This window comes from Acomys russatus, chromosome 2 (genome assembly GCF_903995435.1).
Source record: "Acomys russatus chromosome 2, mAcoRus1.1, whole genome shotgun sequence".
Lineage (NCBI taxonomy): Eukaryota > Metazoa > Chordata > Mammalia > Rodentia > Muridae > Acomys > Acomys russatus.
Window position 1 is genome coordinate 9,927,716 of NC_067138.1, and position 71,591 is coordinate 9,999,306.

Consider the following 71,591-nt stretch of genomic DNA (forward strand, 5'->3'; position numbering starts at 1 on the left):
AAGGCCCTTCAACATGACTGACCAAAAGAGATGGTTTTGTTGACAGAGACGATGCACATGTGTTCTGGCCTCACTGGAGAACTATGGCCCTAGTGACCTTACCATTTTACTCAGCATGTTTGTTGAAAACTTAAATGGCACACACAGATCCCAAAAATGACATCAGAAATGCTTTAGCTTGCTTTGATAAAGTGACTGGTAGGAGCTGAAGAGATGGATTCACAGTTAAGAGTAATGGCTGCTATTCCAGAGGACCCAGGATCAGTTCCTGCACTCACAACTGTAACTGCAGTTCCAGGGGATTCAATGCCATGTCTGACCTCCTTGAGTATGAGGCATAGACACACATGCAGGCAAAACATGCTACACATAAAATAAAATGTACACAAGAGGATGAGGAAGAAAAGGAAGAAGCAGCAGCAACAGTCGGTCCCATTTTGGATTGCCTGAACTGAAGAAAAACGTGTGCAATCAGCTTTCAGATGGCACATTGGGTACATAGAAGCAGATAGTGTCAAATGGGGAACTGCAACCACACTGAGTTCACACGTATCCTTACATGTGATCCAAGAACAGAGGTGACTAAAAAGACCTTCCCACTCCAGCCAAGTATTCCTTGTTGCCACCCTGGGCATTCCTGAGATCCTTTTCCTTTTAGCAACCCTTTGCACGCCCTTAGATTTACAGCTTTTTACTTTGTATTTATTGTCTGCCAGTTGAGCGTGCATGTACAAGTTTACATGTACAAGTTTCACAATCAGACTGAAATGAGACTTGCTGTCATTTTCAGAATAGAAAATAGGGTGACTTCAGTCATCAGTGGTCTCATTACTCCCAAATAACCACAAGTCACACAAAACCAATATAGTTTTTCAGAGAAAATTATTCATCTTTTTTTCTGAACAATAATTAAACTTTATGGTTAAAAAAATAACAAACAAAAAGAAAGGAAAGGAAGGCTTAAGACAATTCTCAGTCTCTTAGGCAAACTAGACATTCACTATATATAAATCATAGGGTTTTCTACATTTAATTAATGAATTTGTGTTTCTCAGCAATCCAAAGTTTGAAGATAACCGGGCAGTGGTGGTGCATACCTTCAATCTCAGCATTCAGGAGGCAGAGGCAGGTAGATCTGAGTTCAAGGCCAGCCTGGTCTACAGAGCAAGATCCAGGACAGCCAGGGCTACACAGAGAGACCCTGTTTTCGGGGGTGGGGTGGAGTCTGGAGATGTTAAACTTGCAAATATTTATTCTTCTTTGAGCCTATATAGTCCTGGCTGCTCAAGAGGCTGAGGGAGGAGGACCTACTTTAGCTCCATAGTGTGAAGACACCACACACACACACACACACACACACACACACACACACACACTTTAACTTCAGCCAATCTCTATGGATTCTAGGTCACCTTGATTTGCACAGCAAGTTCTAAGCCACCCAGGAGACTACATAGTGAGTTCCTGTCTTTAAAAAAATCTAAAAGCTAAAAAGCTAGGAATGTTTCATATAATCCCAGCCCTTGAGCCAGGTGGTGGTGGCACACGCCTTTAATCCCAGCACTTGGGAGACAGAGGCAGGAGGATTGATGTGAGTTCGAGACCAGCCTGGTCTAGAAAGTGAGTCCAGGACAGTCAAGGCTACACAGAGAAACTTTGTCTTAAAAATATAATAATAATAATAATAATGATAATAACAATAACAATAATAATAATAATAATGATGATGATGATGATGATGATAATACCACCAGCATTCAAGAGACCGAGGCAGGAGAATTGCCATGAGTTTGAGGCCAACTTGGAATGTATAGTGGGTTCCAAAATAGCCACCACAACAAAGGGATACCCTGTCAATATAAATTGAATAAGGGGGAGAGGTGTTGAAGGGATGAACGGGAAGATGGCAAAATTCTCCTATAGTTGTCCCACACATACGTACTTTTGGTGAGAGTGTGAACTGGTGCCACAGAAACCATTGTGGAGATTTCTCAAAAAACAAGCAAAAACTCCTAAAGCTCAAAGTAGAACTACCATATAACTTATAACTCAGCAATACCACTCCTGGGCACATACACAAATGGCTCTATAGCCTACCTCAAAGATACTTGCACATTCATATTTTTGTTTTGTGGTTTTTGTTTTGTTTTCGGGTGTGTGTGTGCTTTGTTTTTTTTGTTGTTTTTGTTTTTTTTTTCTGCTCTATTCACAATAGCTAGGACAGGAAAGCAGCCTATATATTCACCGGCAGAAAAATGGATAACGAAAAAGTGATACATAGTGTACTGGCTAGTTTTGTTTGTCAACTTGACATAAGCTAGAGTCATCAGAGAGAAAAGAGCCTCACTTGAGAAAAACGCCTCCAAAAGATCCAGGTGTAAGACATTTTCTCAGTTAGTGATCAATGGGGTAATCACTAACTGATCACCATGGTGGGTGGTGCCATGCCTGGGCTGGTGGTCTGGGGTTCCGTAAGAAAGCAGGTTGAGCAAGCCATGAGAAGCATGTCAGTAAGCAGCACCCTCCATGGCTTCTACAGCAGCTCCTGGCCCCAGGTTCCTGCCCTGCTTGAGTTCCTGACCTGACTTCCTTCAGTGACGGACTATGATCTGCAAGTATAAGCCAAATAAACCCTTTCCTCCCCCAATTTGCTTTTTGGTCATAGCATTCCCTCACAGTAATAGAAACCCTGACTGAGACACATATACACAATAGAATTTTATTCATTCATAAAGAAGAATAACAGCTGTGCACTTGTATATACAAATATACATGCACAACAAATAGAATTTTTAAAATTCTAGAAAATGGATAGAAATGGAAAATATATGATGCAGGGTAACCTGAGCTGTGATGGCTAGCTTTATGTCAACCTGGCACAAGCTAGTCATCTGGGGAGGGGGAACCTCAGTTAAGAAAATGCCCCCAGGCCAGGTGTGGTGGCGCATGCCTTTAATCCCAGCACTTAGGAGGCAGAAGCAGGCAGATCTCTGTGAGTTCAAAGCCAGCCTGGTCAAGTGAGTCCAGGACAGCCAAGGCTACGTAGAGAAATCCTGTCTCAGGGAGAAAAAGAGAGAGAGGGAGGGAGAGAGGAAGGAGAGAGAGGAAGGAGAGAGAGAGAGAGAGAGAGAGAGAGAGAGAGAGAGAGAGAGAGAGAGAGAGAGAGAAGAGAAGAGAAGAGAAGAGAAGAGAAGAGAAGAGAAGAGAAGAGAAGAGAAGAGAAGAGAAGAGAAAATGCCCCCACCAGACTGGCCTGTGGACAAGACCATAGTGTATCTTCCTGATTAATGACTGATAGTAGAGGGCCCAGGCCATTGTGGGTGGTGCTGCCCTGGGATGGTACTCCTAAGCCCTGGAAGAAATCAGGTTTAGTAAGCCATAAGGAGCAAGCCAATAAAGCAGCACTTCTCCATGGCTTCTGCGTCAGTTCCTGGCTCCAGGTTCTGCCTTGAGTTTCTCCCCTGACTTCCCTCACTGGTGAGCTATGATGTGGAGTATAAGAAACCCTTTCCTCCTCCAGTTTCTTTCCACTACAGTATTTCATCACAGCAATACAAATCCTAAGACGTGGGCTCAGAATGACAAATGTCACTTTCTCTCTTGGATGCAGAGCCTACCTTCTAACTTTTCTGTATGTGTATGTGAGGGTGAGTGTAGGAGGAAATCAGGAAAGCAGAAAAGAGCCTGTGAGAGAGGAAAAAGGCAGAGCATGTGATGTGGAAGTGAGGGGCACATGGGGCAGAAGTGTAGGGTGGAAGGAGACAGCAACGATGAAGGGATTGGGATGAGAAACACCCAAAAGTAGTACTATGAAAGTACCATAAAAAACCAACAGTGCTAGGAATGAAAGTAAAACACATGAAACATAAACACACAACATTCTATACCAGATATTTGTCTTAGTACATATATTCATTTAGCCCTAAAAGCTGAGGTGATAGGCTGGATGTAGTAGGAACACCTTTAATCACAGCGCTTGGGAGGCAGAGGCAGCCAGATTTCTATGAGTTCAAGGTCAGCATGGTTTACAGAGTGCATTCCAGGACAGTCAGGACTACGAAGAAGAAAGGTTTGTCAGATCCAAAGATGGTGGCAGCTTGGAAGATGGTAAACACCACAAAGTGAAAACTAGAGTTCGGATAGCATAAATTCATGCCCTGATGGGCATGGTGGCACACCCCTTGAATCCCAGCACTTGGGCTGCTGTGAGTTCCGAGGCCAGCCTGGTCTACAAAGTGAGTCCAAGACAGTCAAGGCTACACAGAGAAACCCTGTCTAGAAAAACTGGGGGTGGGAAGCATGCCCTAAGGCATGCAAAGTTCTGATTTTGGCAATAAAGACAAAAGAGGAACACTGGGGCTGGATGTGGTGGCGCACACCTTTAACGCCAGCATTTGGGAGGCAGAGGCAGGCAGATCGCTGTGAGTTCGAGGTCAGCCTGGTCTACAAAGCGAGTCCAGGACAATCAAGGCTACACAGAGAGAACTTGTCTCGAAAAGAGGAGGGGGGGGGGAGCGGGGAGCACTGAGATTCCAGTTTATGAAAGGAGCTGATAGAGGCAGCATCTTGGTCCTAAGCTCTAGGAATGGCTATCAGATCTATGTGGGGTTGGGAGTTCTGTGTTCTATGATGTAGTGATGACCTCAAGAAACTGCCACTAGGCTGAAGACGGTGGAAGGCTGCTAGACCTGCTTAGTTAGGCTACGGGGTTATGGTGCTTCTCCACAGCCTGCTGACTCATGCTCTAGCCTGCAGACACTGTGGCAGCAGCATCTGCCTCCAAAGTCCAGGGAATCTGGTGATATTATTCCTGTTCACAGTTTGGCAGATCCGAAGATGGCGGCAGCTTGGGAGACGGCTCCAGCCCTGGTGTTCTGGAGACAAAATGATGCAAGGCAAGGTAGGTGACTACTGGCCTTGGACATGGAATGGGATAAGGAACTACTAAAGTGGTACATGAGGTCAAATGGAGGGTCACTGTCATGGGTGTGGGCCCATAGATTAGTGACTGGGTGAGTGATGAGCGGCCCTAGAGTGCATGAGGAAATGCTGACCTCTAGATGAGAACTGGGTTCTGATATTAACAGTGGATTTAGAGCTGGGTAAGTAGCCACTGACCAGAGCTGTGGGGCAGGTGAGGTGCATGTAGAACAGAGACTAATGAAAGTATGACATATCACATGTCTCTAAGAAGCTATCATACCTAACATTACCATGCTCTATAACCTAGGGCCTACAACTTCTGTACCACTTGGTGGCCTTCCTTGATTGCTTGTGGAAGCAAAAATCAGAGGAAGAAGAGGATGGGGAAGAGGAGGAAGAAGAATCTCTGGATTCACAAAGCCTGTATTCTCCTTGCAAAGACACTCTCATTGAAAATCGCTTCACTGCAGCCCCACCCCAGCCATCCTGTAGTTCTGAGGGGCTCCCCAAGGCCACAGAGACACGGGCACAAGCACGCACACAACCCTCAAGCCCTTCCAGAGCCTACCCTATCTCCCAGATCCTGACCAACCTACCTGTGAGGAACACGACAGCTTTATGGAGCTTCCTGCAGCAAAGAAAAAGCCAGCTCTTCTGGGGTCATCCCGCTCTACACAGTGAGTCCTTGGAGACTATTTTCTTGAGCTCAGATGGCCCCTCTCCACTAAAATTGTCTGTGTGTCCTTCTGTCTCATTCAACAAGGTTGACTTCCTGTCTGTGTACAACTTGTTACTTCCCTATTACCACTCCTTAGCTTACTGCCCTACCCCTGAAGCCCATACTATGGGAGATCTGGAAGGAATGACACTTGGTTCTCAACTAGCTCAACCTCCACCTTCCCTCCCTATCCCACCAGTATCCTCCCACCTTAAGCCTTTGCCTGTGGGGTCCAAGGAAATTGAATCTGACACTGAGGCACACACACAGCGGTTTACACAGAACAACGAGGTTCCTTGTGCCTCCGAGAATCAAGCTCTGTACTCACAGCCTGAACTCCAAAAATTCAGACCCTCCACATTCTTATACTCATCTGAGGCCTGGAGGGAGATGCCAGGGGACCCTAGCCTCCATCATCACAATCCAGAATCACCCTCTGCCTCCCTGTTATATCCTTTTTATCCTCAGGAAGCCCTAAGTAGGTTTGAGGTGCTGTGGGCAACCATGGAACAAAATGAACACCCAGAAGCCTGTGAACGTTCAGTGCCAACTGCAAGCCCACACCCAACCTCCCTGAAAAAATGCCAGAGAGTCAAGCCTATAGGAGACCTGTCTGGACTGAAGGCTCTCTGGGAAACCCCAGTACAAAAAGAGAACCCTCAGATCTATGAACTTCCAATCTTAGCCCCTTGTCAGTTCACAGCACCCATGACTGAACCTCCAGGTACTCCCTATGAAACTCAGTGGGGAATCACAGCACAGAAAGACAGTGTTCATGATTTTGACCCCCTAATGTCAGCTTCCTGTCAATCACCAGGTTCTCTGTCAGAAGTGAAAAATGTTAACCCCAAAGGAAGACTTCTTGCACTGAGGGACTTCTGGGGAAACACAGGATACCGAGAGAACTCATCTGTATCTATGTCTCCAGTGTCAGCCCCCAGCCTGCCTTTAGACACCCTGTCAGAACACCAGGAAGAGAGTCCCCTAGAGGACTTGTTTGGATATGAGCCTCGATGGCAATGCAGAGAAAATTCAGGCAATCTCTGGGCCTTTGGAACTCCAACCTTGGACTTCAACATGCGGTTCTATGAAACGAGCCCTCAGTGTGTCCCTCAACTGAAGGGTAGACCTAGTACAGAAAACCTCTGTGTCTGTACAGACCTAGTTTCATCTCCTAGCCTTCCCTTTGCCTCCCTACCAGACTCTGCAGTCTTGTTAGAGTCTAAAGCTTTACTGGAGACAAAGGAGCAGAGAAAACACCCCTGGGTGTCTGACTCCCCACATCCTGTCCATGTATCACCTCTAGTCCCCTTTACGGAACCACAAAGAATCAATACTGTGGATGATTTCCCTAGATCAGAAGCTATATGGAAGGATACTAGGAATACAAGAAAGTGTTTGTCTTCTGAGCATCCATTTATGACCCTCAACCCATGCCCAGATCACCTACAGCAATCCCTCAGAGGCAGCCCCTTAGAGAAGCCATTTCAATCGAAAGCTTGGTGTGGGGACATTCAAATAAAGAGTAACTTCCTGGTCTCTGCGCTCCCAGCTCAGAGCTGCTTCCAGCACCTGCTTGGAGCTGGCCCCTCAGCAGTCTCATCTGACTGTGAGATCGCTGGAGCACACATGCAGCACAACGGACACTGTTCTGTTTCTGTGTCCCCAGGTCAGGAATCCAATCCACCTCCAAACTTGGTTTTGAAGTCACACGTAAGTGAGCCTCCTGGAGACCAGTGCAACTGTAAGCCTATGGAGTCGGTAGTAGAGCAGAGGAAGGATTACTGGGCCACTGAACTACCAGGCCCCAGCTTTCTCTCTACTCCATCACAAGAGCGACACTCCAACACTGAGTTTTTATGTAGAAATGTACAAGAAAGAGAGGCCTCCCAGGGTCCCAATCCTTCAGCAGTAAATCCTCTGCAAGCAACATCCTGGCCTTCCACTCTAGCGAAAGCCCTGAAGCCTGAGCCTATGCTGCCTGGCCCACAGAAGGCAGAGATGCTCTCAGAGACAAGGGTAGAGGCCCCATGCCCGCAGCATGCGGCCGACTCAGAGGCATGTGACCACCCTGTGAGCCACGCCTGGCGATGGAGTAGAGAACTGAAGCTCAGGCTGAACAAACTACAGCAGAGCCCCCCATTTAAACCCCCAGGTTCACATCACTCATCTTGTAGCTCCCGAGTCCTTAAACCACCAACTCCAGAATCTTGTCTCCAACAGTCTCATCCTCTCAGTCTGCACCCTTGCCATCCCCCAAAAGTTCACAGGACAGAACCTTTGCCTGTCCAGGCCTCTCATTGCTCCCCCTCCTCTTCCCAACCTCAGCTACAAGTTTCTGGTGGACCAGAACAAGAGTCTCAGAAAAACAAGAGGATGAAATGGAAGGTAGTGGTCCAAACCCCATCCCCAGCGCATGTTCAGATGAAGGCTAATGAAAACTGTTCAGGAATGGAAGAGTCCTCAAATACAGGGGTTCTGGTCTTCAGCAAGAGACAAGACAAGACTTTAGTACCATTTTCAGCCCAAAAGAGAGTGAGTCCCAGAAAATCCAAAGCAGAGAAATGTGGGAGAGGAACAGCAAAATTAGCATCATCCACTGTCACAGGGAAAGACCACCCTGGCCCGGCCTGCAGATCAGAAGGCCCTATACACCCATTTCCTAAGAAGTCTCAGTATAAAGCTCAGAGTTCTACACACACTGCAGTTGCTCAGCAGCTTCTCCCAAATGTTGCTGGTCCCCAGGATCAGCAGCAAAAGACAAAGGCTAGTGTCACTCAGAATCCTCCCCAGTCTAAGCATTGTCTTTGGACCCCCAAGAAGCAGCTCCTATCCTCCACATCCAAGGCTCCCCCTACCAGAGGTATCCAAAGATGGTTTGCTAAATTTCTAGGTGTCGCAGACTTCTTTGGACGAAATCTAGTCAAAAAAGTATAGTAGTACTGGCACCCAGTATCCCATAACCTGAACCAAACCAGGTGTGGGCAGGGAAATAGAGACAAAGAGAAAATCCTAAGTAAAATAAAGTAGTTCAACTAGACAAACCCCATTTACGTCTTCTTAAAATCTAGGCTACTGACGATGCCAGGTCCCTGTTCTGCTAGAGCCACAGCCCTTATTACTTCCAGAGCAGCAGTTCTCAACCCCTTGGTTACAACCCCTTGGGTGTGTGTGTGTATGGGGAGGGGGGTTGAATGATCCTTTCACGGGGATTGTGTAAGACCGCCAGAAAACATATTTACATTAGGATTCATTAACAGTAGTGTAATTAGTTATGAAGTAGCAACAAAAATAAGTGGGGTCACCACATGAGGAACTACCAAAGGTTCTCAGCATTAAGGTTGAGAACCACTGTTCTAGAGGAAAGACGAAGCATTTGTCATTTTAGCTTTTTCAGACACACGTCACTACTCTCTAGGGTAAAGCTGCAGGGCCAAAGAATAGTCTGATCCTCCTTTTGAGAGTCAAACACTTCACACCAAGTGAAAGAAAAATGCATCCTTCACATACGTACCAATGATATAAGCACCTGTTTATATACGGCACCTAGCCCTTTTCTTCATCCACTTGACTCATAAACTGTTGAGACAGTTGCTATAACCCAGACTGGTTCCAACTCATTATTCTTCCCCAACTTCTCAGTTTGGGGACTCCAGGTGTGCTAAACATGTTAGCTTATTTCTCCTCAACCTTACATCTCAGCCCTGCTCTTCTCTCACTGCATCAGCTAATTTGCCCTCAATTTTGGCTGGGCATGAGGCGTGGTGTCGCGTTTTTAATCCCAGCACCCAGGAGACAGAGACAAGCAGATCTCTGTGAGTTCAAAGCCAGCCTAGTCTACAAAGTGAGTCCAGGACAGCCAAGGCTACACAGAGAAACCCTGTCTCAAAAAACCCAAATAATGATGATGATAATACAAAAATAAGAGAAAAAAGGCATTAACCTCTTATAACTGCAAACATTTCCTTCCAGTGTTACTTATATTGACATAAAAGTTTTACATCTTTATGCAGCTTTAAGTCTATCAACATTCTTTATAGATTTTCTACCCCCACTTTTTCTTTTTTCTTTTTGGCTGGCCACAAACTTGCTATGCTAGGATTACAAGCATCTACTACCACTCTGACACCTTTACTAAAGTAATTTCTAGAACATTTATAACTGTATATTTAGGTGGTAAGCGAACATTTTAGTATTGGCATCTAGGGAGAGTGAAACTCTCCCAAAATAATGTCCAATTTCACCAATACCACTCAAGAGAACATAATACAAAACAAGGCACTTCAAGCATATCTAAATCTAACCATAAGACTTCACTTTATCCTTATTTTATCAAAACTTTATTTCCCTGTAACCATTCCTACAACTTACACATTTCCCTGAGAAAGGAACCAACAGCACTCAAACACTAAGCCCATCTTTTTTGTTTTCTGAGATAGGGTTTTTCTGTGTAGTCCTATGTGGACCAGACTGCCCTTCAATTTAGAGATAACCCGATGCCTCTGCTTCCCCAGTGCTGGGAATAAAAGAGCACACCACCACTGCCAGGCAAAATGTGTAGCCCTGAAGCCCTTCAGCAAATCCTAAGGGCATGCCCATCACAGGCACCCTAGCCATCATTCGTTATTCCTATGTTCATCTGATGTAACGGTCACGAAGCCCTAACACACCCAATAAACCTGTCTCAGATCCATTTACACTGTCATTTCCTTAGTCTCAGTAATCTCTCATCAAGTCGGTTGCCCTAATCCTTCCACGATCTATTTCCCACTGCTACAGTTCTCTAAAAAATCAACAATTTCTTTGATTTTTTTGTGTCAATTTTTTTGAGTAAAAGAAATTAGGTGTGAAGCTACCACCTAGCATGCACAGGACCCTGAATTCAACCCCAGAACTGCAAAGGTAAAGAAACCAAATTTCCCTCCACAACAAAAATTTTCTTCCTTTCTTTTCCGAGACAGGGTTTCTCTATGCAGCCTTGACTGTCCTGGACTCACTTTGTAGATGAGGCTGGTCTCGAACTCACAGTGATCCGCCTGCCTCTGCCTCCCTAGTGCCCGGATTAAAGGTGTGTGCCACCACCAACTGGCCTGTATTTTCTTTTTAAGACAAGGGTTGGAGACACAGGTCTCACTGTATAGTCCAGGAGGCCTTGAAGTTACAATTCTTTTGCCTCAGTCTTCCAAGGGAGGGGAAAAAAAAAAAAAACTTTTGAATATGTATGCATGGTGGCTTACAACCAACTATAATCCTAGCCACTAAGGTACAGATATGAAGATCACCCCAAGTTTGAGGCCAGCCTGGGCAGTGAGTTCCAAGCCAACCTGGGTTATAGAATAACCTGACTCAAAAAAACAGTAACAAAACAAGTCCAGGTAATAGTGGCATACACCTTTAATCCCAGCCCTGACGAGTGAGAGTTCTCAGAGTTCAAGGCCAGCTTTGTCTACAAAGCAAGTCCAGGACAGCTAAGGCTACACAGAGAAACCCTGTCTCAAAAACAAAAAAACCGACCAACCAAACAAAAAAAGGCCACACACGATGGTACACACTTTTGACCCCAGCACTCCAGAGGCAGAGGCAAGCAGTTCTCTGTATTCAAAGCCAGCCTGGTCTACATAGTGAGTTCCAGGATGGCCATGATTGCATAAAGACTGTTCCCTAACCAAAAAAGAAAGAAAAGCCAAGAGTTGGAGATACAGGTCTCACTGTATAGTCCAGGAGGCCTTGAAGTCTCAAAAACAAAAACAAAATTTTTTTTAATGCCACATGTGGGCTAGGGAGAACAGTATATACCTGTAGTCCTCCAGGCAGAATCAAGGAGGACCATAAGAAGTTCAAGGTTAGCTTAAGCTTGGAAATAAACTAATTACCCAAAAGGAAACTAATTAAAATAAATGCATATGGTGCTGTTACAGCTTAGTGATAGCACATTCATTTAGCATGCTTAATTCTCAACATGGTGTAGAAAAATACACGGACACACATTTACACACCTACCTAGAAGACATAGAAAGATAAAATCTCTCCTGGCCACTGGAAATCATTTTTGCTAAGCATTGCAGAATGCACCTATAATTCTAGCACTTGTACAGCTGAGGCAAGAGAATCCTCACAAACTACAAGTCAGCTTGAGTTAGAGAACTTGTCTCAAAAATAACTGATTTTTCTAAATTTCTATAATATACACTGCCACTTCTCTAAAAGTTAAACAGTAAATTATGAAGTTGTGTATTACAGTACACATTTCTAAGGCCAGCACTTGAAAGGATGACAGAGAACCAAGGTTGAGGCCAATATGGCTTCAATAGACTGCCTCAACCCACCCTGGCCCTTAGGGTAATTTTAAATCATATGAGCACAATAATGTTTATATATATAAATGACAACACTGTACTATACTCGTAAGAGTTGAATGACTGGATTACTCTTTAAAAGTGCTGAATATGATGGTACACACTTTTAATCCAGCACTGAGTTGAACACGGTCTACCAAGAGCTCTAGGCCAGTGAGAACTACATTCCTGTCTCAGATAACAGGTAAGAGGAAAGAGTGAAGTGGCTCAGTGAAGTATGAAAGATGAAGGTCTGCTGCCAAGACTGACAATCAGCTTGATTCCCAGAATCCCATGTCTGCAAAGAGAAAATTGACTTCCACTTGCACTGCCTCACCCCCCCTCCCCCACACAATTTAGGGCCAGAGCAATGACTTGATGGTGACAGCACTGGCTGCTCGTCCAGGATGTGTGCTTCACGCCTAGCACCCAGGGGGCGGTTTACAACCATGCGTAGCTCCAGTTGCAATGGATGTGACACTCTCTTCTGGTCTCTGAGGATATCAGGCATACATGTGGTACATACGTGAAGACAAAACACCCAATCACTCAAGTAATTTTTAAAGAAATTTAAAATGCAAATAAAGGGAAAAGGAAAAAAGGTAATTTTTAAAATGTATTGTAGCAAGTATGTAGCAGATTGATACCCCCAGCTCCAAAGTGGTTCATATTAAATCAGGCAATATTACTTTCATAACACTTTAATTTCCCACTTTTTTAAAAACATAAAATGCACTTTTGGAATCAAGTATTTTAGGTGGAGAGGTCCTGACCTCTGTAAACTCACGTATTCCTTTGCATGCCTAACCTTCCATGTTCAAACATGGCCCGTACCTTTACTCAAATGTTCTCCTCACTCCACAGCTTTCTAAGATCTTACTTTGGTATGGTTTTCTCTTGGTTTCAGTCCCTGTGCCCTTGTTGATGACACAAGTCCAATTTTCATGGGGGGAAAAAAATAGCTTGGTGGTTTAAGGGCTCTTCCAGATCTTCCAGGCGACCCAAATTTGATTCCCAGAATTTCCAGTTCACAAATCACCAGTAACTCCAGCTCCAGGGAATCCAATGTTCTTGTGGACTTCTCAGGGAGCACACAACACATAAACTCAAACTCACGGAACTCAAAAAAATATAGGCTATAGGTAACAGCAGGTTGCTTACTAAGGAATCACAAGATTCTAGGTTCAATTCCTAGCCACCACCACCACAAAATTAAGTCTCCCTGGGAGAAGTGGTACAAGTCTCTGACACAAGACGTCAGGGCTACAGTGATTTCCTGTCTCAAAAGTTTTACTTAACATGAGAATTTTGCGGCATTGCATATCCCTTGGACTTCTCTCAAGGTAAATTCTGAGAGCGAGAACGAGGGGAGGAGGAAGGGGAAAGGAGAGGAGAGAGAAGAAAGGAAGGCCTGGAGAGACGGCTCAGAGGCTAAGAGCACTGGCTGGCTGTTCTTCCAAAGGTCTTGAGTTCAATTCCCAGCAACCATGGTGACTCAGAGCCATCTATGAGATGTGGTTCTCTCTTCTGGACTGCTGGCTCACATGCAGGTCCAACACATTATAAATAATAAATAAATCTTTAAAAAAAAAAAAAGCAAAACAGAAAAGAGAATCTCCCCGCCAAAACTCCCAAAGAAGGTGCAAGCAACAGCAAAGACATCTAGTCTCAAACAAGGTGGAAGGTGAGGACTGTCCTCTAACCTACTTGTATGCAACCACATTTACACAAAAGCAGATTTAAAAAAATAAAAGATGTGGGTCCGGGCGTGGTGGTGCCCGCCTTTAATTCCAGTACTCGGGAGGCAGAGACAAGGAGATCTGTCAGTTGAGACCAGCCTGATCTACAAAATGAACCCAGGGCAGCCAAGGCTACACAGAGAAACCCTGTCTTGAAAAACAAACACAATGGGTGTTAACTCTTGGCTTTTAAAAAATTTATTTATTTATTGTATATGAGTGTTTTATCTGCAGAAGAGGGCATCAGATCACATTATAGATGGTTGTGAGCCACCATGTGGTTCTGGGAATTCAACTCAGGACCTCTGGGAGAGCAGTCAGTGCTCTTAACCACTGAGCCATCTCTCCAGCCCCCATTGGTTTTGGTTTTGTTTTGGGGCTTTTGAGTTTGTTTGTTTGTTTTTGTGGGGAGGGGGTGGCTGAGTATGTCAGGATGCAAACTTCCAAGAAAAGAAGAGGCACAGTGGCCAGAACTCAGACTCCATTTTGACCCAACATTTATTGTCCTTTTACAACAAGTCATTTTTTTTCCTTTTTTTTTTTCTTCTTGGTTTAGAAACTGCTTATGATTAGTCTCCCAACAGTAACTCAAAAGCATGTAAAATAAAATCAACCTACTTTCTATATAAACACCCAACAAGCTGTGGCCCCTCACCCACCCACCCAGGTTGGCTAGGGTAAGGCAGGGGCTGGGCAGCCTTGAGTGAGATACAGACGCTGTACTGGGGTGATGGTGGGGCAGGGCCTTGTTCTCACCCACAGATGACCTGCACCACCCTAAACTACAGCAGAAATGGTGTAGGCCCAAGTCCTTGCTGGTAATCCAACTCTTCACCTCCCAAATGAAAATCACTTTTATTTTATCGTTTTTGTAAATTTTTTTTGCAACAGAAAACCCCTGTCCAGAGTCTGACTGGAGCTGAACTGTTCAGACTGAGGAATGGAACAGGCCATGGGCGCCCCCTTGGTCCCTCTTGGGCAAGCGCCCCCACCCCCAGGGAACAAGGTCCAGCCAGGCCAGCTTGCTGTATGCTGGCACATCACTTAGCCATACAGGTCATCGTCATTGTCTTCTGTGTACACACTGCCACCTGTGCCACCTCCACTGCCCTGGCTGGGGCCAGCTCCACCCTGGTTCCCTGAAGGGAATCTGTATATACGAGAAAGAAGCCAAAAAAGAGGGTATGGATATGATCTATGCAAAGTTTTCACAACTACTGCTGTAGCCTCTTTATGACTCCCATCACAGTTTCTACAAATTCCCTAAACAATTTAGGAACCACCCATTGTGCCAACGAGATTACCTGAAGCTGCCGAAGCCTCGACTTTGCTGAAGCGTCTGGGCAAACATTTCATACTTCCGAATGTCATTATCACTGACAGAACGGCGGGCGAAACGCATGGCTTCCTCAAAGTGATCTCTGCGGATCTCAGGCACTGGATCATCCTCTTCTACTTCCTATAAAGTTGATAAGCACAGACCACTATGCTGGTTAGGACCTAGCTTGCACCCCCCACCCCCGCCCGTCCCCTCGCATTATTGCAGTAGCTTATTGATGTGGGTGTGACTCTAATCCAAGCTAAATCAGGGGCCAGGCCAAACTTCCTAAAAGTAGACCACTGACTGCTCTGCTAAAAAATGTGCCAGTGCATTCTGTAAATGAAAAAACTATACCTAAGGAATTCTTGTTTTTGGTTTTTTGAGACAGGCCTTGTCTGTCTTGGACTCACTCTGTAGACCAGGCTGGCCTCGAACTCAGTGACCCACCTACCTCTGCCTCCTGAATGCTGGGATTAAAGGCGTACGCTGCCGCTGCCACCACCACCCAGCAAGACTACAGTATCTTAATAAATCTTAAATTTAGAATCAAAGTGTCTTTTTGTTTTTTGCTTTTGAGACAGGGTCTCTGTCTAACAGCCCTGGCTGTCCTGGAACTTGCTTTATAGACCAGGATTGCCTCTAAATCACAGAGATCCGCCTGCCTCTGAGTCCAAATCCTGAGATTACAGGTGTGCACTACCATGACCAGCCAGACTTCAAGTGTCAACAGCTCTTCAATGGTCATTATTACATACTATGCAATAACTGCGCTACCTGGATTCCAGTACCATGCACTTTGTATTTTCCAGCCTGGAAATCCTGTCTTCATGCTCTTGAGTATCTGGATTACAGGCACAGGCGACCAATCCGCCCAGCTCCTATATATGCTTTTAAAGCCATCCTGATTCTCCAAATTCTTACAACCCTACTAGGCCTCTTATTTCTTTATTCAACGCTCTCTTCAAAACCCAGCTTAAACCCTACTCTTCTATTGAGAATTAACTCCAATTGCTGTGATTTATGAGAGTAATTCTTACCATCAATTGTTTTAATGAGTTTCTTAAGAGGAAAGAGAACTGTCACAGAGATGTTCTCTCTAAAAGATAAAGAACGCCACCTGCTCATTTCTTATTCATTTACTTATCTTCAAACAGAGTGGAACCACAGTAGAAAACAAATTACATTATAAAATTTTTACATTCTCCATTTTGGGAGTCCATAAATTCCTTTCTTTCTGTCCTTCTGGGCAAAGTCCAGACTCTTTAAAAATCCTATTCCAGGGGGCTGGAGAGATGGCGCAGCAGTTAAGAGCACTAGGCTTCTCTTGCAGAGAACCCAGATTCAATTCTCAGCACCTATATGGTAGTTCACAACTGTCTTTAACTCTGGCTCCAGGGGATCGGGCACTCTCACAAAGACATACACATGGGCAAACACCAGTGCACATAAAATTAAAAAAATAAAAATAAGCCAGGTGGTGGAGCATGCCTTTAATGCCAGCACTTGGGAGGCAGAGACAGGCAGATCTGAGTTTGAGGCCAGCCTGGTCTACAAAGCCAAGTCCAGGACAGCCAAAGCCACACAGAGAAATGCTGTCTTGGGGGGAAAAAATTTAAAATACATAAATAAATATGACATCCTCCTCTATGTGTTACACAATTATACTTTCATTTCCCTTCCAGCATCAAGCTTAAACTGAGCATACAGCCAACCCATCTCTTTCTATGTGGGTTCACTTCCTGTTTTTGAGACAATCTCATGTAATCCAGGTTGGCCTTGCACTTCTGATCTATTTGCCTTTACCACTGAGAGCTGGAACAGGGATGCACCACACCCAGCTTAGTTATTCAGTCTTCATTTTCTTGGATACCCTGCTTAACATCTCAGGCAAAGGATGTTCCTAATGCCTTTACTCTCAACTATGGGTAATGGAGAGTCTCTAAACTGGCACATTTGGACGAAGAGCACCGACTCACCATAGCTGATGGATTTGTCTGTCTCTCTCGTTCTCGCCTAATCTCACTCTCAATAGATTCACGAATGGCCAGTTTACAAGCACGTTGGCAAATCTCTGTCAGATCAGCTCCAGAAAAGCCATTAGTCATCTTAGCCAGGAACTCCAAATCCACATCCTAAAGGAAGCAAAGAACTACTTTAGCATTGTGTCTTCTGTAGAATCCAGACCTTTGGGCTACCCCCTCTAAGCACATTTGTTCCTGCCTTTGCCACCCCATTTATTCTGTATTCCTCTATTGTCTTAATATTCAATCTGTTCCCTTTAGCTGACCCACAAACACCCAATGACATTCAATCCAGGAATCTAAGAACACTCCACATTAGCTTCGTAGAAAAGTCGGTATGGCCGACAACTCTGCACCTGCCTTGGCAACTGGGGACTTGCGCAGGTTGGCTTTTAGGATGGCAACACGGGACTTCTCATCAGGAAGTGGGATATAGATAAGCTGATCAAGGCGACCAGGTCTTAGGATGGCAGGGTCAATGATGTCAGGCCGGTTGGTAGCTCCAATAATAAACACGTTCTTCTTTGTGGACATCCCGTCCATCTCTGTTAGGATCTGATTGATGACTCGGTCAGCAGCTCCACCACCATCTCCAATGTTACCTCCACGAGCCTTAGCAATAGAGTCTAACTCATCAAAGAAGAGGACACAGGGGGCAGCTTGTCGTGCCTGGAAGAGAGAGAGAGAGAGACCAACTCAAATGCTAACACAGCTACGTTTCTCAAACTTTAGAAAGAAAACCAAGTAACCAACAATGCCAACTATAAAATGCTGCCAGTAATAGGGTTTTTTACTCTGGAGACAGCCTCTTATCCCACTTGTCCCCAAATACATGAACATCAGTTGGCCTCTAATAGCTCACCTTGTCAAAAATTTCCCTGACATTGGCCTCAGACTCCCCAAACCACATGGTGAGCAGCTCAGGACCCTTGATGGAGATGAAGTTAGCCTGGCATTCATTAGCAATGGCTTTGGCCAGCAAGGTTTTCCCACAGCCAGGAGGTCCATAGAAAAGAACACCTTTGGAAGGAGTCATGCCAAATTTGAGGAATTTGTCTGGATGCTCCACAGGATACTAGAAGAAAAGCAAACATCATTTAAGGGCAACCTCCATATTGTAAATAAAATACTCATCAGAAGCATATCATCTTTATGGTATACCCTGTGGTCCAAGATCCAAGTTTTTAAAAGATAGGCTCTTATGCTGGCTAGACATAACAACTTCACATACAAACTAAAGTTATCTAAAAGGAGGAAACCTTAATTGAGAAAATGCTTCCTTAAGATTTGGCTGTGAGGCATTTTCTTAACCAGTTATTGATGGGGAGGGTCCCACTCGTGGGTGGCTCCATCCCTGGGCAGGTGTTCCTGGGTTTTGTAAAAAAGCAGGTTAGAGCCTGACATGGTGGTGCACTTCTTTAATCCCAGCACTCAAGAGGCAGAGGCATTCAATCTCTGTGAGTTCGAGGCCAGCCTGGTCTACAAACGGAGTTCCAGGACAGCCAAAACTATACAGAGAAACCCTGTCTTGAAAACAGAAAGAAAGAGAGAAAGCAAGTTAAGGGAGCTGAAGGGATGGCTCAGAGGCTAAGAGCACTGACTGCTCTTCCAGAGGTCCTGAGTTCAATTCCCAGCAATCACATGGTGGCTCACAACAATATGATCTGATGCCCTCTTCTGACACGTAGGTGTACATGCAAATAGAACACTTATGTACATTAAATACATCTTAAAAAAAAAAAAAAAAAAAAAAAAAAAAAAAAAAAAAGCAGGTGGAACAAGACATTAAGCAGCACTCCTCCATGGCCTCTACATTAGCTCCTGCCCCCAGGTTCCTGTGCTGTTTGAATTCCTCTCCCAGTTTCTTTTGATGTACAGAAATATGGAACCCTTGCCTCCTCAACTTGCTTTTTGATCACGGTGTTATCACAGCAATAGTAAGCCTAAGACAGTTCCTTACTATTTTAAACTGTGGGCTTCTTAAGTTTTTGAGTCCGAAACCTAAAAGGTTAATTATTACATACTGAGGCAATGACCCACCATCCTAGAGTAAATTAGTCTACCTACCTGAACCAACTCCTGAAGCTCACGTTTGACATCCTCCAGGCCTCCAATGTCTTCCCAGGTTACTTGTGGCACCTCAACCACAGTTTCCCGAAGTGCTGACGGGTTGCTTTGACTCAAGGCCCACTAAGAGGGGAGTGTGAAAATGTGAGGCTGAAACTCAGGGAGTAGGGGTGGGGGAGAGGCACACAACAAAGTACACAATTTGTTCCTAACTTGGGGATATGGTCCTTACCCGGAAGTCATCCATAGTAACTGCCAGGGAATTCATGACCTCAGCATCAATGGTCTCATCCTCTAGGTCAATGAGGTCCATTTTCTTTCGGATGGCCTGTAGAGCAGCCTCTGAGCACAGAGCTGCCAAGTCAGCACCCACATGGCCATGGGTCTCATTGGCTACCTGTAAAGAGAAGATCTTGCTTACTCTCCTCAAGACCCAGCTGCAGGAGTCAGAGAGATTCCCAACTCCACCCATGATGACTCCTGTCTCTGATTCCTCCTGTTTCCTTAAAGAGGTACACTATAGCACATCTTTTACTGTCAGAAATGCTAAATATCCAACCTGGATTTGGGAGCTGGAAATAAAGCTGCTCCAACAATTCATACTTTACTTTAACACAGCAACAACTAGGAAGCATATTCCTGCCCTGAAATCATAACACTCTCCATCTAGCTCTAAAAAACTAAGCATTTGGCCAGCCATGACCACCACTCCACCTGTTCCAAGTCCACATCATCTGCCAGTTTCATGTTCTTGGTATGGATCTGAAGAATTTCCAAGCGTCCTGTAGCATCGGGGATTCCAATATCTACCTCTCTGTCAAAGCGACCTGTGGGACAATACAGGAAATAGGGATAATTCCTGGTCCACAGAAATTACTCAATAACTCTTATTTAGAGTTAGCATTAATGCCCCTCTCACTGCCTAGAACCCTTTCGGGCAAGCAGAGAGAGGTGGTTACTCTAGAGGAGTGGTTCTCCATCTCTAGGTTTTGCTCCCTTTAGCTGTGGAACAACCCTTTCATAGACCAGATATTTATATTATGACTCATAATGGTAGCAAAATTACAGTTAGAAGTAGCAGCAAAAATAGTTTTTATGGTTGAGGGCTACCACAACATGAGGAACTATATTAAAGGATCACAGCATTAACAAGATTTGAGGGCCACTGATTGAGAGGGAACACAGAACGGAAAAAAAGACCTTAGGTCCTGTCATGTCAAAGAGCTTAAAGAAATGCTGAGGAGTGAATAACTTAGATGAAAGACAGAGGTGAGATAAGAAAATCAAACCCAACACGACTATAGTACACCAAGAACTAAGAACAAGTTGGGCTGAGCAGCGATGGCACACATCTTTAATCCCAGCACTCAGAAGGCAGAGGCAGGCGAATCCCTGAGTTTGAGGCTAGCTCAGTATACAGAGTTACAGGATAGGCAGGGTTACACAGAGAAATCCAGTCTTGAAAACCCTCCCAAAAAAGATGGAAAGAATTTGAGGTCTTTACCGAATCGCCGTAGGGCAGGGTCAATGCTATTGGGTCTATTGGTTGCAGCCATAACTATCACATGTGCTCTCTGCTTCAGGCCATCCATGAGGGTCAACAACTGAGACACGATACGACGTTCCACTTCCCCGTGAGTCTGTGAGAACAGTATGTTTGGTTAGAAGCTAAGTGAGGACTTTTCATGTCCCTACCATCCCCTTAGGTAAGTTCCTACTTTCTCTCTTTTGGGTGCAATGGCATCAAGCTCATCAATGAAAATGATAGCAGGAGCATTCTTCTCAGCTTCCTCAAAAGCTTTACGAAGGTTGCTCTCAGACTCACCAGCCAATTTACTCATGATCTCAGGACCTGAAAGACACAGAACAATGACCAGTGAGATGGTTCAACAGGTCAAGGTGCTTGTTGCCAACCCAATGCCCTGAGTCATGGACCCAACACGGTAGAAAGAAAGAACTAATCCCCCCAAGTTGTCTTCTGACTTCCATGTGTGCATAGACGCACAATAAATCAGTAAGTTTTTTGGTGTTTTTTTGTTTGTTTGTTTTTTTTTTTTTTTTTTGTTTTGTTTTGTTTTTCCGTGGCAGGGTTTCTCTGTGTAGCCTTGGCTATCCTGGACTCTCTTTGTAGATCAGGCTGGCACTGAACTCATTGGTGATCTGCTTGCCTCTTACTGAGTACTGGGATTATAGGTGTGAGCCACCGTGGCCAGCAAAGTTATTTTTTAAGACAATGACAATGGCATGCATATTCCCACACTAAACAAGCACACGTATACACACAATAAAGCTAAAAATTAGACTGGAGAGGTGACTCAGTGGTTAAGAGCACTGGCTGTTCAGTCCCAGGTTCAACCTCAGCACCTACATGGTGGTTCATGACATCTGTAACTCCAGTTCTAGGGGACCTGATACTGTCCCTTTTGGCCTCCTCAGGCATTGAACACATATAGTACATAGACATCCAGACAAAACCCCAATAGCCTTAAAATAATTTCTTTAGTTGGGCGTGGTGGCACACACCTTTAATCTCAACACCCAGGAGGCAGAGGCAGATGGATCTCTGTGAGTTATTTTCTTTAACATGCTGAAGGTGCAAATGGTTCCATAAAGGGCCCAGCTCAGAAACAGGTCTGGTCAGGCACAAGATAAATCAAGTTTCTTACCATTGATCAGGAAGAAGAAGGCTCCAGTTTCATTTGCCACAGCTCGGGCAATCAGGGTCTTCCCTGTCCCAGGAGGTCCATATAGCAAGATTCCCCTAGGAGGCTGAGGATATAGAGTGCAGTTGCGGTCAGTTTACTTTCTCCCACTTCCACCCATCCTAAAGTAGCTTGACTAGGACACTAGTACGCATGAGAACGAGGGGGCTGATGCAATTAAGAAAAAACCTTTGGGGGCTAGAGAGATGGCTCAGCATTTAAGAGCACTGGCTGCTCTTCTATAAAACTCAGTTTGATGGTGGCTGACAAGCAATCCTAACTCCAGTTCCAGGGGATCTGATGCCTTCTTCTGGCCTCTGAACACTGAAAGCTCGTGGTGCGGTCATACATAAGAAATAACATGCATACACATAAAACATTCTTTAAACACCATCTTCCCACATACACCTGTAGAGACGTAAGATTATTTATCATGTATACAGTATTCTGCCTGCATGTATGTTTGCATGCCAGAAGAGGGCATCAGATCTCACTATAGATGGTTATAAACTACCATGTGGGTGCTAGGAACTGAGCTCAGGTCCTCTAGAAAAGCAGCCAGTGTCTGTAACTTGAGCCATCTCTCCAGCTCCATATAAAATAATTTTAAAAAGAACAAGCAAGCCTTTGAGACATATTTAGAAGCCAGGGATGGTGGCACATGCCTTTAATCTCAGCACTTGAGAGGCAGAGGCAGGTGGATTTCTGTGAGTTCAAGGCCACCCTGGTCTACAGCCAGGGCTACACAGAGAAAAACCCTGTCTCTAAAAAAACAAAACAAACAAAAAGGGAAACACTTTTAGAATCCCAGCTGAGGAGGGTAAGGTAGAAGGACTGCAGGCTTCAGGCCTGACTAGATAGATTACAATGGGAACAAAGAGGCAAATGTGGTTGCACACATCTTTAATCCCAGCACTCAAGGAGAGGCTGGCAGATCTGAATTGGAGGCTAACCTTGTCTACATACTGAGTTCCAGGATAGTCAGGGATACACCCCTCTGTAGCCCAAAGCAAGCAAGCAAGCAAACAAACAAACCACAAAGGAATGAGCTTTGTTTTGTTTTTTGAGACAGGGTTTCTCTGTGTAGTTATCCTGGCTTGTCTTGTCTGGGGACTCACTTTGTAGACCAGGCTGGCCTCGAACTCACAGCGATCCACCTGCCTCTGCCTCCAGAGTGCTGGGATTAAAGGTGTGTATCACCACGCCCGGACAAAGAATGAGTCTTTAGAAATAAATACTAATGAGACAATCAAATAAGTTCTTGCTAGTGGCAGGAGAAGTGATGCCAGGGGGATAGTAGCATGTATAAATGCAACTTGCATTGTTTAATGGACAGCCTTAAAAGAGTCATGCCTGGGTTTTGGGGTTTTCAAGACAGGGTTTCTCTGTGTAGCCTTGGCTGTCTTGGACTTGGCTTTGTAAACCAGGCTGGCCTAAACTCAGAGATCCCTGCCTCTGCCTCCCAGAGTGCTGGGATTACAGGCATGCACCACCACGAACAGGTGCTTGGCTTTTTGTTTTTGTTTTAATTTAATCCTTATGTGCCTACCATGTAAAGATAGTGAAAAGTAAGTTATGCCAAGGGCTCAATTTTTGACAAAGCTGTGTCCAAAACATTTAATAAAGCAAGGTGTGTTTTTTACTGTTAGAGATTTTCACTCAAGTGTTGACAATCTTTTAGGACAGTGGTTCTCGATCTGTGGGTCATGACCACTGGACAACACACATTTCCAGCGGTCTTAGGAACCCTCAACCGTTAATTTCCGTTGCTAGTTCATAGCTGCGGTCTTGCTATTGCGCAGCGTCAGTCCCTAAGACCGTCAAAACAGTTCTTTCCTGACAGTGGCAGCCCGCAGGCTCAGAACCAGACTCAACATCAGATTAAAATTTCTTTTTTCAAAACAGGATTTCTCTGTGTAGCCTTGGCTGTCCTGGCACTATCTCTGTAGACCAGGGCTGGCCCCAAATTCTGCATCTGAATTGCTGGGATTGAAGGCATGTTACCAAAACTGATTAAAACCAACTAGAACTTTTCCTCTCAAACTGCCCACTTGTATGCTTACTAGGCAAACTACTCACTTCACCTTCAGTGTACTCTATTACATAAACAAAGGGCAGAAACTATATTCTAGGCAGGTGGTTCTCAAATGTTTAAAATCAGGATCCTAATACTCCATAAATTTCCTTCCTTTTTTTTGAGTAATGGTCTACAAAGACTAGCAAACTTAGTTAAATTTTTAATAGGGTCCATAAGAACTGTTATTTTAAATATATTAAATGTGTGTGTGTATACATATATGACAATCAATAGCTCTAATGAATTTGGAACATTCTGTAAACCTAAAATTATTGCCTCTTTAAGCCATCTATGGAACCAGTTACACACCACTGATAAGACACTTTAAGCACCATGTTGGACTCCTCACAGAACTTAGAACACTCACCTTCACACCAATTGCCTTAAAGAGCGCCGGATGTCTCAGTGGCAGTTCCACCATTTCCTTTATCTGAGCTAGCTGCTTCCTGCAGCCTCCAATGTCATCATAGCCTACTTCATTCAGAGACTCCTCCTCATCCTGCATGTGGAGGGCGCAAAGAACAAACCAACAAAAACAGGAATAGTTTTGTCAGCAAAAATACAAGTTTTTCAAATCCTCCCACTATTTGGTGTGGGAAAATATGCTGCCTGAGAAGATTCCCTTCTACGGGGATCTCATCTTAAGCCAGGCAGAGTGGCACATACCTGTAATCTCTGCACTGTGAAGAAGAGGCAGAAAGACTGAATTTGAGGCCAGCCCAGGCCACAAAGGGAGTGAATTCCAGGGACAGGGGGATGACAACAACACCCAAACTGTCCCTTTTTACAATTGTAGTCTTATAAGGGATCCCTAAGAAAAATTAAAGCTGATCTACACATGATTGGGCCCATCAACACCCCTATTCTGAATGGGGTGGGGTGAGAGGAGCTATAGGAATTAACAGCTGCTAGAAGACAGAATCATTTTTTGTTTTTATCTTTTTGAGACAGGGTCTCTCTGTGTAGCCTTGGCTGTCCTGGACTCACTTTGTAGACCAGGCTGACCTCAAACTCACAGCGATCCACCTGCCTCTGCCTCCCAAGTGCTGGGATTAAAGGCATGTGCCGGCACACACAGCCAGTATCATTTCTTTATGGTATAGCCACAGGTAAACTGTAGCTGTTCAATAATCCACCCATAGCCATGATCAACTCTAAATACATTCAGTAGGCTAGAGACAGACAGACAGACAGACACACACACAAGGGGGACGGGGAGTGGGTGGTGGTGGGGTAGGGTGGGGGGGAGAAAAGGAAGAAATTGGATAGGAAAAGGAGATGAAAGAAGTAATGATGAGGAATAATATGATCAAATACAGCCAGGTAGGTGCTGAGAATGGCACCCAGGTCCCCTGGAAGAGCAGCCAATGCTCTTAACCACCAAGTCACAGATCATTTATATTTTTTTGAGACAGGATCTCACTTCATAGATCATCATCCTGGACTTAAACTTAGAGCAATACTCCCACCTCCACCTCCTAAGCATTATCAGCACACTCAGTGCCCATCATTTACATCTTTTAGACTTTCTCTCAAATTCCTAGCATTGGATTCTTTTCTTCCATAAGGCCATCTAATTCTAAAAGCATTCAGCTCGACAACCACTGCAATGCCACCTGAGTGGGAATGGAATTGGGAGATGAGGATGTGTTTCACTGCAGAACTTGCCTAACATGTGCGAGGTCCTAGGTACAATTCCTCAGCACCACAAACAGAAAAAAAGTAAAACTGGGAGCAGGGATTAAGGAGTAACTCACCTCTCGCTTGATTGGCTCCCCTTCACAGTGGATTACTGTGTCTGGAGCAACAATACAGTAGGGGCTGGGATCTGTCTCTACTACTTTGAACTCCACAGCACGCATCCCACCTCGGACAAGGAAAATATCTCCTATGATACAAAGCAATACAAATACAATTAGAAGCGTACAGTACAAGACCAAGTAAAGAGGCTAGAGAGATGGCTCAGCAGTTAAAAGCACTGTCTGCTCTTCCAGAGGACCTGGATTCAGTTCCCAGCACCCACATGGCAGTTTTCAACTGTCTGTGACTTCAGTTCCAAGGACCTGACAGCTCCACAGACATAAATCCAAACGAAACACCAATGCACATAAAATACATAAAAATTTAAAATTAGTGTAACAAGATCAAGTGAAAATTCTTCACCAGACCTCCATGGCTCAGTAGGCATCACTTACACCTTCCTTCCCTATACCAGGCAATAGTAAAACTCTATATTACATTCTTTACTGCTTAAGACTAGTAGACACAAATGAAATGACAAAAGCCCTTTTTAACATTTAGGGCATAGACAGCCTAAGGTTTCACTACAACTGATAATGGTAGAGCTGTACAGTTTCAATGAACAGCAAAAGCAGATCATCCTTCAGAGATACATGAGAACTGCCTACAGTACTGGTGCTCAGTAGGGAGGTAAAAGGGCAGACAACTGAATATGCATGCAGGATACACATATGCATACTCATACATATGAAAATAACATGCAACTGTTTACTCAAGTAACAACCATTCCTAAACTCAGTTTCTCTCACCTTTCCGGATGGGCCGATAAGCTTCCAGGAAGTACGGCTTAAGGTATACCTCAAAGAGATTGCCAGTGATGCCTTCCACCGTGTCATCGATGGGCAGCACGTGGATACGTTTGCCGTACTTTACATCTGGGCATGGCTGGATGCTGAGGATGACAAGCAGACTCCACATTACCAACCACACTGCAGCCCCAAGCACTGGGTGTCCGAAAGGGCCTGGCACAGAAAGCTGATGGCAAGCGAAAGAGAAAAGGCAGGGATGGCCTTAGGTGAAGAGAGGAAGGAAGCAGGGTGGGGGAAAGGGAACAGCCAAGCAGACTAAGACAGGTCACAGTCATGAGATAACAGAAGTCCACTCATCACTAAGCCAAAATTGAGAGTATGTGGAAGCCCCACATGTGTACCACTCTACCACTGGAGTCTTCAATATGGGATACTCAAGAATGATAATCCTTCTAGCAAATACTGACCATTTCCCACCTTTCCAGAAAGTACTGAGATTACTGGGATATAGGTATGTGCCACCATGTCTAGCTTTCTAGCTAATGTTGATATTCCAGCATTATAGGGGGAGGGGCAAGTCTTGACAAGTCAATAAAAAATTGTGATGCCAGTGAAAGACACGAAAAACTAATCTCAACCACAGGATCAAAACACTACAAGAAATTAATGGCCCTGGCCAGGTAAATGGAGTCTGTGGAAGCCTCGGACCTAAGTGGGTAGAACACCAAAGTCACTCACACTGTGGCAATCCTAGATCTAGTTATAACTATGTCCTCTCCCCCAGGTTACTTATCCTTTTTGGCTTTTCTTTCCCTTTTGGAAGACAGGGTCTCACTATATAGACCATGTTAGCCTGCACTCATGTACACCTGTGTCTGTCTCCCAAGTGCTGAAATTAAAATTACATATGCACCACCAAGCCCGGCCTAGGCTCACTTATTTCAAAAGAACTCCTTCCTACTCACACCTCCACTTTATTTCAGCACTACCGCAAGCCACTAAACAGTCACAATAGTGAGAGCAGTAGATATACTGTAGAAATGTCTGCATTATCACTCATTAAGTGCACATCCTCATATAAGGCTTCCAACCCAAAGTATGAGGGAGTTATACCTTCCCAGTCAAAAAAAGAAAAGGAAAAAACAAGGAAAAAAGCCAGGGAAATGCTGATTTGCCCTACAGATCATGCAGAAGTAGTTTTTTGTTTGTTTGTTTTTGTTTTCTCTGTGTAGACTTGGCTGTCTTGGACTCACTTTGTAGACCAGGATGGCTGCCAACTCAGTGACACATCTGCCTCTGCCTCCTTGAGTGATGGGATTAAAGGCGTGCGCCACCACTGCCCAGCCCCAGATTTTGAAGTCTAGAACTCTGGAAACCTGAGTCTTCCCATGACCAGATGGACTTCCTACATCTGCAGCTGGCAAAGACTGCATCCTCGCTGTAACGCAGGCTATGATGTCTATAAGAAGACCCCATCCCCCACCCTCATACGCACCTGATGACATCCCCTAGGCGAACACGGAGGTTATTCCGAACAACTCTATTCATTCGAATCTTCTCATCAGAACACGTGTCATCAGAAAGCACAATGCACACAGCTTCCCGTCTCTTCTTTCCTTTTAGCAATACTGTGTCACCTCGGAACAACTGCAGTTCATCCATCTTGGGCTTAAAACAAAGTTAAGGACTTTGGGTCACTGAAAGTAAAAGAAGCCCTCTAGGCTAGAATTCCCTACAAACCCCACTTTTATCTGCCACTGCAAGGAAAATGACAAAAGAAAGCTGGAGAAACCTCTCTAGTTAAATGCAGTAAAGACTGGACTATATACCCAACGTACCTGAGACAAGGACACCACACTGTTATCTTCATTGATGGCTTCATCAACAATTAACCGATTGGGACGGTTCTTCTGTTTGAGAATGGCTGTTGATAAATCATCACCTTTTGAACTAGAAGGAAAAACAACGAGGTCAGGCCTAACTGATACTAAGCCCCATCAATCTCTAAATTTCACTTAGGCAAGAAAGAATGGATAGACAAAGCTTAAAAGCACAGATAGAAGAAATCCAGTCAAGTTATTGAGGAATTTAGTCAGCATTTACTTCATTCCTATTTCAGCATCTTAGCATTTTGAATGCTGCTGTTCTGTTAGGCCCCAAGGGATCCTATCCCAAGGTCAGGAAACTGGCCAAAGAATATTAAAAGACATTACAGAAGGCTCAACAGAAACCAATAGAAAAATCAGTCTTAGACTATAGAGAACAGGAGCTCTACAGTCAAATCGTTAGGTCTAAATTCCAACTCTGGCAATGCTTAGCTGTGATCTAAGTTAGTTGGCCTCTCTGGACTTTGATTTTCTCATCTGTAAAATGGAGACTATAACAACATACCTCAAGGTTGAGATTAAAAAATGTAAATGCTTTCATAACGCCTGGCACATGGTCACTATGATTAATTACAGAGCTTTGAAAAAGTTATCTCATTGCTTGTCTTCCAAGGGAATGAAGTGAGCCAGACAAGGCTTAGAGTGGTCATGTTCCTCCAAACCAATTTTTATCACTATCCTCCTCGAAAAAATAAACCCAATGAATCCAAGAGTATTTCCTAGTACCACAAGAACACCAAGCACAAAACAAAAAAATTACAACAAAAAGTAATACACAACAGTATAAAAATACATCTTCAGAAAGAGGATCTAACTCAAAAGGAGCTTCCTGGCATTTCTGCAAAAGCACATGGTTATTGTTAATTCAGAAACAAAAATCAAGAAATTTTGAAAAGTGGGAAAATTCAAATTTTCTCACTTAAATTAAGAAACTAAGTTGCTTCCTAAAGTTTATTGCCATGCATTAATTATATGCTGCGTTGTTTTCACTGACATCTCATTACCTGCACATGCTTTTAGATTAACCCTCGCCCTCTGTCCCTCTCCCACTGATCCCCTTCCTCTTCCTAGCAACTGCCCTTTCGTAATTCTCTGTGTGTGATCCAATTCGTTGAAGAACTTATATAATGAGGGGTTATTTACAGGAACAACTTATCAGCATCTAAACTACTTTTGGAAATGTGTCCCTTTACCTCAGCAAACATTAGTTGCTGGTAATGCCTAAGGGACTGGTAGGGCTTTTTGGGCCCCTCCTCCAAACAACTAATTTCCTAGAAGCTGGTGTTTGTTAGTCACTAGACAGTGATACTAATTTCCTTCTTTCTGCATTTACTTACGTCTGTCGACTATTATACTATGACACTTGCCCTCTCCTTCCACCATGTGTTCAATGGATTGGATGTACACTGTCAGGTCTGGCAGCAGGTCCCTTTACCTACCAGGCCATCTCTCTGCAACCTATGTTGTAACTAGCCCATTGTCAGCCTTCACTCACTAGACTGAGTGGACTCTCCCTGTGAAAAGTTACATCTGGCCAGGCACGGTGGTACAAGCCTTTATCTCAGCATTTGGGAGGCAGAGGCAGGAAGGTATCTGTGGTTTTGAAGCCAGATTGGTCTACAGAGTTCCAGGCCAGGGATATCCTATCTCACCAAAAAGAAACAAAGGCTTTCTTCCAAGGTTTGAGAAACATGAGTATTATGAGAAACAGAGGTCAAACAATGGAAAAAGCAAATGTGGAGAAAAAAACTATTTGACAAATTAATGAAAACCAGGCATAATGTAGTTCATGCCTGTATGTCAGGAATCGGCAGAAAGTTCCAGACCAGGCTGAGCTGTATTATCAAGACTTGTTTCAATAATAGTAGTAATCATAAATGGGTATCTACAAAGCACATTATTCTAGGAGCTGAGATGAGACAGCAAAACCAAACAAAAATGCACTGCCACTGGAAACATCTGACCCCGACTTACAGATTATTTTGCTGACTTTTTGTTGTCCAATGAAGGGTCTTGCTATCTATAGCCCTGCCTGGCTATATAAACCAAGATGACCCTCAACTGGCAGTGACTCTCCTGTCTTTGCCTCCTGATTACAGTCACAGGCATGCATTACTACACTCAGCTACGTTACCATTACTTTAGATAACTAGTTTCCCAGAGTTGTTTCCTTAGCTGTAACTTGCCTCCTTCATTCACTTTGGCCACAATGTTGTTGAGATCCCAAAAATAAATATTTGCAAATCCACCAAATGTTTTACTTCCCCCATGTATCAAAATGCCTTCCCCCAACTGGGAATGCAGGCCTTTAATCCCAGAGGCAGGCAGATCTCTGAGTTTAAGGCCAGCCTGGTCTACAGAGTGAGTCCAGGACAGCTACATAGAGAAACCGTGTGTGTGTGTGCGCGCGTGTGTGTGTAAAACAACAAACAAACAAAAACACAAAACCTTCCCCCAGAGGCCGCCCATGGTCTTGTGTAGTGCCTCAAGTTATCACTTAGTATTTATTCTCAAAACTGCACTTCAGGGCAAACTCCAATTTGCCTACCAGTCCAGACCCTGGCTCTAGAGATGAGTGTGGAAGGCCCTTAATGGCCTATAATCCTCCAAGTACCCTAGAGATTAGCGCTAGTATCCTCCAAACGAACTGAGGGCACTGCATATATGGTTTATTTTTAGAGAAATCTCCTATCATCTGCATGACTCAGGTCCTTTCCAGAACTTAAGACCACAAAAGGGAACTTGGAAATTCAGGTAAGGACCACCAAGATGACCTAAAGGTGAAACTGCTTATGATGCCAGATCTCAGGAATTTTAAAATTTCTAGAAATATGTCAATCATACTGTGTGGAATTCCTGAAAACTCATTATTTGAGAGATGGTGGCAGCAAAACCACAAGTTCTAAAATAGCACTGAATACATGGCTGAGTCTGAGGCCAGTTTGAGACCCTAGTATCAAAAATGAAATACTAGACAGTGGTAGCACACGCCTTCATTTCCAGCACTAGGGAGGCAGAGGCAGGCGGATCTCGGGTTCTGAGGCCAGCCTGGTCTACAGAGTGAGTTCCAGGACAGCCAAGGCTACACAGAGAAACCCTGTCACAGAAAACAAAAACAAAAATTTAACTTTAAAAAGATTTAAGTTTAAAAGCGTATTTTGTTGTTTTTTGAGACAAGACTAACCTAGAACTTGCCTTTCAAGAGCTGGGATCAAAAGTGTGCACCATCCCATCCACCCTGGCTATTTAAAGTATTAGTAGTTCTTTTAACTAAACAACTGAGTAAATACTACATCCCAAGGAAATGAAACTTAAAAACACCTCAAAACAGCGAGATGTATAAAAATAGTTTCTTACACTTGCTCGGCTTTTGTTTTTCTTTCCCCTTTGGTATAGGAAACTCTAGTTTTTAAATTGAATGGGGCTGAGGTGGCTAGGTTTTACTTGATGCTTTCCTGAGAGAGATGAAGTTGAGACCAGAAACTCCAAAGGCCCAGAAAAATTTCTCAACGTAGGTGCTTGTGGAAGAGATGTATTTTGAAGAGTTAAGCCAACTCTAATCTGCAAGTTCTGAAAGTCAGAACTACAGAAAGCAAAACAAAACCAATCTGACTTCCAACTTCAGACATCCCTAACCATAGTAAAAACAAAAAATAACAGCAAAAACTAGGTATTTACAAGCCTAGCGTGGTGGGGGCAAAATCTGCCATTTGAAGAAAGGCTCAACCTGCCCTCTCCCTAACAGCCCCTCACTACCCAGAGTGCCAAAGGCGCCAACCCAGGCTCCATCCACCAAGACCGGCCTGGGTTTCCACCCCTCCACCACCCACCCAGGTCGCCCGGCTCGGCCCTCCCTGGAGTCTCCGCACTCCTGAGGCCTTCACGTGGCCTCAAGTCCACGCCCACAGGGCCCAGCCGGGGCCTCGGGCTCGCAGTGTTTTCTCTTCTCGGGCTCCTCGGTGGTGGTGGTGGTGGTAGTGGGGAGGAGGCTTCCGCGTGTGCTCGGAGAAATGGTCGACCCGTGCGTGTCCCTGCGCCAAAGGTTCCGCGCGGGAAGTGTGGATCCCCCACCCCTGGCCCCGGCCCCGCGCCAAAGGCCTAACAAGGAGGCCGGGGCCCGCCATGCCGGGCGGGGAGAGCCGCTCGGGCCGGCCGGGGCCTGCATGACACAGCAGCACCATCTTGCCCAAGACTCCGGACCCGGCCTAGGGGGCGCGCGGGTGCACAGCCCGGCCCGAGGCCCTCACTCGCCCCTGTGCCTCTCTCTATCCCTTCCGTGTCCTCTCCCTCCCCGGGCCTAGCTTCACCCAGACGCCGCCCGGCCCCGGGGCCTAAGCCAGCGCGGCGGAGCCCGCGGTGCGCGCCGCCACCCCGCGCCCCCCTCCCGCTCCTCGCCGCCGCCCCCCGTGCACGCGCTCACACTTACTCGGCTCCGGAGGCCATGGCGCGCGCCTCTCCCGGTCGGCGGCTGTGGCGGCCCGAGGGTAACGGCTACGAGAGTGGCAGGCGACCAGGACTAGGCCCGGGGCTTGACTCTCACACAGGCGGAGGAGCAACGGCAGTGACAAAGCCCCCTCGGGCGGGCTTCCCCTCTCGCTTCCTCCCAGCGGCACCGGGGACGGCGGGCGGGCGGGCGGGCGAGCGGGCGGGCGGGCGACGCTAGCTCCTGATCCGCGAGGAAGGCAGCAGCGGCGGCTGCAAACGCTTCTTCGCTGAGACTGAGCCGAGAAGAGCCGAATCATCGGAAGGAAAGCCGCCCTCGTCCCAGCCAATCAGCGCCCGCCTTAGGCACTCGGGCCCGCCCCTCTGCGCCTCTCCCCAGCAACCCGCGGGCCGTGGCCAATCGGAAAATTCGTTTACGGCCTGGCCCCGCCCCAAGGCTGCAACACGCCTAGTAACGCCACGCCAATTGGCCGCGGCGCTACGCTTCCTCGACGCATTGGGATGCTTGGCCAATCGGCGAAAGCAACAGGCCAGACCACTGGTCAAAGGAGCCTTTAAAACCCCGGGGCTTGGCCTCTCCTACTTGGCTCCAGCTGATTGGCTCCTGAGTTTATAAGCAGCTGGAAGGACCTGGCACAATAGCTCGAACCCTTATTAGTTTATCGGGTTGTAGTGAAAACCCACATAGTCCATTTCTTACCAATCCTAGGGATCTTTACTCCACCACACTAAAAACCCTTCGTGGCTCCCTTAAAATACTGGCTCCCACGAAGGGCGTGGGTGATGGATGGGTTGGGTCTGTAATTCTAGAAGCAGAGGCTGGAGGGCTATTAGATGGGTCGGGCTGCAGTGGCGCATATCAACAAATCTAGTCTCAAAACAGTATTTAAAAAGTAAAATTTAAAGGCAGTGTGCTAGCGCATGCTTTTAATCTCGGCACTTGAGAGGCAGAGGCAGGCTGAGTTTTAAGTCAGCCTGGTCTGTTATAAAGTTAGAGCCAGCCAGGGATACAAAGCGATAGACCCTGTCTCAAAATTAAGTTAAAAAAGTAAATAAAATGTTAAAACAAAACAAACAAACAAAAAATAGCTGGGTACGGTGGGGGTACACCCTAGATCTCAGTACCCCAGAGGCTAAAGGCAGGAAGATTGAGAGTTGGAAGCCAGTTAGTGAAGCATAGCTAGACTTGGTCTACAAAAAAACCCACTAACTCTTGCCACCCCCTTCTCTGGACCCCTGGTCCTGAATCAGCAACCCCCCCCGCCCCCACCCCAGACAGGGTTTCTCTGTGTAGCCTTGGCTGTCCTGGACTCACTTTGGGGAACAGGCCACGGCAGCTCTTAATCTATTGCCACTGCACTGTCCTCTAACCACACACGGTTTAGTTTCTCGGGCTTTGGGAGTACATGCTCCTTACTGTAATGTATAACTATTTATCTGAGGACGTAGAACACTTAGGTTCAAGGTCAAGGACAACTGCAGAACACACAGCAAATCCAGCAGTGGCCAACAGCAAGAAAATCAACCATGTGCTTAAGATCCTTCTGCCCCACCCCCAAAATAACTGGCTCTCATTATAGTCAAAAGACTGTTAGCTCAGGGTGGCACCCTGACTCCCTTTACCCTTCATCTCCTACCCAGACTGACCTGAGACAGTTTGTTTCTGAGAAAACATATCTCCCCCTCTCTACATAGACCTGGATGTCCTAGAACTCACTAATGTAGACCAGGCTGGCCTCAAACCTCACCTGCCTCTGCCTCCTGAGTGCTGGGTTAAAGCTGGACTGCCAAGATGACATAGAGAAGCCCTGTCTTGAAAAACCATAAATAATAAAATAAAAATAAATAAATAAAATAAAGCTGTGTACTTGTCCTCACTTTTTTTGTTTTTGTTTTTTTCGAGACAGGGTTTCTCTGTTATCTTGGCTGTCCTGGACTCGCTTTGTAGACCAGGCTGGCCTCGAACTCAGAGATCCACCTGCCTCTGCCTCCCGAGTGCTGGGATTAAAGGTGCGCGCCACTGCGCCTGGCTTTTCCCCACCTTCTTAAGTATCAGGGAGCCAGGCATTCTTCCTTAAGAGGCCTGTCAAGGCCACTTGCCAGATCTTTGTTTCCTCTGACACCTAGCACAGATTCCTGGACTTTTGGCGTTGGTTTTTGATAGCAGAGCTAGAGAGATGGCTCAGTGGCTAAGAGCATGGAATTGCTCTCCCAGAGAACATAGGTTGGATTCCTAGCACCCAGGTCAGGTGGTTCACAACCTCCTGTAACTATAGCTCTGAGGACCCAACACCCCTGGGCTCCAAGGGCACCACACACGCATGGATAGCATACACACACAACTTAAAATAAGTAATGAAAAGTTTTAATAGTAGCTTTAGAAGGTCTATTTTACTGCTTCCCTAGAAAGACTAATGTAGTCTTGTCCCCATACTCAGTCCTCAAGCTCTTGAGGTAGACAGTGGGGTGGGACTGAATTGGAGGTTAGTCCCCAGAATCCACCCTACCAAAAGGAAAGAAGAGGGGAGTTGGAGAGACAATGAGGAGAATGGATGTTGGAAATAGAACTTTTTGGGGGGGGGGATTTATTTATTATTTTGTATACAGCGCTCTGCCTACACATACACTTACAGGCCAGAAGAGGGCATCAGATCACATTATAGATGGTTGTGAGCCACCATGTGGTTGCTGGGGATTGAACTCAGGACCTCTGAGCCATCTCTCCAACCCTCCAGTCCCAATATAGAGCTTTTTTTTTTTTTTTTTTTTTTTAGACAAGGGTTCTCTGTATAGACTTGGCTGTCCTAGACTCACATTGTAGACCAGGCTGGCCTTGAACTCACAGCAATCTGCCTGCCTCTGCCTCTCGAGTGCTGGGATTAAAGGTGTGTGCCACCATGCCCGACCTGAAACAGAGCATCTTAAATAGCCAACACCCAACTGGTCTGCCATGAATGAGCCTTCCCATTCAACCATGTGTAGTGAGCAGACAAGAGATAAATATGAAAATTTACTCAACACATACAAGGAAAGAAGGGAAAGAGGGAAGGAAGGAAGGAAATGAAAAAGAAAAATGTGCCATGAGCAAAGCCACTGGTTTGTTCACGGAGCCATTCTGGAACTAGACTAGCAGTAAGTAGGCCGAGGGTCACAGGACCAACCACATCAGTGGAGGAGTTATTTAGGTACAATCAGTTCCAGCCATTCTCCAAAGAGGAGAAGGCAGGAAGAGGGAAAAAACAAACAAACAAAAAAAAGCCCTCCCCACAGAGGCCACAGTTCAAGCTCCTGGAAGCTATAGGTCACAGGACTCCAACACTGATGTCTCAAACTCCTCAAGGAAGTCGTTGCAGTTAGGGGAATGGATCCAGCTCAAACAAGTTTCTAAATACAGTGGAAGAGACCTGAAAAGCAAGAATGGTGATACCGAAGACTGAAAGATAGACACAGGCTTGTCACCTGCCCGGCCCTTCCGTTCCTCTCCACCCCCACTAGGTCTCAGACCCACAGGGCTCCAATTCCCCCTCAGCCCTAAGCCAGCAAGACTCAGTTTACCGGGCAGCTTCTTCCTGCGGAGGTTGAGTTTGGGCCTCTCGCCAGAAAGCAGCGGCCTCATTCTGCCGGTCCAATCTTTTGAGCGTCTGAAGCAGGTAAAAGGAGCCATCTCTACTGCCTATAGCCCCACCCAAGGTAGAAAGACTTAGAACCTGATATAGCCTTAGGCATCGTTCCCCGCCCCCTACCAGCCAATGGGGAAACAGACCCGAGAATTAGAGAGGAAGTATCTTGTCCACACAAGAAACCAAAACTAGATTATTCATAAACAACCTCTCACAGAGGCCACTGCCCGCCCAGTACAAAGTGCTCAACTGGCCCCCTCCTACAAACCCATGCCCACATAGTCCAAATCTGAGGACGATGGGGGAACCCGGGAATTCTCAGCAGCCTTGCATGCATACCTATTTGTGTATGCACACACAGCACCCCCTGTGCTTTATTCCTGTCTGGGAACACCATCCCTACACTTCTGTTCACGAGCCACACCCTCCTACATCCTGCCAATGCCTCGGAGTACACACACCTGGGCATATCTGCACACTGAGGAGGAAGTCACTTAAGGCTTTGGTATCCTGGCCAGCAGCTACCCATTCCAGCCCACGACTAATCAGAGCAGCAACTCGAAGCTGTTTCAGTGTCACCTCAGAGCTGCATTTCTGCTCACAGCTGGAGCCTGCACCGAGAGACCACCAGCCAGGTCAGCAACTACCCTCCCATCATCCCAGACACAGTCACCAACACCTCCCCCGACCCCCAGGCCACAGTCGCCAACACCTCTCCCCACCCCGACCCCCAGTTCCCATCCCCCCTCGTATCCTCCCCAACTTTTTTTTGTTTTGTTTTGAGACAAAGGTCTCACATAGCCCTGACTGACTCAGGACTACTCAAGAGATCCAATTGCTGGGAGTGCTGGGATTAAAGGTTTGTGCCCAGCATGTCCCCGTAAGTCCCCCAGTCTGGTAGACTTGGGTACAACAGAAACACCACTTCTCAAGAGTTAAGACAAAGCGACAGTCTAAAAGCAGCGTGGCCAACACCTATATTGCCAGCACTTGGGAGGAAGAGGCAGGAGGAACAAGAGTCTAGGGTCATCCCTGAGTAAAGCTTGAGGCCACCCTGCTCTGTATGAGACCCTGTTAAGATGAAGAGGAGCAAGAGGAGGAGGAGGAAGAGAAAAACAAAACATTAAATCACCTTGTTCTTTGTCCTTGGGCAGGGCCCGAAAGAGCAGCTCAAGGCACCTGAAGTGGGATGTAATAGCAGGAATAAAGAACCAACCTCAGCGCCTGTAATCCCAGCCCTTGGGAGGCAAACAACAACAAAGAAGAACCAACCTGAGATATTAAGGTAGCTTCTAAGAATGAAGCCCACCAACCCAGGTCCTGTCAGAAAACCATCCTTCCATAACACCCATGACCCTCTTCCTGGACTCACTGACTGAATTCACTAAGTGCTTCTTTTCGAGCCTTTAGCTGTGACCAGGCTTGGCCCTGAAGCAGGTGGGTGGCAGAGACCCAGATCGGGCAGTACGGCAGTTCTTTGGTTCTTCTTCTGGCATTTTCCCACAAGGAGGGCATCTTGGGAAGCAGAGCTGAGGTGCGGCTGAGCAGCTCCTCGCACACAGTCAAAGCATCCAAGGCTCGGCCTGCCTGAACCAGTGCTGCTGCGGCCTCCAGACACAGCTCTGGCACACAGGGCCCTGGAGAGGGGGTGGGTGGGGCGAACTGGGGCAGGAGAAGGACAGGTGCCTTGAAGTGGGATGAGCCACCACCCCTAAGCTCTTCACTAGGCCCCAGTACCAGGCTGAGAGAATTGGTCCCCCAGGGAGCCCAACAAAGGTGGGGGTAGGAGGGTGGGGATGGGGGTGGTCAGAGGGCCCAACCCTCCCACCTAACTGCAGAGAACCTTAAGACCTACCCTTGGCTCTGAGCCACCCAGCAACATAGCCAGCAAGTCCAGGTAATGCTCCGCAGCATCTGCCGCCCTGCAAAGTCAGTGAGCCTGTGAAGGTTCAGCAAGGACCCTGACTCCCTCAAGGTTGCAGTGAGGGACAGCTTGGGCCCTGAGGTGTAAAGGGGAGAGCAGGTCTGGGAGCTCCAACCTTGGCTATCCTGTGGGGGAAGGACACTCTGGCATTTCAAATAGAAGAGGTTACTGTCTGGACGAGGACTCCCGCTTTAAGGCTGGAGGCTAGCAGTGAGGACCTATGTCTTCCCAACGCTTAATTCACAAATAAGCGATCTCACTAGAGGAGTGGGGGGTGGGGCACCTGGCTCAGGCGTAAAGCGCTTGTTTTGCAAACATAACGAGCTGAGTTTAGAGCTCCAGTTCTCTTGCGAAAATCCAGTACAGCAAAACACTTTGCTTTATGGAACAGGGTTCCTCTGTGTAGCCCTGGCTGCCCTTGGAACTTGCTCTGTAAACTAGGCTGGCATCAAACTCAGAGATCCACCTGCCTCTACCTCCCCAGTGCTGGGATTACAGGCGTGCAGGTGCCACCACTTCCTGGTAGCAGTACATATATACTTTTTAAAGATTTATTTATTATTAATACAGTATTCTGCCTGCACGCCAGAAGAGGGCACCAGATCTCCTGTACAGATGGTTGTGAGTCACCATGCGGTGGCTGGGAATTGAATTTGGGACCTTTGGAAGAGCAGCCAGTGCTCTTGACCTCCGAGCCATCTCTTCAGCCCGAAGCAGTACGTATTTTTAAGCACAGCACTTGGGGTGAGAAAAGAGTCAGAGATAGCCAAATCATAAGGCTAGCCAGTCTAGCCAAAACTACTGCACTCCAGGTACACAGAGAGATCCTGTCTAGGAGGGCACAGGCGACAACAACAGAGGAAGGTACCTAATGTCAAACTCTAGCTTTTTCTCACGCCAAACCCTCACACATCTACCACACATCCCAAAGATAAACAAGACTTTGGAAAGAGAGAGCATCACGTGGGCAACAGAGACATCAGACATGGGAAGAGGGCTCGGGCGAACAGCGAGAAGTCTCACCTCCCTGTCTGTAGGCATCGACTTGCTAACAGGTGCTTGGCCTGGCTCTGTGTGCCATGATGAAGAGGAGAGGCCGGGTCTGGTTGTGGAAGTAGAAATTCTACCTCAATGAGAAGTTTGAGTGCTTTAGAACTATGGGTGGCACTCAAGGCCTAAAATAAATAAATAGATAATAATAGTAACAATAGTAGTAGTAGTAATAGCAATAATAATAATAATAATAATAATAATAATAATAATAATAATGTAAACCTTTGAGAACCACACTTTTCTGTCTGGATGAGTCACCCCAAGACAGGCACCTCGGCACCCCTTCACAAGGTGTCTCGCCCTGGATGCTCCTCACCTCAACCAGTAGCCCCAGACTCTCCAGCTCTGCCGCTGTGTCTCCTAGGTGCCGGTACACTCTAGAAGCCTCCAGGAGCGGAAGGGCACAGGTTGTCCCCACTTTCAGGGCTTCCGTCAAACACAACAGCGCTCTCTGTGGACTTCCCTAATGTGAACAGAAAGAACAAGCCTCGGCTACCAGAGGGAGCAAAGCGTGATGCCCCGGGCTTCCCCCAAACCTTAGGGCGCTATCTTTACCATCTTGCGGAGACACGTTCCCAGCGCTGTGTACACTTGGACTAACACAGACGGTGGACACAGACCTGAGGCTGCTTCCTTCAGGCTGCTCTGTGCAAGGGGTAGGCTTCCCGTAATTAGCTCCCGGAGGCCTAGGGGCAATCATGGTGCAGGCTCAGAAAAACAAAAGGTACAGGCAAAGGGGAATGATGGGAAAGAGGAACCCAGAGAAACCCCAAGGAGAGACAGAGAGCATATGCCCACAGGACCAGTTAGAGACAGAAGGGATAAATTGAGCTGCTAGACCTTGGCGGCAGGCGAACGCTGTCAGAAGGACATTCCTCAACTCCTCAGCATCCTGCAGCATCAATGGGGCATGTGACTCCTTCCCTGGAGGGCCCCAGGACTTTAGCAGTAGCAGCAGATCCTCAGAGGTCTCAGTCTGGAGAGACGACAGCCAGAAGCTCTAGCCCCGAGCATCCATCCCTCTTCTCCTGTCAGTCTATCCCACCACCGGCTTTGAGCTCAAGAGTCTTTATGATCACTGTTATCCCATTGTAAGAAAGACAATGATGGGCTGGGGAGATGGCTCAGAGGTCAAGAGCACTGGCTGCTCTTCTAGAGGTCTCAAGTTCAAATCCCCAGCAACCACAGGGTGGCTCACAACCATCTATATATGAGATCTGGTGCCCTCTACTGGCCTGCAGGTGTATATGCAGGCCATGGGCAGGAAGAACAATCCTAGAAAGTGCTGGCTACAGGGCCCTGTCACTCATATGCCCCGGTGGACATGGGACAAGGAACGCATTTTGGTTACTACGAGAACTTGAAGCTGGGAGGAAGCTTTAGCACAGTCATAAGAGCTATTTTAAGCTATTATTAAATTCTCTCATAAGAAAATTCCCCAGCGAGGAGCTAGCCAGAGCAGGGTCACTAAGGAAAACCTGTTTTGGGATGTTGCTGGTGGGTGGCTGGTTTGTTTGTTTGGACAACTATCACAAACAACTTCCCCAGCATATATGATGCTGCAAGTGGAGACCGGTGACACAGGTCTGTCCTGGTGACTCATGCTCTAGGGGCTAAAGCAAAAGAACCAAAGGTTCAAGATTTTGAACCCTGGCGACAGAGTGAGCTCAAGGGTACCCTGGACAACTTAGCAGGGTTCTATTTCTAGATAAAAAGTAAGAAGAAGTGAGTGTCGCAAGATATTTGATCACACTCTGAACCCAGAGATTGTGTTTTATTTACTGGAAAAAACAAAAACAAAACCAAAACTGTTTCTAGTTGTGGTGTGGCTCAGCCCTAGCACACACCTTTAATCCAAGAGCTGTCTGCTTGAGTGTTGTAACCAGGATTAAATAAAGTCAACCATAGGTCAAGAGGCAGAGCAAGCAACCAGTTGACAGTTGACAGTTCACTCCCTAGCGAACATGGGATTATTAAAAAGAAAACATAGAAAGTGAGAGGAGATCCACAGGAAGTACAAGGAAGGGACACTCAGGTTGAGAGGTTTTTGAGAGGCATCGGAGCTGACAGTCCTCTGGGATGTCAGCTGAGGAGGAAGGTCAGCTGGGTGCTTCCTCTGCCTCCCTGAACTATCAGGTTTTCACCCTGGCATCTGGCTCCCAAGTTGTTATTGGTAAAAACCGAATTTTTGTTAAAAGCAACAAAGAGGAAGTCCAGCATAGCGGCGCATTTAATCCCAGCATGTGGGAGGCAGAGGCAGAGGGGATCACTGTGAGTTCAAGGTCAGTCTGGTCTACTAAGCTTGGTCTACAAAGTGAGTGCAGGACAGCCTAGGCTACACAGAGAGACCCTGTCTTTAAAAAAAAAAAAAAGACGCATGGTGTTTCACACCTGTGAATCTCACTGGAGAGGCTGAAGCATGGAGGTCTGCAGTGAGCTTGTAGCCTGGGTACACAGTAAGAGCCTGTCCCAAAAACAAAGTGGGAGGCTTGGCATGGTGGCACATTCCTCTAATCCCAGCACTTAGGAGATAGAGACAGGTGAGTCTTTGTGAGTTTGAAGCCAGTCGGGTCTACGCTAAAAGCTAAGGCTACTTAATGAGATCTTGTCTCAAAAAATGGGTACGTGCGTGCATGCATGCATGCATGTTGTAGGAAAGATGGCTCAGTGATTAAGAGTACTTGTTCTTACAGAGGACCCAAGTTTGGTTCCTATCACCTTCATGGTAGCTCTCTAACTCCAAGATCTGATGCCCTCTCCTCACCTCTGTGGGTACCAGGCATTAAAATCACACACACACACACACACACACACACACACACACACACGCAGGGCAAACACTCATGCACATAAAAATAAATTTAACAGAATAAGAAGGTGGGCAGGAGGAGAAGGAAGAAAAGGTAGAGTGCTTGCCTAGCATGTCTGGAGCCCCAGGTAGAACGCTGTAGCACGCCAGGATGGGTGGTGGGGGAGGAGGGGGGGAGGAGGGGGAGGGGTGCAGCTAGGTACATCCATTCTCACTCCTCCACGTACCTGGCTGCCATTCAGGGTTTGTAACAGCAAAGTCAGGTCCCCGAGGTGGTCAGTACTCATCCAGAGGCCAGCCTGAAGGCTGGCCAGGCAGTGTAAGGCAGGCAGCAGCTCCGGCAGAAGGGAGGAGGCAGAGAGGACAGAGTGCCACTGCTCCCTGAGTCCCTGCTGCGACTTGGGTGTGAGCTGATCCTGGGTCTCCAGCACTGTAGAGCACACACAAGCACACACGCACACATACACATCCATCTCTCATCTCCCCACACTCCCCACACTTTCCTTTCTGCAAGAGCCCAAAGACTACAGTGATCTGAGGAACATTACAGACATCTCTGTCCATGGAGGTGACAGGTTTTTGTCCCTCATATCTCCACCCACCCACCGCCAACCCCTGACCCAGTCTCACTCCAGAATCTGAGAGCAGAAACTACCAGTGGCGTGGGAGGCCTTACCTCTCTCTAGGCCCCTCTGAACATCCTGGGTAAGGTCTTCAGTGAAACTCCGGGCCAGGCTCACCTTCAGGATTATATAATTACAGGTGACACTGAGCTCCAAGGCGAGAGCAGGAACAGCAGCAGGGAGTCCTGGAGCAACAGGATGCTGGTCTCACAGGCTGTCCCATGAAACACAGGCCAAATGGTTTACAGTCCAAGGACCAGCCCCACTCCAACCAAGATGGCTTCAGTAAGGAGTTCATTTTTGTCTCAGATGACTAGGAAAGAGAAGGGAGTTCTCTAAATCTCCTGGAAGAAAAAAAATCACTTCTTTAAATGGTGCAGTGTGTGTGTGTGTGTGTAAGGTGAGAAGGAATTAACCTATTGAAAGACAATTTCAGCCAGGCTGGTGGCACATGCCTTTAATCCCAACATTCCGGGAGGCAGAGGCAGGCAGATCACTGTGGGTTCGAGGCCAGCCTGGTCTACAAAGTGAGTCCAGGACAGCCTACACAGAGAAACCCTGTCTCAAAAAACAAAACAAAACAAAACAAAAAACCCAAAAAACCAAAACAAAACAAAAAAAGAAAGAAAGACACTCTCACTCAGTCTCTTTTGTGCCTTAAACAGGACTCCCTAACCTCAATCCCAGAACCGCTTAAGAGAGGTTCATCTTTAGCAGCTGAGGAGGCGAACTGAGCTCCTGGTAGGTCTTTCTTACCTCGCAGAGTGAGGAGGAGCTCCCTAAACCCTTCCAGTACGTCTTGGGCCAACTGCTGTCGGCTCAAAGAAGGACGGGGATCCCTGGACAGCTGCTGAAATCAGGAGGGGGGCCATTGAGGATCAGTCCTGCTACCTCATAGCAGAGACTAGGGATGGGGGTGGGGGGGCACGTTTTCCAGTCACTTCTGGTGGTTCTAAATACTGAGGTCAACCTCGGCTCCCCTACCCTAGGCTAGGGTGAAACCATTGCAAACTCGCTTTCTGGGATCTTGAGTATACAGGGCGAGGGTCCCAGCAACCACCTTACCTTAGCCTGTCCAACCAGCCGGTCATTCTTTTCCCTCCACAGGTCCAGGCTACTGGAAGATACTTTGAGGAGAGCTGAACTGACCTGACTGGACATGGTCGCCAAGGTAGAAGCACCGTTACCCGGAGAAGTCTTCTGGTGGGTGAGAGTGGTAAACCCCCGGATGCCTTCACCCTAGCCCCAAACAGGCTGCCCACTTTTGCACCGCGCCCCTGATTGGCCAGGCTGCAACACTCTCGGCCGCGGTTGGTCGTCTTGTTCGACAGTCGGTTCCGCGGGAAACTGGAAAGAAACCCGGAACAACCAGTTAGAGGGACAGAGGCCGGCCACAGGACAGGGAGAATCTTCTGGTCTTGCCTCCGCGGGAGCCGGAGTATTGAGACTAGGTTAGGGGAAGCGGGTCTCGGTACCTAAGTCTCTGGCTCCGCTCTGCTTTGGAACCAACAGCAGCCTAGGTTTCCCTGCACCATAGCCGGATGATGGCCCGCGCGCAGTGCATGCTGGGGGTTGTAGTACTGTGGAGAGCGCCCATGAAAGGATTCCTCACCCCCACACCCCTACACCCCTAACCAAGGACAGGTGACTGAAGCCCTTGGTAAATCTTCACATCCTTTCTCTTGAGCAAAAAGCCAGGGGGAAGCCGAGCGGGCGTGGCGCACGCTTTTAATCCCAGCACTCAGGAGGCCTACAGTGCTTTAAAAAACAAAACAAAACAAAACAAAAAAACCCTACAGTTCTCCCACGTTTTCTAACCAAGGAAACAAATTGCAAACTTCTGAGATGCATTTGTTTAATTTCGTTAGAAATGGGTCTTTTGCCTAAGGAGTGATGCCTTAGATTCTATTACTTTTGCCTATCAATGCAGTTGTACAGGTTCTGAGTATGTGACTGTGCATTTCTATTCCTATGCAACTCCTCTGCTTCTCAGGCCCTCTGAACCACTGCTTCTAAACAGCACGGCTCCTCTGCTCTTCAATCCCTCTGGCCTTCGGCTCCTTGGCAACTCTACTCCTCTGCTGCTGGCCCCTTTGGCCCTCAGCTCCTACGCAACTTTAATCCGCTGCTGCTCAGCCCCTCTGGCCCCTGCTTCTATGCAACTCTACTCCTTTGCTGCTCGATCCCTCTGTGCCTTGGCTCCTATGCAAATCTACTAGTCTACTCTTCTGGCCCTCTGGCACTCGTCTTATGTGACAATACTCCTTGGCTGCTCGGCCCCTCTGGCCCTCTGCTACTATGCAACTCTACTCCTCTGCTGCTTGGCTGCTCTGGCCCTCTGCTCCTATGCAACTCTACTGCTCTGCTGCTGGGCTCCTCGGTCCCTCTGCTCCTATGCAAATCTGTTCCTCTGCTGCAAGGTCCCTATGTCCGTTTGCTCCTGTGCAACACTTCCCCGATGCTTGGCCCGTCTGGCCCTATCCAACTCTAGTCCCTTGCTGCTCGGTCCCTCTGCCCCTCTGCTCCTATGCAACTCTGCACCTCTGTTGCTGGGCCCCTATGGCCCTCTGCTTGTATGCAACTCTTCTCATTGGCTGATTGCCCTTGCCCTCTGCAAATCCAGTGCTCTGCTGGTCGGCCCTTGTGGCCCTTTACTCCTATGCATCTCCACTCCTCTGCTGCTCAGCCCCTTTGACACTCAACTCCTATGCAAATCTATCTCTCTGCTGCTCAGCCACTCTGCCCCCTGCTTGTATGCAACTTTACTCCTCTGCTCCTTTGGCCCTCTGCTCCTATGCAAATTTACTACTCGGCTGCTCGGTCCCACTGGCCCTCTGCCCCTCCGCTCCTATGCACTTCTGTTCCTCTGCTGCTCAGCCCTACTGCCCCTCTGCTGCTATTCAACTCTACTCCATGCTGCTCAGCACCTCTGACCCTCTGTTCCTATGCAACTCTGCTCCTCTGCTGTTCGCCCGCTGTGCCTCTCTGCTCCAACGCACCTCTACTCCTTGACTGCTCTGCCCCTCTGGCCCTCTACTCCTATGCAAATCTTCCCCTCTGCTGACTGGCTGCTCTGCCCCTTTGTTCTTATGCAACTCTATTCTTCTGCTTCTGGTGGGGGGGGGGCCTAGCTCCTTTGCTCCTGTGCAACTCTACTCCTCTGCTGCTCAGCCACTCTGCCCTCTGCTTCTATGCAGCTCTACTCCTATGCAGATTGATCCCTCTGTCCCTCTGCTCCTATACACTCTACTCCTCGGCTGTTCGGCCACAACGGCCCTCAGCTCCTATGTAACTCTACTCCACTGCTGCTGGGCCGCTCTGTCCCTATGCTCCTATGTAAATCTACTCTTCTGCTCAGAACATCTGGCTCTCTCCTTCTGTGCAACTCCACTCCTCTGCTGCTTGGCCCCTCTGCTCCTATGCAACTCGGCTCCGCTGCTGCTCAGCCATTCTGCCCCCTACTTCTATGCAACTCTACTGTAGAAGTACAGTCTTTTCAGAAATTACTTTTTCTACATATTTTAAGACCAAAGGAATACTTAATAACATGAGTGAATCATGTGTCACTTTTTTTTTTTTAGAAAAAAAATTTCACCCTAAGGAGTGATGTCTTTGAGTAAGAACCTTTTGCCTGTCAATGCAGTTGTACAGGTTTTGAGCAAGTGACTGTGCTTAGTGAAATCAACATTTCTCACACTTTTCAGTGAGTAGGAAGCTTACCTTTAGTGAGAAAAGCTTACCAATGTGTGTGTTTAGTGTATTCACTTTTCCTTAGAAACAGTGACTTTGAGTTCAGAAAGATGCATTACAATGTGTTTCTTCCTGAAACAAACACATGTGTATAAGTACTATGGTTCTAGAAATGATGGTTTCAAACCAAAGAACCAACTTACTAATGGAGTGAATCATATGTTCATTTTCAATACAAATGGGCTTTCCCCCCCCTAAAGAGTGATGTCTGAGAGTAAACAACATTTGCCTATCAACACTGTCCGACAGATTTTGAGTAAGTGACTGTGCTTAGTAAAATCACCATTTCTCTCAATTTTCTGTGAGTAGGAAGCTTAGATTTAATGAGAAGAGCTTACACATGTGTTTGTGTAGTGTATTCACTTTTCCTTAGGAACAGTGACTTTGCATTCATAAAGATGTGTTACAATGTGTTTCTTCCTGAAACAAATACATGTGTAGAAATACTATGCATTCAGAAATGGCTATTTCTACATGTTTTCAAACCAATAAGCCATATTAATAACCTGATTGGATTATGTGTTCAGTTTCATTAGAAACAAATTTTTTCATAAGGAGTGTTGTCTTAGAGTAAACATATTTTGCCTATCAACACAGATGAACAGGTTCTGAGTGATTGACTATGCCTAGTGAAATCAACATCTCTCTTAATTTTCTGTGAGTAGAAAGCTTGATTTGGTAAGAAAAGCTTGCACATGTGTTTGTTTAATGTATTCAGTTTTCCATTGAAGCAGTGACATTGCTTTCAGAGAGATGTGTTACACTGTGTTTCTTCCTGAAACAAACACTTGTGTAGAAGTACTGTAATTTCAGAAATGACTGTTTCTACATGTTTTTTTAAGCCAAAGGAGCAACTTCCTATGCTGAATGATGCAGGTGTTCACTTTCATTACAAGCAGGTTTTTTTTTTTCTAATGAGGGATTTCTTAGAGTACACAACTTGTGCCTATCAACACAATTGTACAGGTTCTGAGTAAATGACTGTGTTTAGTGAAATCACTGTTTCTCTCACTTTTCTGTGAGTAGGCAGCTTAGATTTAGTGAGAGAGGCTTACACATGTGTTTGTTTAGTGTATTCAGTTTTCCTTAGAAACAGTGTCTTTGCTTTCAGAAAGATGCTTTACAGAGTGTTTCTACCTGAAACAAACACATGTGTAGGAAAACTGTGCATTCAGAAATGACTATTTCTACACGTTTTCAAACCAAAGAATCAACTTACTAACACGAGTGATGTATGTTTTCACTTTCATTAGAAATGAGGTTTTTTTTTTCCTGGAGGAGTGCTGTCTTAGAGTAAACATCTTTTGCCTATCAACACAGTTGTACAGGTTCTGAGTAAGTGACTATGCTTAGTAAAATCACCATTTCTCTCTCTTTTCAGAGAGTATGAAGCTTACATTTAGTGAGAGAATCTTAAACATGAGTTTATTTAATATATTCAGTTTTCCTTGAAACAGTGTCTTTGCATTCAGAAAGATGTTCTATACTATGTTACTTCCTAACACATGTGCAGAAATACTGTGCTTTTTGAAATGACACTTTCTATAATTTTTCAAACCAAAGAAACAACTATTCACATGAATGAATCATGTGTTCGCCTTCATTAGAAATGGGTTTTTTCCTAAGGGGTGATATCGTTGAGTTCGACACTTTTGTCTATAACGCAGCTGTACAGGTTCTGAATAAGTGACTGTGCTTAGTAAAATCACCATATCTCTCACTTTTCTGTGAGTAGACAGTTTAGATTTAGTGAGAGAAGCTTACACATGTGTTTGTTTAGTGTATTCAGTTTTCCTTAGAAACCATGACTTTGCTTTTAGAAAGATGTGTTACACTTGTTTCTACCAAAACCAACACATGAGTACAAATACTGTGCTTTCAGAATTGACTCTTTCTACATGTTTTCAAACAAAAGAAGCAACTTACTAACATTAGTGATGCAGGTGTTCACTTTCATTAAAAATGGTTTTCCCCCTTCAAAGGAATGATGCCTTAGAATAAACAACTTTTGCCTATCAAAGCTGTTGTGCAGGTCTGAATAAGTGATTATGCTAAGTGAAATCACTGTTAATCTCACTTTTCTGTGAGTAAGAAGCTCAGATTTAGTGAGAGAAGCTTACATGTATGTTTGTTTAGCGTATTCACTTTTCCTTAGAGACAGTGACTTTGCTTTCAGAAAGATGCAATACAGTGTGTTTCTTCCTGGAAAAAAATGCATAGGAGTACTGTGCTTTCACAAATTACTTTTTCTAAATGTTTTCAAACCAGAGGAGCAAGTTACTAACATGAGTGAATAATGTGTTCACTTTGTTAGAAATCAATTTTTTTTTCCTAAGGAGTGATATCTTTGGGTTCAAAACTTTTGCCTGGCAATGCAGTTGTACAGGTTCTGAGTAAGTAACTGTGCTTAGTGAAATCACCATTTCACACACTTTTCATTGAGTAGGAAGCTTAGATTTAGTGAGAGAAGCTTACCCATCTGTGTGTTTGGTGTATTCAGTTTTTCTTAGAAACAGTGACTTTGCATTCAGACAGATGCATTACAATGTGTTTCTTCCTAAAACAAACACATGTGTAGAAGTGCTGTGCTTTTAGAAATGCCTGTTTCTTCACATTTTCAAACCAAAGAACTACCTTATTAACGTGAGTGAATCATGTGTTCACTTTCATTAGAAACGGGTTTTCCTCCCCCCCTAGGGAGTGATGTCTGAGAGTAAGGAACATTTGCCTATCAACACTGTTGTACAGTTCTGAGTAAGTGACTGTGCTTAGTAAAATCACTATTTATCTCACTTTTCTGTGAGTAGGAAGCTTATATTTAATGAGAGAAGCTTACATATGTGTTTACTGTATTCAATTTTTCTTTGAAACAGTGACTTTGCATTCAGAAAGATGCCTCACAGTGTGCTTCTTCTGGAAACAAACACATGTGTAGAAGCACTATGCTTTCAGAATGGCTGTTTCTACACGTTTTCAAACCAAGGAACCAACTTCATAATGTGAGTGAATTATGTGTTCAGTTTCGTTAGAAACAACTTTTTCCCCTAAGGAGTGCTGTCTTAGAGTAAACAACTTTTGCCTATAAACACAGTTGAACAGGTTCTGAATAAGTGTACTTGCTTAGGAAAATCAACATTTATCTCACTTCTGTGTGAATAGGAAGCTTAGATTTGGTGAGAGAAGCTTACACCTGTGTTTGTTTAGCATATTCAATTTTCCTTAGAAACACTGACATTGCGTTCATAAAGATGTGTACAGTTTTTCTTCCTGAAACAATCACATGTGTAGAAGTACTCTGCAGGAAAAGAAGAAGAAGAAGAAGAAGAAGAAGAAGAAGAAGAAGAAGAAGAAGAAGAAGAAGAACTCTGCACCATGTCACTCCCAGTAGAGTCCATGTGATAATGCTGTTCTGCAGGCCTGAGATAAAGATCCCAAAATGGATAATTGCCTGGGAAAAAACACTGTCTTCTTTCCCTTGGAGTGTTGATAGCAACCTGCTTCCTGATATTCCTTTTTATTTGTTCTATTATTCTTCTCATTCATACACAACGTAACAACAAGGTGACCAGGGACACAGTGCCAGGAGGTGAATTAGACAAAGCGCCATCCTAGAAACTGCAGAGTGAGAGGCCTCCTCCAAATGTGCCTAATTTATTATTAGTCATCCTGAAAGTTCTTAAAAATAATAAAATAATGGAGAACTTTTTCCAGTGAATTACAGCAAAAGGAGGCAGGTAAAAATCACCCCAATTAAATGAAGTGTCTTTACCAAAGGCAGAGCCAATTTGAGGAAAAGGTAACTCAGACAAGAGTGAAATTAAAAGTAGAATTTTGATTCCTACAATACAAAACTCCATATGGCATGGCATAGGTATTGAAGGACAATATCTGCTGTCCTCCCAGGTATAGAGGACCATATGGATGGTTACTACACCTTGTTCACCTCTCACCTATATAGGAATGTGTGAGGGAGGGGATAGATGGATAGTCATCAATGGGGGAAAGGTGTCATACATTGACTAACAGCAAAAAGTTAATTTTACAGAGAACTGTCTCCAGCTCCTGGCTCAACATGTGAATGTAGTATCTGTCTGTGCCAAGTTAATGTTTTTGAAACAGTGATGTTTTTACTATGTACTGTGTATTCTATATGCCTGGTTGCTTCACTGACCCCCTTGAATCTACTCCATGGAAAATGTAACCACAACGCACTCCCTGTTTCAAAATGTGTACAAAAATCTGGACTGCTTGCCTGCAAAATACACTCAGACTCAAACTGCTCTGTGTTTGTCTCTGCTTGTCCCTGCCAAATCCTTGCCCACCAAGTCTTTGAGGACTCTCGTCCCAGGGACCTCCAAACCAGACTGGGGTGGTCCGTGGCAACTGTGCTTTCATAAATGACTGTTTCTACATGTTTTCAAACCAAAGAAGCAACTTACTAAGGTGAGTGAATCATGTGTTCACTTTCGTTAGAAATGGGTTCCGCCTCCGCCCCAAGGAATGATGTCTTAAACTACACAATGTTTGCCTATCAATACAGTTGTACATGTTCTGAGTAAGTGACTGTGCTTAGTGAAATCAGTGCTTCTATCACTCTTCTGGGAGTAAGACACTTAGAATTAGTGAGAGAAGCTTACACCTGCATTTGTATAGTGTATTCAGTTTTCCTTAGAAACAGTGACTTTGCCTTCAGAAAGATACATTACAGTGTGTTTCTTCCTGAAACAAATACATGTGTAGAAATACTTTGCTTTCATTAATGACTGTTTCTACAGGTTTTCAAACCAAATAAGCAACTTACTAACGTGAGTGATGCATGTTTTCACTTTCCTTAGACACAGAGCCTAACCCTAACCCTGATTCTAACCCTAACCCTAACTTAACCCTGACCTTACCTTAACCCAAACTCTAACCATAACCATAACTCTAAACCTAACCCTAACCCTATCCCTATCCCTAACCCTACCCCTGACCCTGACTTTGACCTTCACCCTAACACCAACCCTAATACTGACCCTGACCCTTACCCTAAACCTGACCTTAACCCTAACCCCAACAAGTACTGTGCTTTCAGAAATGGATGTTTCTATAAGTTTTCAAGTTAAACATGCAACTTACTAAAGTGAGTATTGCATGTATTCATTTTCATTAGAAACAGGTTTTTTCCCCTAAGGAATGATATTTTAGAATGCGCAACTTTTGCCAAGCAACATAATTGCACATGTTCTGATTAAGTGATTGTGTTTAGTGAAATCAATGATTCTAACACTTTCCTAGGATAAACAAACTTAGATTTAATGAGAGAACCTTACACATGTGTTTGTTTTGGGTATTCAGTTTTCCTTAAACATGATTATTTTCCTTTATGAAAGATGCCTTACATTGTGTTTCTTCCTGAAACAAACACATTTGTACAAGTACTGTGGTTTCAAAAATGAATTGTTCTACAAGTTTTCAAACTAATAAGCAACTTACTATCATGAGTGTTACACATGTTCACTTTCTTTAGAAAGGAAACTTGAAGATGGCAGTGACAAAGACGCACGCTGCCTGATCTGCAGGGAAGAGAACACAGATGCTAACTGGACCCACAGACCGTGGGAGCTGTGGCTAACTGGTTGAGAGAAATCCACACAGTATGGACCACAGGTTAGTCAGACCTCTGGTCACACAGAACCCCAAGAAGGATGACAGACTAGTCCCTCAGCGCCCAGACAGGACCCAGACTGTAAGTGACAAGCTCTGAGAGGCAGTCTTGCTTGGCAGGCGAACTCAGTTTTGGGACTGAATCTGTGGAGGGGGTGTTAAAACCTCCTGGACTAAGGAAAGCAACGAGTGTGGATTGGGGCCTCAGAACACACACACACACACCCGACCCACGCAAGTCCACAGAAAGCCTAGGTGCCATTCTGGCACCCAGTCAGAAATGGATACAGTCCCCAGCTGCTGTGTGCTCTGAGAAGGAAACTCTATGGAGGGCAATCCAGCCCCTAGAGCCTGGTCTGGACCCTGCCTGCAAGTTGCAAGCTATTGAAATCAGGGATACACAGCCATAGCAGAGTGATCTGAGACCAGAGACACTGCCAGGAGTCAAGAACCACAACAGCCCTCTGAGCAGGGCTGGGCAGAAACCAAACATCTAACCCCAGAAGACTAGCCTGGCACAATTGATCACAGCTGTTCCAGCCTAGCGAGGTTCCACAGCCTAGCTGGGATTCTCACACTCTTGGGAGTGGCTGGGCAGGTCAGAGGAGATAGAGTAAATATCTAGCCAACAAACAACAATCAAAAGGTAGTAGCTACTCTCTCCTTGGCAGGCAGAAACTAGGCCCCACTACCTGGTTGGAGCAGGCAGAAACCTAATTAATTTGTAGAAGTCAACAGGAGTTCAGGCCCTCTAGGGTGACTTGAGCCTAGGACCAAAGGCCCAGGACCTGAGGGCAGGCTATTCGAAGCCCAGCCAAACATAGGAAAACCAGATCTACATACCCTACCTCAAACTGATCCTGGAGAACACCAGCACCTACCTTGTCTGACCCAGTTGGGAACCCAGGGTGTGAAATAAAGTCTTCAGGATCCAAAACCAGGGTGGGTGCCTCTCTCAGGGAATAGTTCCTTGACCACCACAGGCAAAGGACCTTGACCTACAATTACTCAACAACAAACTACTCTCAACAACCAGTGAAGGACATCAGAAGGTACCTCCCAACATTAGACACACCAAGATGTCTAAAAGCCAGTGTAGAAACATGAACAACAAATCCTAAAACAATATGGCATCTCCAGATCCCAACTATCCAAAAGAAAGCAACCTGGAGAACTCAAGCACAATTGAAAAACAAGAAAAAGACCTCAAATCCCTAGTAATGAATATGATAATGGAGGAACCTAATAAAATCCGTAAACAAATTCAGGAAAAGCAGCCAAACAGGTAGAAGACATAAAAGAGGTCTATAAAGAGTCACTGGAAGGAATCCAGAAAATTCAACCAATCAGTTGAAGGAAATCTATAAAAGAGTTCAAGATCTGAAGATGAAAATGGAAACAATGGTAAAGACTTCGACAAAAGAAAACGGGAAAGAGAATGCTTAGAGAAGAAAGCAAACAACACAGAGGTGAGTTTCTCTAACAGAATCCAAGAGATGGAGCAATGAAGCGTGTGTCTAGAAGATACAATTGTAAGTCTTGAAGCAACCATCAAAGAAAATGCTAAATCTAAAAAACTTCCTGACACAAATCATGCAAGAAATCAAGGACACCATGAAAAGACAAAACCTGAGGATAATAGACATTGAGGAAAGAGAAGATGCCTGACTCCAAAGCCCAGAAATATCTTCAACAAAATCATAGAAGAAAATTTCCCAAATTTAAAGAATATATCTATAAACATACAAGAAGCCTATAGAACACCAAATAGAATAGACCAGAAAAGAAAAACCTCCCATCACATAATAATCAAACACAAAATATACAGAATAAACAAAAATAAAATAAAATAAAATAAAAGCAGTGAGAGAAAAGGGCCAAATGACATTTAATGGCAAACCTATCAGAATTACACATGACTTCTCAGCAGAGACCATAAAAGACAGAAGGGCCTGGACAGAGATCCTGTAAACCCTAAGAGACCACAGATGCCAGGGCAGACTACTATACCCAGTGAAAATGTCAATAACCATTGATGAAGAAAACAAGATATACCATGACAAAACCAAATTCAAACAATACCTATCCACAAATCCAGCTTTACAGAAATTAATCGAAGGAAAACTCCACCCTAAAGAGAAAACTACAACCAAAACTCCACAGGAAATAGATAACTACACAATCGCAAAAACACAACCACACAAACTCGCTATGGTAACCAACATCAAAATTAAGGATCTTAACAATCACTGGTCATTAATATCTTTCAACATCAATGGACTAAATTATCCAATAAAAAGACACAGACTAACTGAATGGATGCATAAACAAGATCAAATATTCTTCTGCATTCAAGAAACACATCTGAGCCAAAAGGATATACATTACCTCAGGGTAAAAGGCTGGAAAAATATTCCAAGCAAATGGTCACAAGAATGTTGTAGCCATTCTAATATCCAATAAAATAGACTTTCAACCAAAATTAATCAAATGGGACAAGTAAAGACACTTCATACTCATCAAAGGTAAAGTGAATCAAGATGACATCACAATTCTGAACATATGTGCTCCCAATACCAGGGCACCAACATTTGTAAAGGAACTATTAATAAAGTTTAAACCACACATTGATCCCCACACATTAATAGTGGAAGACTTCAACACCCCACTTTCATCAAAGGATAGGTCATTGAAATAGAAATTAAGCTGAGAAATAATGACATTAACCAATGTCATGATTTGGATGGATCTAACAGCTATCTACAGAACTTTTTACCCAAACACAAAGGATTATACCTTCTTCTCAGCACTCCATGAAACCTTCTCCAAAATTGACCACATAGTATGTCACAAGGCAAGCCTCAACAGATACAAGAAGATTGAAATAATACCTTGTATCATATCAGATCACCATGGTCTTAGGCTGCACTTCAACAACAACAACAACAACAACAACAACAACAACAACAACAACAACAACAGAAATAACAAGAAGCCTACACACACATGGAAACTAAATAACTCTCTACTTAATGACACATGGGTCAGGGAAGAGCTAAAGAAAGAAATTAAGGACTTCCTAAATTTCAATGAAAACGAGAAACAGCATAGCACACTGAAAGTGGTGCTAAAAGGAAAATTCATAGCACTAAATGCCTTTATAAAGAAAACGGAAACATCTCACATAACCAACTTAACAACACATCTGAAAACCCTGAGAAAAAAAGAAGCAGAAACACCCAAGAGGAGTAGACATCTGGAAACAATCAAACTCAGAGCTGAAATCAATAAATTAGAAACAGAGAGAACAATTCAAAAAAATCAACAAAACCAGGAGCTGGTTCTTCAAGAAAATCAACAAGATAGACAAACTATTAGCCAAACTAACTAAAAGGCAGAGAGACACTATCCAAATCAACAAAATCAGAAATGAAAAGGGAGACATAACAACAGACACTGAAGAAATACAAAGAATCATAAGATCCTACTTTAAAGGCATATATGCCACAAAATTTGAAAATCTAAGGGAAATGGACAATTTTTTGATTGATTCCACTTGTAAAAATTGAATCAAGAGCAGATGAACAAATTAAGTAGTCCTATTTCTCCTATAGAAATAGAAGCAATCACTGATAGTCTCCCAACCAAAAAAGCCCAGGGCCAGATGGTTTCAGTGCAGAATTCTACCAGACCTTCAAAGAAGAGCTAATACCAATACTCTTCAACATACTCCAAAAGATAGAAACAGATGGAACATTACCAAATTCATTCTATGAGGCTACAGTCACATTGATACCTAAATCCCACAAAGACCCAACAAAAAAAGAGAATACAAGAACATATCAAAAATATTACTCACGATGACCAAGTAAGATTCATTCCAGGCATGCAGGGATGGTTTAATATACAGAAATTCATCAATGTAATCCAACACCCATTCATGTTTAAAGTTTTAGAGAGATTGGGAATAGAAGGCATGTACCTAAACATAATAAAGGGTATAATAAAAGAAGCCAATAGCCAACATCAAATTAAATGGAGAGATATTGAAGGAAATTCCTCTAAAATCAGGAGCCAGACAAGGCTGCCCACTTTTTCCATATCTCTTCAATATAGTGCTTGAAGTTCTAGCCAGAGCAATAAGACAACAAAAGGAGATCAAGAGGATCAAAGTGGGAAAGGAGGAAGTCAAATTATCCCTATTTGCAGATTATATGATGGTGTACATAAGTGACCCCAAAAATTCCACCAGAGAACTCCTACAGCTGATAAACACATTCAGCAAATTGGCTGGATACAAAATTAACTCAAAAAGTCAGTAGCTCTCCTATATACAAATGACAAACACACAGAGGAAGAAATTAGGAAAATAACACCCTTCACAATAGCTACAAGCAATATAAAATATCCAGGAGTAACTCTGGCCAAGCAAGTGAAGGATTTGTTAAAAAAAAAAAAAAAAAAAAAAAAAAAAGCTTAAAATCTCTGAAGAAAGAGGTTGAAGATGACATCAGAAGATGGAAGGATCTCCCTTGTTCATGAATCAGGAGAATTAACATAGTAAAAATGGCCATCTCACCAAAAGCAATTTACAGATTTAATGCAATCCCTATCAAAATACCTACAAAATATTTTGAAGACATTGAAAGATCAATCTTCAACTTCATATGGAGAAACAAAAAACCCAGAATAGCAAAAACAATCCTATACAATAAAAGATCCTCCAGAGGAATCTCCATACCTGATCTCAAGCTGTACTATAGAGCAACAGTATTTAAAACAGCATGGTACTGGCACAGCAATAGGCTGGTGGATCAATGGAATTGAACCGAAGACCCAGAAATGAATCCTCAGACATTTGATCACTTGATTTTTTATAAAGAAGCCATATCAATTCAATGGAAAAAGGATAGCACATTCAACAAATGGTGCTGGTCTAACTGGAAATCTACATGTAGAAAAATGCAATTAGACCCATATTTGTCACCATGCACAAAACTCAAGTCCAAGTGGATTAAAGACCGCAACATAAAACCAGAGACACTAAATCGGTTAGAAGAAAAAGTGGGGCAGAGCCTGGAACACATTGGTACAGGAGACGACTTCCTGAACAGAACACCAGCAGTCCAGGCCTTAAGGTCAACAATTAATAAATGGGACCTCATGAGGCTGAGAAGCTTCTGTAAGGCAGGAGACACTGTCAACAGAACAAAGTGACAGCCTACAGACTGGGAAAAGATCTTCACCAACCTTACATTGGACAAATGTCTAATATCCAAAATATATAAAGAACTCAAAAAATTAAATACCACAAAACCAAATAACCCAATTAAGAAATGAGGCTCAGAATTAAACAGAATTCTCAACAGAGGAATATCGAATGGCTGAGAAACACTTAAAGAAATACTCAACGACTTTAGTTATCAGAGAAATGCAAATCAAAACAACTCTGAGATTCCATCTTACACCCATCAGAATGGCTAAGATCAAAAATTCAAGTGACACCACATGCTGGCAAGGATGTAGAGAAAGAAGAACACTCCTTCATTGCTGGTGGGAATGCAAACTAGTACAGCCATGTTGGAAATCTATCTGGCGCTATATCAGAAAACTGGGAATAGGGCTTCCTCAAGACCCAGCTATTCCACTCCTTGGAATATACCCAGAAGATGCTGCAGCACACAACAAGGTCATATGCTCAACCATGTTCATAGCGGCCTTATTCATAATAGCCAGAACCTGGAAACAGCCTATGTGTTCCTCAGTAGAAGAATGGATATAGACACTGGTACATTTACACTATGGGATACTACTCAGCTACTAAAAACAAAGCATTCTCAAAATTTGTGGACAAATGGAATGAACTAGAAATGATCATAATGAGTGAGTTAACCCAGAAGCAGAAAGAGTCAAATGGTATATACTCATTTATAACTGGACGCTAGGCCAAGGGGCATGTCCCATGAAAGTCTTCACTTACCAGGAAAGTGGGATAGATGTGAGGACATCCTATTGGGACTTTAGGTGGGAGAAGTATGGGAGAATGGGGAAATAGAAGGATCCAGAGGGTCCTAGAAACCTACAAGAAGAACATTATGATGGTTGGATCTGGGCCCAGGGGTTCTGCTCAAACTATGGCACCAACCAAGGACAATATGTGCAGTAAACATTGAACCCCTATCCAGATCTAGCCAATGGACAGGACATTTTTCACAGTTGAGTGGAGAGTGGGGACTGACTTTCACATGAACTCTGGTGCCCCATATTTGACCATGTCCCCTGGATGGGGAGGCCTGGTGGCACTCAAAGGAAGGATAGCAGGTTACCAAAAAGAGACTTGATACCCTAGGATCATATACAGGGGGAGGGGGTCCCCTTCAGTCACAGTCATAAGGGAGGGGAATAGGGTAAAAGTGGGAGGGAGGGAGGAATGGGAGGATACAAGGATAACAATTGAGATGTAATATGGATGAATTAATAATAAAGAAAAAAAAAAAAAAGAAACAAAATCTTACGCTAACCCTAACCAGACCCTAACCATAACCCTAATCCTAACCCTACCTCGATCTTGACCATAATCCAAACCCTAACCCTAACCCTACCCTAAACATAACCCGGAACACATCCTATCCCTAACCTTAACCCTAACCCTATCCCTAACCCTGATCCTGACCTTGAACCTAACCCTAAACCTGACTCTAACCCTAAACCTAAATATAATCCTGAACCTACCCCTAACACTAACCCTAACTGTGACCCTGACTCGGGCCCCAACCCTAACTTAACCCTGGCCCTATCTCTAACCATGGCGCTGACTCTAACCCTAACTGTAAACATGACCCTGACACTGACCCTAACCCTAACCCTCACATGTACTGTGCTTTCTGAAATGACTTTTTCTATACACTTTCAAACTAAAGGAGCAACTTACTGACATGAGTGTTGTATGCATTTACTTTTGATAACATGGGTATTTTTCCTTAGGAATGATGTCTTAGAGTGTACAGCTATTGCCACCCAATACAGTTTTACAGGTTCTTAGTAAGTGACTGTGATTAGGAAAATCAACATTTCTCACACTTTTCTAGGAGAAACAAGCTTAGATTTAGTGAGGGAAGCTTGCACATTTGTTTGCTTAGTGTATTCAGTTTTCCTTAGATATGATTGCCTTGCTTTAAGAAAGATGTGTTACAGTGTGTTTCTTCCTGAAACAAATACATTTCTACAAGAACTTTGCTTTCATAAATGAGTGTTTGTACAAGTTCTCACACTAAAAAGTAACTTACTACTGTGAGTGTTACGTGTGTTCACTTTCCTTAGAAACAAACCCTAACCCTATCCCTGATCCTAACCCTGACCCAAATGCTAACCCTAACCCTGACCTTACCCTAACCCAAACTATAACACTAACAATTACCCTAAACCTAAACCTAACCCTAAACCTATTGCTAACCCTAACCCTCACCCTGACCCTGACCTTCATCCTAGCACCAACCCTAACCCTGATGCTAAACAAAAGCATGACCCTGAACCTATCCCAAACCCTAAACCTGACCCTTACCCTGACACTGACCCTGAACCTAAACCTATACCCAAACCTAACCCTAACCTATACCCTAACCCTAGACCTAACCCTAGTCCTAACCCTAAACCTAACCTTAATCCTAAACCTAACCCTAATCCTAAACCTAACCTTAATCCTAACCCTAACAAGAATGATGCTTTCAGAAATGAGTGTTTCTACAAGTTCTCAAACTAAAGAAGCAACTTACTAACCTGAGATTTGCATGTGTTCACTTTTGTGAGAAAGGGATTTTTTCCTTAGGAATGATGTCTTAGAATGCACAGCTTTTTCCAACCAATGGAGTTGTACAGTTTCTGTAAGTCACTGTGTTTACTGAAATGAGTGCTCCTCAAATTTTTAAAAAGACACAAACTTAAATTTAGTGAGAGAAGCTTATACATGTGTTTGTTTAGTGTATTCATTTTTTCTTAGAAATGGTTTCTTTGCGTTAAGATAGATGTGTTACAGTGTGATTCATTCTGAAAAGGACATGTTTGTACAAATAATGTGGTTTCCGAAATGAGTGTTTCTACAAGTTTTCAAACTAAAGAAGCAACTTATTGACATGAGTGTTGCACGTGTTCACTTTTGTTAGAGACAAGTTTTTTCCTAATAAATGATATCTTTTTAAATTAATTTATTCAGATTACATCTAAGTTGTTATCCCCTCACTTTTATCTTCCCATTCCTCCCTCCCTTCCTCTTTCACCCTTTTCCCCTCCCCTACGTTGTGACAGAAGGGGACCTCCTTCCCAACCATATGGTCACTATCTATCAAGTCTCATCCTGGTGATCTGCTTATCCTTTCTCCAAGTGCCACCAGGCCTCACCACTAATGAGAAGTGGTCAAATATGGAGCACTAGAGTTCATGTCAGAGTCAGTCCCTGCTCTCACACAACTGTGGAGAATGTCCTGTCCACTGGCTAGATCTGAATAGGGGTTCAATATTTACTGTATGTATTGTCCTTGATTGGTACAGTAGGTTGAGCAGAACCCCTGGGTTCAGATCGGCCCATCATGATGTTTTTCTGATATCTTAAAGTGCACAAATTTGCCAAGCAACACAATTGCACAGGTTCTGATTAAGTGGTTGTGTTTAGTGAAATCAATGTTTCTCACACTTTCCTAGGAGAAACAAACTTAGATTTAGTGTTTGGTGTATTCAGTTTTCTTTAGGCAAGGTTATTTTGCTTTAGGAAAATGCCTTACACTGTTTTTCTTCCTGAAACAAGCATATTTGTACAAGTACTGTGGTTTGAAAAATTAGTGATTCTACAAGCTTTCAAACTAAAGAAGCAACTTACTAACTTGTGTTTTGTATGTGTTTACTTTCTCTAGAAATGGTTTTCTTTTGCTAAGGAATATCTTAGAGTGCACAGCTTTTGCCAACAAACACATTTGTACAGGTTCTGAGTAAGTAACTGCTTAATAAAATAGTTTCTCACAGTTTTCTTGGCGAAACAAGTTTAGATTTAATGAGCAAAGTTTACACATATGTTTTGTTTGGTTTATTCAGTTTTCCTTAGAAAAGGTTATTTGCTTTAAGAAAGATGCATTACAGTGTGTTTCTTCCTGAAACAAACACATTTGCACAAGTACTGTACTTTCAGAAATGAGTGTTTCTACAAGTTTTCAAACTGAAACACAACTTACTAATGTGAGTGTTATATGTGACCACTTCCATTACAAACCAAACCCTATCCTTAACCCTAACCCGGACCCTAACTCTAATCCTAACCCTAACCCGCTTTGCTGAAGGTGTTTATCAGCTGCAGAAGTTCCTTGGTAGAATATTTAGGGTCACCTATGTATACTATCATGTCATCCACAAATAGTGACAGTTTGACTTCTTCCTTTCCTATTTTTATCCCTTTGATCTCCTTAGTTGTCTTATTGCTGTAGCTAAACCTTCAAGAAGTATATTGGAGAGATATGGAGAGACTGGACATCCATGTCTTGTTTCTGATTTCAGTTTCTCTCCATTTAATTTGATGCTGGCTATACACTGGTGTTTATAGTTTTTATTATGTTCAGGTATGTGCCCTGTATTCCTGTTTTCCCAAAGACTTTAAACATCAATTGGTATTGGGTTTTGTCAAATTTTTTGGCATCTATCTAAGGAGATGATCACATGTTTTTTCTTTCAGTTTACTTATATGATGGATTACATTGATGGATTTCTGTATATTGAACCACCCTGCATGCCTGGTATGAAGCCTACTTCGTTGTGGTGAATTATAATTTTGATGTGTTCTTGGATTCAGTTTGCTACTATTTTATTGAGTATTTTTGCATTGATGTTCATAAGAGAAATTGGTCTGAAATCCTCTTTCTTTGTAGAGTTTTTCTGTGATTTAGGTATCAAGGTGACTGTGGCCTCATAGAATGAGTTTGGTAATGTTCCTTGTGTTTCCATTTTGTGGGAAAGTTTAAAGAAAGCTGATATTAGCTCATCTTTGAAGGTGTGGTAGAATTCTGCACTGACTCCATCAGGCCCTAGGCCTTTTTTGGTTGTGAGACTTTTGATGGCTGCCTCAAATTCCTTAGGAGATATAGGGCTATTTAATTTGTATACCTGATCTTAGTTCGATTTTGGTAGTTGATATCTAATCTAGAAAATTGTCCATTTTGTTTAGGTTTTCAAATTTTGTGGCATATAGGTTTTTGAAGTACAACCAAATGATTCTTTGGATTTCTTCACTGTTGTTTTGTCTCCCTTTTCATTTCTGATTTTGTTGACTTGATTACTCTACCTTTGACTTTTAGTTAGTTAGGCTAAGGGTTTGTCTATCTTGTTGATTTTCTCAAAAAACCAGCTCTTGTTTTTTTTTTTTTTTTTTTTTTTTTTTTTGATTCTTTGACTTGTTCTCTTTGTTTCTATTCTACTGATTTGAACCCTGAGTTTGATGATTTCCAGCTGTCTACTCCTCTTTGGCAAGTCTGCTTCTTTTTGTTTTAGAGTTTTCAGGTGTGGTGTTAAGTTGGTAATATGGGATCTCTCCAATTTCTTTATAAAGGTACTCAGTGCTATGACTTTTCTTCTTGGCACTGCTTTCACTATGTCCCATAAGTTTGGGTATGTTGTGCCTTCAGATTCATTGAATTCTAGAAAGTGTATTTCTTTTTTTAAATTTAATTCCTTACCCAGATATCTTTGAGTATGGAGTTGTTAAGTTTCCATGAGTTTGTAGGCTTTATGTTGTTTTTGTTGTTGTTGAGATCCAATTTTAATCTCTGGTGGTCTGATAGGATGCAAGGAATTATTTTGATCTTTTTTGTATCTGTTGAAATTTTCTTTGTGACCAATTATATGGTCAATTTTGGAGAAGGTTCTTTGAGGTGCTGGGAAGAAGGTGAATTTTTTCAGGTTTGGGTGAAAAGTTCAGTATGTATCAGTTAGGTCCATTTGGTTCATGATGTCTACTAGTTTCATTGTTTCTCCATTTAGTTTCCACTGCAATATCTATTGGTGAGAGTGGGATTTGAAATGTCCCACTGTTAATGTGTGGGGTTCAGTGTGCAATTTAAGCTTTAGTAATGTTTCTTTTATGAATGTGGGTGCTCCTGTATTTGGCACATAGGTGTTCGAACTGAGACATCATCTTGATGTATTTTTCCTTTGATGAGTATGAAGTGTCCTTCACCATCTCTTTGATTAGTTTTGGTTGAAAGTCTATTTTGCTATCTATTTTATTCTCCAGTTTGTTTCTTTGTTTGTTTTTGTTTTTTGCTTGGAATACTTTTTTCCAGTAAAGGTACTCTAAGGTAATGTTTATCTTTTTTTTTTTTTTTTTTTTTTTTTTTTTTTTTTTTTTTTTACACTGAAGCATTCTTTTTATTATTGGTGGCTTAATAGTATCCAACATGTCATCCCTATGCCCATGGACAGCGTTCAGCTCCTCCCTGTTTTCACTGTCAGTTTTCTGGAGTGGAGACTTGTTCTTCCTCTTCTCAGAGGGGGAAGCTGAAGACCGAGAGACGAAAGGGCACGGGCAGGGGAAAGCAGGGGCCTATGCTATTGGCAGTGATTCTTGGCCTGGATGGGCAGGGAGGATCTAAGAAGGGCAGGGCAGCAGCCATTCTCTGGAGGCAGTGCAATGGACCTTCTGGGTATCAGTAGATCCTCTATCTTGCAGAAGAAGCCACATCGTCCATGGACTGAACCTGGAGGGATCCACCCAGCTCACTGCCTGCTGCCAAATCCTGGTAATGTTTATCTTTATTGCTGAGGTATGTTTCTTGTATGCAGCAGATTGATAGCTCCTGTTTTTGCATCCATTCTGTCAGCCTGTGTCTCTTCCTTGGGGAGTTGAGGCCATTGATGTTGAGTGATATTAATGACCAGTGGTTAATGGTTTCTATCATTTTGATGTTGGGAGACAGAGGGAGAGAGAGAGAGAGAGAGAGAGAGAGAGAGAGAGAGAGAGAGAGAGAGAGAGAGAGAGAGATTGTGTGTGTGAGCTTCCTTTCTTTTGTTTTTGTGGGTGTGGGATTATTCATTTCCTTTGTTTCCCTGTATAAAATTACCCTCCTTGGGTTGGATTTTTCCTTCTAGTATCTTCTATAGAGCTGAATTTGTGGTCAAGTACTCTTTGAACTTGGTTTTTTTCCCCATGGAATATATTGTTTTCTCCATCTATGGTGATTGAAAGCTTTGCTGGGCAGAGTAGTCTGGGTTGGCATCTGTGGTCTCTTAGTGTCTGCATGACTTCATACAGGCCCTTCTGGTTTTTGTAGTCTCTGTCGAGAAGTCAGGTGTAATTCTGATAGGTTTGCCTTTATATGTGCCTAGGCCTTATACTCTTGAAGCTTTTATTATTCTTTCTTTGTTCTGTACATTTAGTGTTTTGATTATTATGTGGCAGGAGGATTTTCTTTTCTGGTCCAATCTATTTGGAGTTCTGTAGGCTTCCTGTATATTTATGGACATTTCTTTTTTAAGTTAGGGAAGTTTTCTTCCATGATTTTGTTGAAAATATTTTCTGGGTCTTGTAGTAGGGAGTCTTCCTTTTCTTCTATCTCTATGACTCTTAAATTTGGTCTTTTCATAGTGTCTCAGGTTTCTTGGATATTCTGTGTCAGGAACTTTTAGATTTAACAGTTTGACTATTGTATCCATTTCTTCAGTCATATCTTCTATCTCTGATATCCTTTGCTCCATCTCTTGAATTCTATTGGTCATGCTTGTGTCTATAGATCCTGTCCTCTTATTTTGGGTTTCCATTTCCTGGATTATCTCAGATTGTGTTTTCTTCATAGCTTGTATTTCCTGTTTTAGACCTTGAAACCTTTTCTTCATTTCTTTCTCCTGTTTGATTGTAGTTTCTTCAAGTGACTTATTCAGTTCTTTCTTGTGTATTCCAGTTCTAGTTTGAAGGATTTATTTTCCTCCTTTAAGGCTTCTATTAATTTCATAACCTCAGATTTGAAATCCTTTTCTTGAGCATCAGCTGAGATAGTATCTCCATGGCTTGTTGTGGTGGTGGGACTGCAGGTTTCTAGTGGTATCAAATGGTCATGGGGATTGTTGCTTGGGTTCGTTTGCTGACCTCTCCCCATTGCAATAGCTCTGGTTGGCATGTATACCCAGTGCCTGCTTTGACCCCAGAACTTTCTGTGGATTTGCTGGGTGAGCTGACATCAGATCCACTCATGTTTCTGGCTGCAGGGTCTGCTTGGTGCTAGAACCCACAGACACTGGAGATTTTGCAGTCTCCAGTTAGTTTTGTGCCACAGGGAGTTCAAGAGCTGCACACTAGCCAGGCCTGTGGGGCCCTGTGGGTGCCCTGCGGCTATTTAAGAATCCAGGAGCTCTCTTTGTGGATTTTCTGGGAGACCTGAGATCAGATCCACTTGTTATCCTGACTGGGATCTGCTCAGTGCTAGAACCCACTGACACTGGTGAATTTGCAGTCTCAAGCTAGTTCTGTGCACAAGGAAGTTCAAGATCTGCCTTCCAGCCAAGCATTTGGGGTCCCATGGGTTTGCCTCGGCTGCTTCGGAACCCAGGAGCCCTCTCTGTGGTTTTTCTGGGAGACTTAAGATCAGATCTGCTTGTGATCCTGACTGTATCCCCCTTTTACTTTTATTGTTGCCTTTTCCCCTCCTTTCCCCTATCATTAGCTACGAGAGAAAGATAAGAGAAAAGACAGAGGGGAGAAAGAAAGAGATCCTTGGTTCTAATTTTTTATTTTGCTACCTCTTGATAATGACAATAATCAATCCCCTAGACAACAACAAACATCCATAACCCATCAAACAGCCAAAATTACCCACCTCACCTCTTGAGTATTGGGCCATAGTAGGAGGTCTTCCTGGGTCAGATCTAATCTTTATAAATTTTGCGGGTAACCATGTTTTTTCATTCTCTATAGATATATAAGCATAAACAGGTCCCCATCTCAAAACTATTGCAGGTTTCCATTTGATGTCAACACACCCTAACAGTATATTGGTTCTTGTTCCTGTGTTTTCTATAATCCAGTGTCTATCAGTGCTGTTGTTTCTTTTTAACCAACATTAAGAAAATTTAGAGTTAACAAAGCATTATTTAGTCTGTCCCTGTGGGTTTTTACTATTTCTTTTTATTTAATAAGCATTTCTTTAAGGTACAATTATCTTTTTTAACAATTGCTTGTCCTATAGGACTGTTTGGTATAATGTGATTTATTTTATAATATTCAAAGAATTGCTTCATTTTCCTGGATACATATATGGGGCATTAGCAGTCATAATTTGTGCAAGTTTCCCCAGAATTTCCATTGTTCCAAATAAAAGTGTAATTACACAATCAGCCTTTTCATAACTTAAAGCAGTAGCCTATTGAAACCCTGAGTATGTATTGGTAGTATGGTGTACATATCTTTGTTTCCCAAGTACTGCAAAACAAAACACATCCATCTGCAATATTTCATTTCTTTTGGTACCCCTAGGGTTACTTCCAGCAGGTAATGGAGTTTGATTATACAGAGAGCACATAGGACTTTTATTATTATTATTATTATTATTATTATTATTATTATTATTATTATTATTATTATTGTTGTTGTTGTTGTTGTTATTATTTCTTTAGCTTGTTGCCAAGTGATAGAGAAATTTTTCTTTTTTAAAAATTTGTATATCTTTACTTTTTTGAGGTATTCTACATTACATTTACTTATAAAATATTTGTAATTTTTATACAGTATTTCTATTTTCACTAATTTATTTAATTAATTTATTTATATTACATCTAAATTGTTATGCCATCCCTTGTATCCTCCCATTCTCCCCTCCCTCCTGCTTTCCCCCTACTCCCCTCCCCTATGACTGTTCCTGAGGGGGATTACCTCCCCCTGTATATGTTCATAGGGTATCAAGTCTCTTCTTGGTAGCCTGCTATCCTGAACTCTGGTGCCTCATATTTGACCACGTCCCATTGATGAGGAGGCCTGGTGACACTCAGAGAATTTTTTTTTAAATCTTTACTGTTGACACATTTTTTTCATGAAAATTTGAACTTGTAACATGTTTCCTATTAGTAATTGGTCAATATCCTCATTTCCTTGTGCCAATGGACCTAACAAACCTGTATTGGACTAAATACAATATATAATGGATCGTTACTACTTCTGGTGGCTTGTTGAAGTTACATGAATAACAAAGTTAATTCTGAGTTATCAGGATTAAATTCAGTAGTTTCTATATGCAACACTATTCTTTCTGCATATTGAGAATCGGTAATTATACTAAGAAAATCTAATAATACCATAACGATTGCATACAATTCTGATTTTTAAACTGAGGCATGCAGACTTTTGATCACCTTGCTGATTTTGTCTGTAACCGGCCGTTCCCATCCTGTTTGCGTCAGTGTAGAACATAGGTGTCTAAGGAGTTGGCGTTCCCTTTACAATTCATGGAAGAATGTAACTAGCTCTTTTTTTTATTAACTGTATATGTATGCTTTTATGATATCTGTTATTAATTTCTCCCAAGTAGTTACTACAAGCTCATTGCCAGTCTTTATTTATCAGCCATAAAGACATAATCTCAGCTTTAGTAAGCGACATTAACATTTTGGCCAGGTCTGCTCCTGACAATTGACATAGCCTTCTACCTCTTATAATTAATTCAGAAGCCTTTTCTACGTACGTCCTCAATTTTTTACTTTGTTAATGTGCCACGAAAATCCATTCCACAATATTGTCTTCCTGTTGTATAGTGAGCCTGGTAGGAGAGTGAGTTGAAGGCAAAATAACCAAAATACAATCAAGTTTAGGATCAATTTGATCCATACTTTACTTTCCTATCTTTGTCCTACCAGAGTTAACTCTTTCTGCTTCCACTGTTAAATATCTTGGAATGTTTAAATCTGAATCTCCTTCTAATCTTTGAAACAAATTACTTAACTCCTAAGTACTTAATCCAACTGTAGGCCTCAGCCAGTTAATATCTCCAATTAATTTTTGAAAACCATTAAGAGTCTGCAACTGGTCTCTATGGGTCTGTATCCTTTGTGGTTGAGTTTTTTGTTGACTTATTTTATAACTTGAATAGCTAATTGAGTCTCCTTTTTGCATTTTTTTTTCTGGAGCAATTTGTAAGCCCTAGCACAGCAGAATTCTTTCTGTTTCCTTAAACATTTTCTCTAAAGTATCTGCATCAGAACCAGCCAACAAAATATCATCCATGTAATGCTGAATAATTGATGAAATTGCCTACAAATTATTTCTAATAGTTGTTGCACAAAATATTGACATAGAGTTGGACTACTTAACATCCCCCGCAGAAGTGCCTTCCAAAGCTATCTCTTTATTGGAACACTGTCGTTCATAATAGGTACTGAGAAAGCAAACCTTTCCCTATCCTGCTCATGCAAGGATATTGAGAAAAAGCAATCTTTTAAATCAATTATTATTATAGGACATGATCTAGGTAACAGAGAAGGTTACCTATAAATGACCCACAGGCTGAATTGCTCTATTCACTACTCTTAAACCTGTTATCATCCTCCATTTTCCTGATTTTTTTTTTTTTTTACAACAAATACAAGTGAAGCCAGTGTGCTAGTAAACCCCTCTGTATGTTGAGCCTACAGCCGCTCAAATAACAGTTGTGCAAGTACCTGTAATCTTCTTTTGTTATGGGCCACTGCTCTTGCCACACATGTCTGGTTTATATCCATTTTAGGGGTAGGGCTGTTGGTATTTCACCAGTGGTCCCTCTTGTAAATTTTGAACCTCAATCCCTGTGACATCCTGTTTTGAGACAATAGGCACAGCTTGTGACTATTCTTGATTAGACATATCAATACCCTCCCCAGGAGCATCTACTTTTTCATGCTTAATTTCATCATTGGCTGTCTCTTGGATTGCAAGAATCTTAATTTGAGTACCCTATTATTGTAGAAGATCCATTACCCAAAAAGTTATGGGTATATTAGCCATATAGGGTCCCAATATCCCTGTGAGTTGTGGCCCATGCCAGACTCACCTCTGCTGGTTCTCCGTCTGTGTCCCAGATGGGGCTGGCTGGTCATAATTTCCCAGTTCCTATAAACTATGTATAAACTTTCTGAAGTGGCCATTCTGTATTCTAAGACTTTTGGGAAAGGATACTGAGATGAGCTCTATTTTTACCAAACCATCTGTTTCAACGCCATTCATTTTTAATATTAATTCGGATCTCTGATCATAAGCCATTGTTTGCCAGAACACATGTTTTCCAGGACTCCCAAAAGCCCCTGTTCTTTCTAGTGGAGCAGTTTTGCCTTTGATGTATGGAAACATAGCGTGATCACTTCTATCTCCGGCATCAATGTGTATCTCCTTTTGTACATATACCATGATTTTAATTTCTTCCTTGAAATCCTCATCAATAATACCTGGATACACAATACTTCCTTGAGAAGTTAATACGCTGCTTCCCAAGATTATTCTTATCGTCCCTGAAGGCTAAGGACCATAAACACCTGTGGTTATTTTGTGACATTCAACCCCAACATTTTGTAAGAGGTTTATCTGTGGCCAGATCCAAAGCTACAATGCCTTCAGTAGCATGCATGGGATCAGAAATGCCTGCTTGTTACCTCCTGGCTGATGTTTGTATTTTTTTGCTGCAGGGCCTCAAGCTGACAGGCCCCTCTGTTCATTTCTCAATGGCAAGAAGTTACCTTATATGTCCTTCTTGGACCAGCATGCACTAGTCCAATGTTTTCCTTTTATCCAGTACCTGCAAATCCATGGAAACTTGGGAATTCAGTTGCATCCAGAAACTGCTTGCTCATGTCTGGGAGTGAAAGTACCATATTCTCCAGAGTTAATGTGCCTGCTATTTTGAGCTCTGAAGCTTTTCACTTTACAATTTCTTTGTAAATGGAAAAATTCACCACAATTAAAGCATCAGGTATTTTGATATCTGAGACCTCTGTGTTTTTTTTTTTTCTATTATATTGGCATAATACTCCTGAAAGCCAATATCAGTTGTGTCTCTTAGACATTCATCCATTGGTGCTGATTATACCTTTAATAATCTAGTTACTCTCTTACATTCAGTATTTGCATTCTCAAGTGCCAAGCTCTCTATCAACACCTGTCTGGCACCTTGTTTACAGCTGGAGCCAATCTCTGTAAGAAGTGTGTGAAGGCCTCTCCAGAGCCTGTGTTCTGTTAGTAAATGGAGTAGATCTTTTCCCAGCAACCACAGCCATATCCAAGCTCCTAAAGCTGCCAAATGACATTGTTCTATAATAACATTGTCAGGTTGGACTTTTTTCCTGTAGGTCAGCATAATGCCCTCCACCAAGTAATCGATCTCTAACAACATTTATCCCCCTTGATATATTTCATTGTTCTACTTTCGTGGCTTCCTCCCTCCGCCACAATAACCATTGTAATTGCTGACCAGCTTCCGGCACATCTGACACGAATCCCTCCAATCTTGAGGAATAATCCTATTTTGGGTAGCCCAGTTACTTAGTATTTGTTTAGCAAATGGGGACTCTTCTAAATACTTGAAATCTAACATTTCTACTGGGTGCCACCTTATCTCACCACACTCATTATCAACACATTAGGAGGCATGTCCTGAATAATTACTGAGAAAGCTGATGGTGACTGTGGAATCCCAAGCATCTCTTCTGGTGGTACACTTGGCTCAAGAGGAGCCCTTTTGCCCTGAACAGTCTCTGGCTCTTCCCAGTCCCTTGCCTCACACAAGGGCTTCTGGGACATGGCAGGGAAAGTGAGTGCAGCAGGAGGTGGTGGCCAACTCGGGGAGGAAACTCTAGCTTTCAATTATCAAGTGACTTTGCTCTCCTTTTTCTGGCATGTTTTGCTTTCTAAGTGCTTCAACCTCTACCCCCCGCCCCCAAACTCTCTAGTTGCACAACTAACTCTGCAATTCTTTCTAAAATGAGAGAAAAATGTTTCTGGTTTTTCAGCGACTCTTCTAACCTTAAAAAAACAAAAACCAAACAAAACAACAACAAACAGAATAGAGGGAGATGAGAAAGCAAAAACAGAAAATTCCTTCTAGGATCAAGGCAGGAGAGGACCCAGTGTTCAAAGCCACCACTTTGTTGACATCATGAAACAGTTTTCTTATACCTTCAAAACTCCCTGTTTCTTCTGTCGCGTTAGAAACCAAGTTTTCCATAATGCCTAGCCGTGTCTGAGTGCCACCTGTAGGTATTGATTTTTTTTAAACCTACTTTTTTTTGGAGTTCCTTAATGCCTCCACCTCCCTTCAAACCCCCAACCCTAGATAGGACAGAACAAAGGTTAGAAAGGACAAGGGACATTGGCCTCTTTCAACTTAGTTCCTTGAGGTGATTCCAGT

General features: G+C 43.7%; 3 protein-coding genes across 3 annotated transcripts; 1 reads left to right on the plus strand and 2 right to left on the minus strand.

The window, feature by feature from the left end:
* The first annotated feature begins 4,711 nt into the window (after positions 1–4,711).
* On the plus strand, positions 4,712–8,578 carry C2H9orf131 (chromosome 2 C9orf131 homolog). The gene is made up of 2 exons (XM_051165310.1): positions 4,712–4,900; positions 5,231–8,578. Exons 1-2 carry the CDS (start codon positions 4,712–4,714, stop codon positions 8,576–8,578), a joined length of 3,537 nt encoding a protein of 1,178 aa, XP_051021267.1.
* A 5,967-nt stretch (positions 8,579–14,545) lies between these two features.
* Positions 14,546–32,992, minus strand: Vcp (valosin containing protein). Its single transcript, XM_051158171.1, has 17 exons — positions 32,765–32,992; positions 28,291–28,402; positions 27,948–28,120; positions 26,453–26,595; positions 25,661–25,791; positions 24,271–24,402; positions 21,791–21,893; positions 20,843–20,976; positions 20,629–20,764; positions 19,839–19,951; positions 19,357–19,521; positions 19,125–19,247; positions 17,920–18,132; positions 17,418–17,726; positions 17,013–17,168; positions 15,020–15,174; positions 14,546–14,865 (listed from the first exon to the last, which is right to left on the minus strand). The coding sequence occupies exons 1-17, from the start codon at positions 32,779–32,781 to the stop codon at positions 14,760–14,762; spliced, it is 2,421 nt and encodes an 806-aa protein (XP_051014128.1). The 5' UTR covers positions 32,782–32,992; the 3' UTR covers positions 14,546–14,759.
* A 3,053-nt stretch (positions 32,993–36,045) lies between these two features.
* Positions 36,046–44,374, minus strand: Fancg (FA complementation group G). The gene is made up of 15 exons (XM_051165320.1): positions 44,343–44,374; positions 43,998–44,157; positions 43,567–43,660; positions 42,864–42,995; positions 42,415–42,617; positions 40,219–40,354; positions 39,934–40,064; positions 39,695–39,841; positions 39,349–39,500; positions 38,257–38,323; positions 37,774–38,063; positions 37,534–37,580; positions 36,863–37,012; positions 36,337–36,454; positions 36,046–36,185 (listed from the first exon to the last, which is right to left on the minus strand). Exons 1-15 carry the CDS (start codon positions 44,372–44,374, stop codon positions 36,077–36,079), a joined length of 1,968 nt encoding a protein of 655 aa, XP_051021277.1. The 3' UTR covers positions 36,046–36,076.
* Positions 44,375–71,591: the final 27,217 nt, after the last annotated feature.

Excerpts from the sequence above, each read along its gene's own strand:
- C2H9orf131 (XM_051165310.1), top strand. The coding sequence starts at position 4,712 with ATGGTGCTTCTCCACAGCCTGCTGACTCATGCTCTAGCCTGCAGACAC. Across the intron at positions 4,901-5,230 it reads ACAAAATGATGCAAGGCAAG|GGCCTACAACTTCTGTACCA; the intron begins GTAGGTGACTAC and ends TCTATAACCTAG.
- Vcp (XM_051158171.1), bottom strand. Across the intron at positions 19,248-19,356 it reads TTACTATGGATGACTTCCGG|TGGGCCTTGAGTCAAAGCAA; the intron begins GTAAGGACCATA and ends CTCCCCTCTTAG. Across the intron at positions 17,727-17,919 it reads TCAGGGAAATTTTTGACAAG|GCACGACAAGCTGCCCCCTG; the intron begins GTGAGCTATTAG and ends TCTCTCTTCCAG.
- Fancg (XM_051165320.1), bottom strand. The coding sequence starts at position 44,374 with ATGCACTGCGCGCGGGCCATCATCCGGCTATG. Across the intron at positions 38,324-39,348 it reads CGATGCCTACAGACAGGGAG|GGCGGCAGATGCTGCGGAGC; the intron begins GTGAGACTTCTC and ends CTGACTTTGCAG. Across the intron at positions 38,064-38,256 it reads TGGGTGGCTCAGAGCCAAGG|TTCGCCCCACCCACCCCCTC; the intron begins GTAGGTCTTAAG and ends CTCCTGCCCCAG.